Source organism: Lipophrys pholis (assembly GCF_963383615.2).
Source record: "Lipophrys pholis genome assembly, contig: SCAFFOLD_32, whole genome shotgun sequence".
In the NCBI taxonomy this organism is placed as follows: Eukaryota; Metazoa; Chordata; class Actinopteri; order Blenniiformes; family Blenniidae; genus Lipophrys; species Lipophrys pholis.
Genome location: NW_028291980.1, coordinates 55,163 through 127,251, shown reverse-complemented (window position 1 = coordinate 127,251; position 72,089 = coordinate 55,163). Strand labels below are relative to the sequence as shown.

General features: G+C 44.9%; 1 protein-coding gene across 1 annotated transcript; it reads right to left on the bottom strand.

Annotated features, from left to right (window-relative positions):
- Positions 1-27,607: 27,607 nt before the first annotated feature.
- LOC308128322 (NACHT, LRR and PYD domains-containing protein 12-like) lies at positions 27,608-66,338 on the bottom strand. The gene is made up of 16 exons (XM_080494023.1): positions 66,197-66,338; positions 65,488-65,561; positions 64,103-64,222; positions 60,140-60,241; positions 59,985-60,063; positions 59,465-59,672; positions 53,027-54,812; positions 52,773-52,946; positions 47,065-47,247; positions 44,418-44,600; positions 43,940-44,122; positions 35,197-35,379; positions 31,836-32,018; positions 28,561-28,743; positions 28,092-28,265; positions 27,608-27,787 (listed from the first exon to the last, which is right to left on the bottom strand). The coding sequence occupies exons 2-16, from the start codon at positions 65,529-65,531 to the stop codon at positions 27,766-27,768; spliced, it is 3,807 nt and encodes a 1,268-aa protein (XP_080350149.1). The 5' UTR covers positions 65,532-65,561; positions 66,197-66,338; the 3' UTR covers positions 27,608-27,765.
- Between the last annotated feature and the right edge of the window lie 5,751 nt (positions 66,339-72,089).

Sequence of the window (72,089 nt, the reverse complement as noted above, 5' to 3'; positions counted from 1 at the left end):
TTTAACCTTCTCAAAGTATTGAGCAACATTGTTGGCAGGGAGACCCCAATGGATTTCTAGTCCATCGCCTTAACCTCTCGGCCACAACAACATGAGTCAGGAAAGTTTTGCATCAGGATTAACCCACTTTATTGTCTTTTGAGGAGACCAAGATCTTTTGTCCTCATTGTGGCCTACAGGTACTTACGGCTGGTTCAGGCTTTATTGAAGGTTTGAATTTGGTAGTTTTTCTCTAATTTGTTGTCTTTTTGCATTTGAGTCAGCAGACTCCTGTGTAGTTTCCTAAATGACTCTCTATCCTGCTTCCATTACGACCACTAGTAGAGCAGTGTTTACCAAAACCACTGACTGAACCAGGGACCTTCAGTCTAACGTTCTCCCAGCTGAGCTATTTCAGCCTATATGAGGTGATTTTTGATGAAGATATGGAGATTTAACATCAGAACCCCTGTACTAACTACTGGATCACCAAAGGATCAGCTTGGTTTCCATTGTGCTAACTCATACTTCCTCAACTACCTGTGAAGACTCTCCATCCACCTGGTTGACGTTGTCCTAAGGACGACTTTCCTTCCATTGTAACGCCTCAAAAGTCTTGACTGAACATCGGCTCAGAGTCATTCTGGCAAATGAATCCAGGATCCGCTCTACCAACTGAGCTATCGAAGGGTGTAAACTGTGTTTCCTAGCAGGGGAGAAAAAATTCCAGTGGAAAAAACACACATCAATAGTTTACATTGTGCTAACTCATGTTTCTGAAAAGCCTCGGGATTTCAACGGTGGATCCTCAGATTAAAAGTGCACCATTGATCAGTGTCATCACTTCAGAGAGCTTCCTTTGAAGCCTTGAGGACTGTGGTAAGATGTTGTGACTCTGAAGTTTGACCTTCCAACTCAACATTTATGTCACAAAGTCAACTTGCTCTTCTAAATCCTCCATACCCAGTTTTATGAAAAGTCCTCCTTCGAGCTGGATTTGAACCAGAGACCTAAGGATGTCAATGTTGTCCACTACAGTCCTCCCCTCTACCAACTGAGCTAGCAAAGGGTGTCAACTGAGACTTATGGTCAGGACAAAAAATTCCCCAGGACTATACACAGGTGAAGTTTTGACACTGGATCAGCTTGGTTTCCATTGTGCTAACTCAAACTTCCTCCAGAAGCAGTGAAGACTCTCCATCCACCTGGTTGTGGGTCTTAAGACACCCAACGAGTCTCAGTGATTCAGTCGACATGGTCCAGCAGTCGTGTTGTTGCTACTTCTTGTTAATGGAAGATCAGAAGGTTCCAGGTTCATCTCCTGGTGAGCCTGCAAACCCTTTAGCTAACTTTACTGACAACATTTCCCTTCTTGTTGTTGGAACCTTCACATTATTCTACAATAATCCATGCAAAAGGTTCCAGATCTCTGTAAAGGACAGTAGCAGAGGAAGGTTTGGATCCATGGAGTTCTGGGTTCTGGGCCCAGCAGGGTTCCACTGTGTTTCAGGTGATCAGATCACATGTGGCGAGTCCTGAAGACAAGTGTGAACAGACACCAAAGTGCTTTCACTCATACCACTTCTGGGTTTTTGTCCAGGAGTATCTGCAGATGAACTTCATCCACAACTGAAGGTTAGAGTCTGCTGGAGTCAGTCCTGCAATATACAAATTAGCCATGTGCACCAGACAGGAGGAAGCCAAACTTTGAGTTTGAGTATCTTTGTAAATAAAGTCACTCAGTTCTCACCTTAGGTTTCCATGTTTATTCTTTTTTACCTGGAAACATTCCATTTCCCATCTTGAAGTTTTACTTTTCAGCGAGAATTCCAGTCCTGACTTCTCCTGAAGCCTTGTAGTTTCTGTTTATACCCCGGTTGCTGAGTCTCTGTTGGCCCACGTCCGTTCTTTACACGGCCCTGTGATACCGCTCACCAGAGGGCGCTCTTCGTGCTTCTTTTCAAGTCATATTTTCACAAACATATCAGTGTCGCCAAATGCTGCATGACCTGGAAGGAAGTAACTGGGAGGGCATTTCTGACCTGAAGGTTATCAGTAAGTAAACTAAAGAGCTGCACTCCCGGTAGGGGAATTGAACCCCCACCTCCCACGTGACAGGCGGGGATACTCTCCACTGTACTAACGAGAAGATGTTGCTATGTGTTGTTGTCATGTGTCTGTTACCATTCTTCCACATTGTGACATCACAGTGATTTCACAATGTGGAGTCTTTGTGACATCAGGTCCAGATGTTCCCCAGCTGTCATGAAGCCACTCTTCTGTAACTCCAGCATTAGTTCAACAGGTGAGGAACACCTGTACGATGCCCTCTGCTCTCTGAGTTTCACTTCAACAAGTTCCAGGAATGTGAACTCAGGGCTTCTTCTTGAACTGAAGCTTTAGAGAAACTGTCATGGCAGCTTTGTCCACTAGGATGGAAACCTGTGGAAACAAATCATGTGACTTTGCTTTCCCCTCGTCTCCCTCGTGACAGGCGGGGATACTCTCCACTATACTAACGAGGAGGTTGTTTCTCAAATATTATGAGAACCATCATCCATAAAAACTCTGGACTTCACTTGGTACCAATAGATTGAGGACAGAGGCAAGTAGGAGAGCTGAGAGTGCTGCAGCTCCCCCTGTAGGATGGTATATGAACTGCATATCTTCCACTTCAAAGGTCTAGAAATCAGTGTGTTCACTACTGCTAGTCAACAGATAGAACCAAACCTTTGGGTTTTAGTGAGGAGTCAGTCTTCTCTTGTATTGATATTAGTACTGTGACGGGCTGAGTTGTAAGAAACAATCCTTGATGAGTCAGAAAATGAATCACTTTTCCAGCCATTTAAATTTGTTTTCCTTAATATTGTGTGCAATATGTGGACATTTTCTTAAGAAATCGTTGACAAAAGACATTATCAGGGACATTGGGAATGCCACACAGATGACTGAATAAAGAATAATAAAATAGTTTTGACTTTTTGTGTTTTCTCCTTTGTGTATATGCTTTATGGAGTACTTTATATTTCAATCAGTTGTACCGTGGACATCTCAGAGCTAAGGTAGTAGATCTATTGACGTTCTCCAGGTGTAAATCTATGTGATCCAGCAGAACAAGAACCAAAACAGAACAATAATGAAGAGCAGATATGAAATGAATAATGGCCACTAACACAGAATAAGACCAAAGAAAAGATCAAATGGAAAAGGAGCAATAAACTAAATTAAACATCCATATCCTAAATTAAACTAAAGTAATAGTATATACAGTTAAAATGATAACTGTGAAAGTAAATCCTATGTATCACATGGTAGAACACTACAACAATAGGTATGACATGTTGGCTTATAAAATAAGTCATTTCAAGAAAAAGCATTTTTAACTGATTTGTAATATAAACATACTTCAGCCCTGTATACCAGAAGGTATCTCAGAAAAGTGAGTACACCTCTGACATTTCTGTGAACATTTATATCTTTTGATGGGACAACACTGAAGAAAAGTGTCTCCTCAGTGTCTCATCAAAAGATAGAATTAAATATTTACAGACGTGTAAGGGGCGAAGTCACTTTTGTGAGATACTGTACATATCGCCCACCTTTATACAATAAAAAATAAACCTGCTAGTATTTATGGAGAGGTGGTGGGGTTTGATAAGTTATACTTCTTTCTTTTCTTTGTTTGGTGAGATATCTTTTGATTATTATGTACGGTTTATTTGATTGTGTGCATGTTCAAAATAAACAACAATATTTATAAAAGATGAGACTATAAAATGCCGGAGTATAGACCTCTAATTTTTCATAATCATAAATTATTCAAGTCACGAGCTCTGCTGCATTTTTTTCATATCAAAAATACTGCATGGAAGATACTATTACAGATTGTATATTATACAATCATTTGTGGCCATAATTGATTGTATATTATACATTCAGAAATAATATAATATACTGATATATCTGAGGAGAGTGAAGCACTGGAAGCCTGCTGGGCCCAGAACCCAGAGCTCCATGGATCCAAACCTTCCTCTGCTACTGACACTTTCTCTACTATGTCTTCCAGAACTTTCCCAGGGAGGCTGTGAAGTGTGATACCCTGATGGTTCTATCTGCTGACTCTGTTTGGTGATGTCATAGTGATGTCATAAAATAATGGTTAAGATCAAAGTGACAATATTTCTTAGTTCAATTTGATCTCCAATTCAATCTTCACTTTGATCTTCACAAAATTATCATTTATTAACTTCGCCAACAAAGTAGCTCAAAAAGTTTATGTTTTCAACTACATTTATTGATTTTTATGTATGTATGTATGTATGTATGTATGTATGTATGTATGTATGTATGTATGTGTGTGTAGGAGGAGGCACAGGAGGAGGTGCAGGAGGAGGCGCAGGAGGAGGCGCGGGAGGAGGCGCGGGAGGAGGCGCAGGAGGAGGTGCAGGAGGAGGTTCTGGAGGACGCGCAGGAGGGGGTTCAGGAGGACGTGCAGGAGGAGGCGCAGGAGGAGGTGCAGGAGGAGGCGTGGGAGGAGGCGCAGGAGGAGGTGCAGAAGGAGGCCCAGGAGGAGGTGCAGCAGGAGGTGTAGGAGAGGGCGCAGATGGAGGCACAGGAGAAGGTGATGGAGGAGGTGGAGGCACAGGAGGAGGCGTAAGATGTGTGCAAGGGGAGCTGCACGAATAGGCACTGAATGATTTGCATCTGGAGGTGCAGGAGGTGCAGGGGGACGTGCAGGAGGAGGCAAAGAAGGATGTGCAGAAGGAGGCGCAGGAGAAGGTGCAAGAGGAGGTGCAGGAAGAGGTGCAGGAGGAGGCAAGAGATTGTGCGGTAGGAGTTGCAGGTGGAGGCGCAGGGTGTGTGCAGGAAGAGGTTCAGGAGGAGGTGCAGAAGGAGCAGGCATAGGAGGAGGTGCAGTTGGAGGAGCAAGATTTTGCAGCAGGAGTTTTAGGAGGAGGCGCTGGAGGAGGTGAAGGATCTGCAAAGGATTCTCCTGGAGGAGTTGCAGGAGGAGGTGCAGAAGGAGGTGCATGATGTGTGCAGGAGGAGTTGCATAAGGAGGAGGCGCATAATTGTGCAGGAGGAAGCGCAAGGAGGAGGCACAGGATGAGGTTCAGAAGGCTTCATTCTGATGAATTCATTTAGATGTGCTTCCTTCTCCTCAAATGTATATGTCTGACCTAGTCATGTTCTTCTCATCTCAGAACACCAAGGTCCTGGGTTCAATTCCCAAACTGCCCATAGAACTGACTGCTAACAAGTAAATGTGTAGAGTTCAGTCGTCTCAGCTCTGTAATGAAAGACTGAGTCATTTCTTTACATGAGGAACTTTTTAGAAAGAAACTTGTGGACATTGGACAGTGTGAGAGTCCAAACTCCTTTGTGGTCACGTCTTGTTCCTCCTGCAGTTGCAATGTCTTCAGGACATTCAGGTCATGCAGTGAAAAGAGACGATGACTTTGGAAGACATCTTTGTCTTCTTTCTTTAACCTGCTCCGACCAAGACAACAACAATCAGCAGAGAGACCAAACAACAACAGGAAGAGCAAAACTACAGGTCAACTTAGAGAAAGAGTCCTGGGAATAGACATCCCATAATGCCTTGCACTGTCCCACCTGACAGCATCAGCAGCGTCCCACAGCCGCCACCACAATACAAACATCTTGGTGGAAGTTTTCAACGATCCAGACAAAATGTGGCAGCAGATTTGAACCTTCAAGCAGATTGACTCATGTGGCAGGATGTGGAGGACACAATGTCAAAGTCAACATCAAATCCATAAAGGAGCTAAAACCAGGATCAGATGTTGAGACAATAGAGAAGTGTGTATAAATGTATGAACTGTCCACCTTTTGACATCATTGAACACACCTGACACTTTATCAAGGAAGTGAGTTTGTCAGTGTTTGGTTGGAATGTTGGAGTCATGGGACCACGTGGCCGAATGGATTTACTAGACTTCTGCTAACGTCACAGATGAAATTACTCAACAGCCGTTGTGTTAAAATCTTTGTCTTTGATAGCATCTTATGTTTATATGTACTGACTTCGGTGGTCGCTCCGTCCTCGTTGTCCTTTTTCATCCTCTGCTCGTTTGCTGTCCCTCCTTTTCCCTCCTCGCCTGCTGCTCCTGTTGCTCACTGGTTGGTTGGTTGCTGCTTGGCTTTGGTGAGTGTGTCTGTTGCTTCTTTTTTTTTTCCTATTTCATTTCGGACATTCGGGGCAATGGAAAATAAAACCACTTTTTTTCAAATTAAAGTGAGCATCAAAGTGAAAAATATTAACGCTACTAAATGATCAACTGTGTCATTACAGGCTGTCACTGTCACAGTTTCAAATGCTGGATTTATTTATTTTTTCATATTTTGATGGTTCAAATTGTGAAACTTTATTTCTAGAAGGTAAAATCGTTCATTCAGTCTCTTTTTGGCAGCGACCAAATTCAGTTCAGCTCCAGATCAGATCCATTATGTGATTTGTTCACAAGTGAAAGAGCCACGGGGCTGTCAGGAACCACTGCAAGTATAAGTGAGGAAAGGAACTTTGTCAAGATCAAAGTAAAAGATCAATACTGGATATACAGAAGAGTATCTTCATGACAGCTGGGGAACATCTGGATCTGATGTCACAACGATTCCATTACATGTCACAATTGATGTCACAATGTGACTTTATCCCTGCTCATGCAGGTAGTGCAACCGAGCGGTCCAAGGCTCTGGATTTAGGTTCCAGCCTCTCAGGAGGTGTGGGTTCAAATCCCACTGCTGCCAGTTAAAATGTCAGATTTGGATGTGAATTCAAATTAAGGGTGGAATGGGTTCGTGGAAGTCCTTTATTAAGTGTTTTGTGTGCGATAAGGAAGAAATATCAATGTGAGATAAATAGTTTTGTGAATAATTTCCTGACTGCGACTGAGGAGCTTATAATGCGGCCCAGTGGTCAGATGCCTGATTACGACCGAGGCGCACTAATGCGACCCAGTGATCAGAAGCCTGATTGCGACTGAGGAGCCTATTGGCGGCCCAGTGATCAGATGCCTGATTGCGACTGTGGAGCCTATTGGCGGCCCAGTGGTCAGAAGACTAGCCCAAATAGAGGTCTCAAGGAGACCCGGGCTTAGTATATCTGTTAAAACTGTTGTGTTAAAACTGTTGTGTTGAAATAATTGTGTTAAAACTGTTGTGTTAAAATAATTGTGGCGTGTTGAGAAAGGATTTTTGGAAGTTTATTGAAGGATTGTGTTAAGTGATAAAAGTGGGTCAGCGGTAGACCGCTGACGATGGAAGGTGAATTTGAACGGGAAATTGAGGAGTATCATTTGGATATATACGGTGATGGTAATGAGGATGTTGAACCGGTTGGAGTGCAATTGCAGAGAATATGGCCATTTTACAGGAGTTCAGTAATTGGCACGGATAGAGAGAAAGAGAAGAGTTTGACAGTGGCAAAAAAATTTAATTGGCAGACTGCAGAAAAAAGGAAAATTTCCAAATGATAAATTTCGGATGGATGTTGTTGTCGCATTAAAACAATTGATTGCTTTTTCAAATGCGCGAATAAAAGATTTGGACCAAGATATTGAGAAAGGAGGACTGTTGACTAAGAGAAAAGCACGAAAGCAGAAGGAAGTGTTGGAAGTCGGACTGGGCTTCTGTCTGCGATTAGCGCAGGCTGCGACGATGCAGACAAAAGTTATTGCTGACAGAAGAAATGACTCGACTAAGAACAAAACCGACAGGACTAGAAAACCATTTAAGGGTCCCCAATGGTCTGAGCTGGAGCACAAAATGCCCCCACCCTACTCTTCCACTAATCCGTTCTTCCAAGCCCCAGTGTTACAGATTTCAGGTAAAATGGACATAGACGGAGGTTTCATGGTCAAAGAGGAAGAGGAAGAGCATGGGCTTCCACTTCAACGCCCAGGCAGTGTGCAGTTGATGGAGACACACTCAGGTAACACTCTTTACCCGACAATACCTCCTGACACCAAGCATCTACCCCAAGGTAAGGCTGTGCACACATATGAAGATGAATGGAAGGTTAGAGAAGTAAGGGCTAGAGTGGCTGATAGCAGTTGTAAGAGCGCTCAGAAAGGAGGACAGTGCCAGCCAGCATTATCAGAAGTGTTAAGAGACATACATCTGGACCAGGACCAGGCAAGAGATAGGCAGCAGATGTTGTCAGGAAAATTTAGAGAACTAAGAGAGGAAACATCAAAATTGAGGGAATTAAAAGAGAAAGCATCAAAACTGAGGGAGACACCCATGAGGAAGTGGGCGGAGAAAGGCTTTCAGATGGGTGGCACACAGGATGAGTCTGTGAGAGAAGAAATGGCTCCCCCTGGCGGTGACGTTTGGGAAGTGCTGCCAGGGTTGAGTGAGGAAACAACGCCAAATCCGGTAACAACCTCAACACCACATTATAATCTGAGATCGAACAAAGAAAAGAATGTGATTAGCTTTTCAATGCCCCTTAGAACAGAGCCTACTACAGGAGTACAACATTATGTACCTTTCTCGTTGGGAGACATTCAGTGCCTGGTTGAAAAGTTACCCTATCCATTAGAAGGAGGTGCCATTTTTATGCAGCGTTTTACTGATTTAACCACAGGTCAGACAGTCGCTCTCGGAGATTGGAGAGCGATCATGGGCCGGCTTGTTAATCACCACACACTTATGGAAATAGAAAGACAAGCAGGTACCGCCAGACAAACTGATGCAGCCCCATTTGGTCCACAAGCTACAGCCGTGGGCGCAGCAATGAGAACCATTTTTTTCCCTCCTCTTGGTGTGTTGAGCCAAATGACTTTTACCTATTCACCTGAAATTGAACCATTGAAATATTTGCAGGATGCTAAGCGAGCTTGGACGGACACGACTGGACAACAACCTGGGACATCGGAAGTGATGCTGTCACTTTTTAGGGCGGCATTGCTGAAAGGATGCCCTGAACTGGTACAGGACGTGATGACTGACTCACCAACCCTCCCAACTGCTTCTGAGACGGATTGGCAGACTCATTTCCTGTTCCACATGAAAAAATTTTTGACTAAAGAGGCACAAAAGAAAGCGAATACTGATAACAAAACAAACGAATTGTTGTCTTTACAATTACAGGAGGCGAAGCGACTGTCGTCTGAAAAAGCTAAATCCAAACAAATGAACCAGCAGCAGGGTCCACCACAGCCGCTGCCCCCTCCGCAGCCACAGCAGCCTGCCGATTGGCAGAATAACCAACCACGTCTCGGTGCAGGGAGAGGGAGAGGATATGGAGGATATGGAAGCCAAAGAGGTCGCGGGTTCCCACAGCGTCGCATGCAAACTCCGATGCAGTATCAACCAATAGTTTGCTTCCGGTGTGGAGCCCCTGGACACCTGGCGCGTGAGTGTAATGCTGGTTATCTCACGCCCCCTCAGTTCCAGAGACCGTTTCCTCCACCGCCACCCCAGATGATGCAGCAACCACCACCGCCGCTGCAACTGATGCCACCTCCGCAACCTCACCAGGCACCCAACACACAGTTCGCCCCTCAACCACAAGGGGGCCAGTGGACACAGAGACAATAGGGGTGCCCGGAGGAGCCACACCCAGGGCAGGTGGCAGAGCCATGGGTGACAGCCGTAGTGGGACAATCTACTATTCCTCTCATGGTAGACACGGGGGCACAGTATTCAACTGTTTCTGTTTTACCCCCAACCGCAGAACTATCTACTGACACTGTTCCACTCATTGGTTTCTCTGGGACTATGGAAACCTGCCACCTCACCGAACCTTTGCCTGTCAGCGTGGGTAAACAGGTACTCTTACATCAGTTCATTCACTCACCTCAATGCCCTGTAAACCTGATGGGAAGAGACTTACTAGTCAAGCTGGGAGCCAGCATCCTCTGTTCCCCTGATGGATTATCTGTGACGTTGCCTGATGGAACTGTTTTGATTCATGCATATGATGGCCAGACTCTCTCTCGAATGTTACCACAGATAGTTGAACCTGAAGTCTCCTTCGGAGCTAACATCTACTGGTTGAGGCTTGGAGAGCCAACATCATCATCGATCCTTACGCAGTTTCGTTTGTGGCAACCCTGGCTACAAGCTCTCCATCCCTACTCTCCTCCCATTGATTCATTTCATTGCACTCTGTTCTATGATCGCAATGATGATTTTGAATACCAACAGATGTTTCAAACTCAATTGGCAGGCACCACACATACACTATCGTCTGTTGGCATTGTGGCTGGACCGCAGGGAGCGGCTGCTGTGGTGAAACTATCTGACTCTCTGCTGCCCTGGTTCAAAATGAGTGAAACTGCTGTACCACATATTTCGTTAGCATTAGGATCAGGTCACCAGGCCAAAGAACTGGGTCCAATGGTAAAGCAGGCTGTTTCTCTAACCGATTGGGAGCCTACATCCATCCCCAACGTTTGGTTTTCAGGCTCCACTAAATTTTACAAGATTTTGTTGACAGGAGAGGATTCTGCCACCGCCGAAGAACAGTGGTTGACACGTGACCATGGTAGAGAAATGACTGACTCAGACGTAGCAGAAGACATGATTTCTTCCCTACCATCTACACTGTGGTCCACTACACCAACTGACGTAGGTTTCATCAACATTCCACCTGTTACGTTTACACTCCTGTCCCATGATCCCATTTACAGGTCCCAGTACAAGTCCAATCCGGAGGCGGAGGAGGGCGTGCACCAGGTAATTGAGGGCCTTTTGCAGGCAGGTGTGCTTGAACCCTCATCTGCCTCCTGGAACACCCCCATTCTTCCGGTTGCAAAAGGGGGAGGTAAATACAGAATGGTACATGATTTGCGATTGATTAATACTGTTACCTCCTCCCCATTGTCATCGGTCCCCAATCCATTCTCTGCTCTGTCCCAGCTTAGCCCCCTACACAAGTTTTTCTCTGTGGTTGACCTTTCCAATGCTTTTTTCTGTCTCCCTTTACATCCAGCTTTGCGTGACATCTTCACGTTCACACACAGAGACTCTAAATATCGGTACACTCGCCTGCCTCAAGGTTTTTTGCTATCCCCAGGTATTTTCAACCAGGTTCTGAAAAGTCTCCTACAACCTTTGACACTGCCAGACGATGTTCTTCTTGTACAGTATGTAGATGATTTGCTGATTGCAGCTCCGGATGAAGTTTCTTGTTTGGCTGCAACCCACTCTCTGCTCTCGCATTTAGCAGAATTAGGCTTTAAAGTCTCTAAATCTAAACTTCAGGTTGCCCGGTCCACTGTACAGTTTCTGGGCCGGTTGGTGACCCAGACTGGTATGGGAGTCAGTTCCTCCCACCAATCCTCTATTCTGAACCATCCAAAACCCACCACTGTTCGCGATATGTTGTCTTTCCTGGGTCTTACAGGTTTCAGCAGGACATATGTTCCAGACTATGTCGAACTAACCGCACCCTTACGATCCATGATCGCCTCCGTGGGCATGAAAAATCTTGCTCATCCCCTTCTGTGGACTCATGCAGGTGAAGAATGTTTTATTGCTCTGAAGCAAGCACTGGCATCTGCATCTGTTTTAAAGAGACCAGACTACTCTTTACCCTTTCATTTAGATGTTTCTGAAAAACCGCACTCAGTTTCTGGTGCTCTTTTTCAGAAAAAAGGGGGAGTAAGATATGTACTGATGTACTGCTCTGTAATGTTAGACAACACTGAACAGCAAGCGCCAAGTTGCACTCGTTTTGCAGCAGGACTGGCAAAAATTTTGCAAAAAACATCCCACCTGGTCCTGGGACACCCACTGACAATACTGACGTCACATAGTGTTGTCTCATTCGTCACGTCTATGTCATTCACACTCTCTCCGTTGAGACAAACCAGACTTCAAAAGATTCTGTGTGCACCTCATCTGACCTATATCCATGAAGGCACTAACATGGCTGATGGTATGTTGGAAGGTGAACCACACCAATGTGCTGAAAGAGTGCAACAGGAAGATCAGGTGAGAGAAGGTTTGTTTGCTCAGCCTATTACAGAGGGATTAACATCTACTATTTTCACAGATGGCTGTTGCTACAAGAACGAGAAAGGTGAATTACTTTCAGCATATGCAGTGGTGCAGGCATCCAGATGGATAGGACAAGGACAGGATTGCACGTATCAGGTATGGGAAGCAAAAAGATTGGAAGGACAACAGTCTGCCCAAAGAGCAGAACTGATGGCAGTTGTTAGGGCTTTGGAATTGTCAGAAAATGAAGTTGTAAATATTTACACTGATTCAGCATATGTAGTTTGAGCTATACATGTTGAATTACCACAATGGCTGAGGGCAGGATTTAAAACAGCAGCAGGAACACCAATTAAACATGGGCCGGAGATTCAAAGGTTATATCAGGCTCTATTCAAACCAAAACAGGTAGCTATTATCAAGTGTCAGGGACACAGCAAGGGCTACACATTTGTTGACAGAGGAAATGCCAAAGCTGACCAAGAAGCTAAAAAGGCAGCTGGGTACAAATCTACTCTACAACTAATGGTAAGTGAACCTAAACAGCCCATGGGACCTAAGATTGATCTGAACATGTTACTACATGACCAAGGTAAGGCTTCACCTGAAGAGAAATCCGGCTGGATCTCTTCCGGGGCAATAAAAGGGGAGGACGGGCTGTGGAAAGGTAAGGGTGGACGTCCTATTCCTTCACAGGTTCTGTTGAAGGTATTAGTTGAAGAAGCCCACTCACCGGCACATGTTGGCCAGAAAGCAGGTTTGGCCAAGCTCAGACATTGGTGGCACCCGCATATGGTTGACTTTGTGAATGACTTTGTGACTAACTGTTCAATCTGCAATCAGATGAACCCGAAGAAAGGACTGACTCCGGACGGAGGAAAGTTCCCTTTCCCAGCGGCCGCGGAACAGGAAGTAGTGATTGACTTCACTGACATGGGGGAGAGAGTAAGTGGTAAAAGATATCTCCTGGTCATGGTGGATGCATACACCAGGTGGCCAGAAGCATATCCATGTGCATCGGAGGATGCGACCTCGGTGGTTAAGTGTTTGATTAACCACTACATTCCCACACATGGTTTTCCCAAATTAATTCGGTCCGACAATGGTACACATTTCAATAACAAACATTTGCAGGCTGTGGAAAAAGCACTGGGACTGAGGCATGAATTCGGATCAGTATATCATCCCCAGTCACAAGGAAAAGTTGAACGCATGAATGGGAACCTCAAACAGAAATCTGCAAAAATCCAAAAACACACTGGCATGAATTGGCTTCAAGCACTGCCGGTTGCTCTGATGTCTGTTCGAAGTACCATCTGCTCCTCTACAGGTTTCACACCCTATGAACTGGAACATGGACAACAATTTCCAGGACCGACAGCAGCGTTGTCCCTTGGAGACACGGTGGAACACGTAAAGTATAAGCCGTACTATGAGGCTCTCAACGCTCTGGTCTCTGCTTTTGCTAGACAGGTGGCGTCAGATCCTCCTGAGAACGACAAACCGCCCCCTCCAGACCCAGCACCATCTCAGTGGCTGTATCTGAAGGTGTTCAAACGAAAGTGGACTGAGCCAAGGTGGACTGGCCCCTTCAAAGTGGTCGAGAGGACTTCTCACGCCGTGAGGCTTCACGGAAGAGGACCCACGTGGTACCATCTCTCACAGTGTACTCCGGCTCCGCCTCTCCAGGAAGAGGACTGACAGTGATCATGCCCAGACACGGTGCAAGACCGATCTGGGTTCCTTCAGACGATATTGTGTGTGTGTGTCTTTTGTTCTGGATGTTAGCACCACTGCCGCCTTTGCTCATTTACTTCCTTGATACACCTATAGCCGCTACGGCTAACATTTCTAGACATGCGCGGTCTTCTTCCTTTACTAACACGACTCATATCACTCCTTTACCTACTTCTAATTGCCCTAAGCTCGTCGGTAAAGACACAATATGTTTAATGATGATTGGTAAGCGACGACTGACATTTCAGATCGACATATGTTCCTACTTTGCGTGCCCTCAACACCAGAATGATCATTTTTACTTGGGTTATCCTTTTAGTAAGTCATGGGACTATGTATTTGCTTACTTGTGGCTGTTGCTGTATTCCCTGCATCCGTTCCTTCTGTAACAGACTTATTGTGACTGCTGTTGAAAAGTCCAGCCTTGACCGCCCCCCTCCACATGCCTATCAAATGGTTCAGACTGATGACTCGTCAATTTTTGTTCCAACTGCGTCTGATTTTGATGATGGCCGTATTGCAGAAGATATGTTATATGTTTAACTGATTTGTGGCCTGATCTGTTGGCTCAGGCCAAAAGGGGGACTGTTAAGAGATTCTATTCTTAAAAGCTGTGTGAAAGATACTAACGTGCACTGAGGAATTTGCTGACCGCTTGACTAACAATTTGCTGAGGTCTGCACTAATGAAAAACACCTCTATTTTATGGTTGCAGGACGTGGCCTGTAACATGTGGTTATCTCAGTGTTTGTAGGAGACAAAGCCTGAGACACAACATCTTAAGTTGGGGGAACGAAAACCTAGACTACAATCGGTGGAAACCCGTCACAGCTGGTCCCTTTTGATGACCTCGCTCAAGTACCCCTTGACCCCAGGCTGGCTTCGTGACATCCTGCAAACCTCAGCTAAACCTGCGGAGACCCCGTGACTCACCATTGGAATGCTCTGCCTGCGAGCAGATGAAAACGCATTAATACAAATGTCGCCTAGGCAGACACGTCTTTCTTCCCGTGAACTGCTTGCAGTTCACGTCGCTCGGTTTAGAGTAGGAACCAAGACCCAGAATTCTGTAAATTGAGAATATTGCTTGCTTATCGCACTTCAATATAATTTGATGGTCAATCTTTAAGAAACCTGACTCATGTGTCTTTCTTTAGTTAGACTGCCAACAAAAGGACTTGTGGTGCGAATTGAAAGCACCAAAAACAGATTAAACATTCAGATGAAACAATCAGCAAATAAAAGTCAAATGAAGAAAACGTACAAGGGCGTATTAGTCAATGATATCAGTGATTTCATGTCTGTTTGTTTTTTTACTATTTCCAATAAAAACCACAGAAAGATTAAAACAGACAACAGATGGATATCATTACAAATGAGTCAGAAGAGAGGAATCCCTGGATAAACTAGTTATTGAGGTACAATCGGATGACTGGGAACTCATTTATAAAGGAAAAGACGCCCTGTCACTATGAGTGTACAATCAAACAATACAAGAGAAAGTGAAATATGGATCTGGACTCTGGGAGCAGTGGGCGGAGCTGAGGTTGCACCGTGAGAGAGAGCGAGAGAGAGAGAGAGAGAGAGAGAGAGAGAGAGAGAGTGGACCAAGACTGAGACTGAGTTTTACACTCGGACTTGGACTTGGAGTGGATTAGTTTAGTCTGGAGGCCCAGGCACATGACCACCTCAGCTTCCACTCAGAGCCCAGACCAGCTGTTCAGATTTGGACACTTGGAGCTGAGAAGGGGGAGGCTCCATGATTCCTGTTCATGCAGAGGTTTTATTTTCCTTTACCACTGAAGGCAACACACTCACTAGCCACCAGTCCACAGATGAAAACACAAAATCATATGTGTACACAGAAAGTCCAGTTAAGATGGAGACGGGTTGTGAATGACACAGATGCTACTGGTACAGTATGAGAGTCTGACTGCTTTCAAAAGGTCCAGTGATCATACAAGCGTATCAGTCACTCTCATACTTTCTCATGGTTCTATTGACAATGAGAAGCAACAACACAACACTACTGCTTGGACATGTTTGCTGGATCACATCATGGATGATGGATGATGGATGGATGGATGGATGATGGATGGATGGATGGATGGATGGATGGATGGATGGATGATGGATGTAATATACAGACATGACTTATGTTCACTCTGGAGGTGAGGACTGATGTTCCCTTCCACAGGGAGAAGCTGCTGGTAGCTCACTCTCTATGTTCCTCTGGAGGTGAGGGGGGAACTCCTGTTCTCACTTTCATTGTCACTTTAATTTGAAAAAAACATATATTCTATTTTCACCAAGATGTTAGTGAGTTAGTTTTACCAGTAAATGGCTGCTCCATCCTCACTTCTCCTATAACCAGGCCCAAACACACACACACACACACAAACACACACACACACACACACACACACACACACACAACAGCCGGGCCTCCTGGGGGTCGTTTGGAGGGTCATAATTTATTTACACATGTTATAGATAATATCAAAGTAAGTGGTGTATTAGTCAATGATATCAGTGATTTCATGTCTGTTTGTTTTAGTTGTTTTACTATTTCCAATAAAAACCACAGAAAGATTAAAACAGACAACAGATAGATGTCAACACAAATGAGTCAAAACAGAGCAGTCCCTGGAAAAACTAGTTATTGAGGTACAATCAGATGACTGGGAACTCATTTATAAAGGAAAAGACGTCCTGTCACCATGAGTGTACAATCAAACAATACAAGAGAAAGTGAAATATGGATCTGGACTCTGGGAGCAGTGGGCGGAGCTGAGGTTGCACCGTGAGAGAGAGCGAGAGAGAGAGAGAGAGAGAGAGAGAGAGAGAGAGATAGATTTTTTTTTGATTTTTAAAACACTTTTATTTACACCTTTTACACATTTTGTCAGAAAACAGTCACATTTTGCGTCAGAGCCTTATGAAATCATTTATGTTAAAAAATGTGCAAATTGCAGTTCATTGTTTTCCGTACAGCACAGAATGTTTTTAAACCTACCAGACCTACTGCCAGGGACACAGTAGGTCTGGTCCCAGTGGATGACCTGCTCCATAACCCTCCCCAGCCTGGAGGCCAGTACTTTGGACAGGAGTTTGTAGTCCACACAGAGCAACGACACAGGGCGCCAGTTTTTGATGTCCTGCAGGTTCCCTTTTTTAGGGAGCAGAGTGAGGACTGCCCTCCTGCAGGACACTGGCATGGAACCAGAGGCCAGACACTCATTAAATACGTCTAGGACATCCTTACCTAGGATGTCCCAGAACGCTTTATAAAACTCAGCGGGGCAGCGGCGGCCGTGGCAGCAGCGCCACGGGACTCCGCGGAACCGGGCTGAGCCGACTCAGCCCGCCGCGGACAGGACTTCACCGTGTGTCCCTCCTCACCACAGCCGAAACATTTCATGCCAGCCGAGCTCGCGAAGACAACGTAGTCATAATCATTTCCTCTCACACGGAACCTGAGGTTGAGCTCCTCATTCCGGTTATTGAGTATCATAAATACTTGTCTTCTGAAACATATTGCGTGTTTCAGCAGCGGAGACTTAATTCCAGACAGGATTTCCTTATAGCCAGACACCACTTTTCCAAATCTGGAAAGCGCCTTAGTTAAGAGCTCATCTGGAGCATAAGGAGGGACGTTGGACAGGATCACCAGGACAGCAGGCTGGGACAGCGGCTGTACCTGGACCAACCTGTCCAGCACGGTGATTCCTGTCTCCACAACGGAGTTGGCCTTCTCCACCCGGTCCATAAAGATCACCACGGCGCCGTTCATCCGGGCTGCCGCCTTCACGCTGCTGTACCCGACCTTCTCCCCCACAGCCAGAGCAACCTGCTCCACCTGCTCCACCTGCTGTAGCTGACCTTCTCCCCCACAGCCAGAGCAATCTGCTCCACCTGCTCCACCTGCTCCACCTGCTGTAGCTGACCTTCTCCCCCACAGCCAGAGCAACCTGCTCCACCTGCTCCACCTGCTGTAGCTGACCTTCTCCCCCACAGCCAGAGCAACCTGCTCCACCTGCTCCACCTGCTGTAGCTGACCTTCTCCCCCACAGCCAGAGCAATCTGCTCCACCTGCTCCACCTGCTCCACCTGCTGTAGCTGACCTTCTCCCCCACAGCCAGAGCAACCTGCTCCACCTGCTCCACCTGCTGTAGCCGACCTTCTCCCCCACAGCCAGAGCAATCTGCTCCACGCTGCAGGGGAAAGGTGTCGAGATGCGGATCCCGTGTTTGCGGGTGAGTTTCCTCAGCTCGGCCGACATGGCCTCAGCCAGTCGCCGGCAAACACGGAAAACTCAAACCCACCAGAACCTCGAGAGAGAAGGAAATAAAACCAAAAGTGCTCTGTGATTATTAAACTATATTGATTGTGACTTATAACCTTACCAACATTTTATATCAAAATCTAGAAACGTGTTTATTTTCAACAATTGTCACCATTTGGAGGTCTTACTATAACCGTATCAACATTTTATATCAAAATCTAGCAACGTGTTTATTTTCGACAACTGTCACCATTTGGAGGTCTTACTATAGGCTTGCCTTCAGTTTTTATTGAATTCCACCAGCGTCTTTATTTTCGACAATTGTCACCATTTGGAGGTCTTACTATAACCGTACCAACATTTTATATCAAAATCTAGCAACGTGTTTATTTTCAACAACTGTCACCATTTGGAGGTCTTACTATAGCCTTACCAACATTTTATTTCAAAATCTAGCAAGGTGTTTATTTTCGACAATTGTCACCATTCCGAGGTCTTACTATAGCCTTACCAACATTTTATATCAAAATCTAGAAACGTGTTTATTTTCGACAACTGTCACCATTCCGAGGTCTTACTATAGCCTTACCAACATTTATATCAAAATCCAGCAACGTGTTTATTTTCGACAATTGTCACCATTTGGAGGTCTTACTATAACCGTACCAACATTTTATATCAAAATCTAGCAACGTGTTTATTTTCGACAACTGTCACCATTCCGAGGTCTTACTATAGCCTTGCCTTCAGTTTTTATTGAATTCCAACAGCGTCTTTATTTTCGACAACTGTCACCATTCCGAGGTCTTACTATAGCCTTGCCAACATTTTATATCAAAATATAGCAACGTGCTTATTTTCGACAACTGTCACCATTCCGAGGTCTTACTATAGCCTTGCCATCAGTTTTTATTGAATTCCACCAGCGTCTTTATTTTCGACAACTGTCACCATTCCGAGGTCTTACTATAGCCTTACCAACATTTTATATCAAAATCTAGCAACGTGTTTATTTTCGACAATTGTCACCATTCCGAGGTCAAACTATAGCCTTCCCAACATTTTATATCAAAATCTAGCAACGTGTTTATTTTCGACAATTGTCACCATTTGGAGGTCTTACTATAGCCTTGCCTTCAGTTTTTATTGAATTCCACCAGCGTCTTTATTTTCGACAATTGTCACCATTCCGAGGTCTTACTATAACCTTGCCTTCAGTTTTTATTGAATTCCACTACTAATGAGGTGATTCTCAATACTTTTGTAGGTAATAGATTACCTCTGCTGAAACAAAATCCTGATTATCAGACATAATCTATATAGAAGTTCAACAAGGAACAATCACTGTAACTTAGAACTAGTTAATGATATTTGCTTTAGTGAGCCATGGGTGATCTCATGTCTCAACAGGAGGGAAGGTTCAGATCATCAGTAGATTTCTAATATTGTTCTTGATAATGGATCAAATTAAATAAAATTAGAGTTATCACTCTAAATCAGTGGGTTTAGTCAAATAAAAGAACAGACAGAAGAGGTTTTAATTAATACTTGGTAATTAGGAATAAAGTCTCAAAAAAGAGATCCTTTGGGTCTCATCACAATTTGTATCAAAGAGCTGAACTAAAGCCGGTAATGGATCACCAGATGCAGTAGAACCAGACCAGCACCATGTTAATACGCTCAAACTCCAAATGGAGTGATTTCTGCTGAGTCATCACTAAGAACATTCATTTAGTCTAACCTGGTGTGGCGACGATGCAGCTGTCAGCATTCTGTGAGTTTGTCTTTATGTTGGTCTGTCTTGTGTGTTTTTGTTGTTTCTATGTTTAGTTTTATTTTAACCTGCTACAGAGTTAGTGCTCCACTTCTCCCCATGGTTGGTCGGATGCTTTCTGGAGGAGTGAGGTCATTTCCTGTCGTACAGAATGAGAACAACACTCCTGACAGGGTCTTCATCCTCACAGCTCTGATGGAGGTTTTTTACATTTTACTGATGTTTTTCCTGCTCTACTGCTCCTGCAATGAAGAAACGCTTGCTCACCTTATTATTTGACTTTATTTTCATCCATTCTTTGTTAGCCAAAGCATGAGTGTTGGAGAAATCTTGTTTTGTCCCATAGAATGATGTGTAGTTTTGCCGTCTCTTAAACTTTGTCCAATGGCTCTCAGTCTGATTCCTGTGTTTCTGTCTCTCGGAGGTTTTTTACAAGGAAAATTCTCCTCACACCACCTTGGAGTCGGGTCCCGGCGCCCCTCTGGCCACCAGCATGGGAACTGAAAGGTGCACGGGGGAGGGGCCAGTCTGGTCGTTCCTAAAAAGAAATCCTCCAACTGGATTGTTGCAGGAGGCCGGTTCCCTCTGGGGGTGAGAGGGTGACGGAGTCCCAACAATAGTGAGCAAACAGAGACAGATCCAGGACCAGCTGGGTGAGGGAGTTCTCTTTAGTGTGAAAGATCCTCTTGTGTAGAAGGGACGGTGTCGGATCTCCGTCCATTGGCTCAGGAAGGCTGCACAGTGCAGGAAAAGTGAATACCAGGTTATTCACAACTCAAGACGGAAGAGGTGGTCTGACCAGAGGTGGCTGGTTCCATTCCAGATCCAGCTGACCACTCACACCACCATGAAGGTCCTGAAAGGACAACGTGGGTCCACACATCGCACTGCGAGAAGGATCCGGAACCCCACGATCCCGTTCCCAACTCGACTGCAACACCCCCCAACCAGCCTGACCACACCTAGTTAACACGTTAGCATTGACTGACGCACACATGAAAACACATGGGGTGACGTGCTGCTAACCTCTCCTCCAGGTCAAGAGAAGGACGCTTCTATAACAACATAGAGGATCGGTGCCACACACACACACACACACACACACACACACACACACACACACACACACACACCTGCTGCCAGGTCTCCGAGAGGCCCACCAAATCCAGCTGACGGGACATAAAGAGGTCCCTCAGAAGATGAGCTTTGTTTGCTGGCGATCCATTAAAGTTGAGGTTTAGACACACCTCATGCGGTGGTTTTAGGTCCATAAGTGCCTGACGGTCATAAACCAGTAACGCAGTGACATTTTGGCACAAATATCCAAACAATGCAGTGATAAACAACAGATTCAGAAGAAGTGTCAGAACATGCAGACGGCAGCCGTTACACCCTGGCGCCATCTTGCACTGAGGTAGTATGATGGAGTCGGCCTGCCTCTCCTTTGTTCTCAGCGTCTCCATGGCAATAGATGCTGATCCCCTTTAATCTCCTTTAATCTCCTTTCATCTCTTCCATGAAGAACCTCTCCCATCTGCTTTATATGGGACATTGTTTTGCAGTTTTTTTTGGGATGCAGTTTTCTGAATCATTAACAAAAGTCCTAGCAACCTGTTCCTGATGAGCTTTTTGTGTCTGTGCTCCAGCAGTGCAGGACTAGTTATACACCAAAATAACTGAGACCCTGTCACATTGTGGAGGGGGCGGAGCCATGCTGTACTGCACCTTACAGACCATTTCCTATTTCACTTGTTAAAAAATCACATTACGGATCTGATCTGGATCTGAGCTGAATTTGGCCGCTGCCAAAAAGAGACTGAATGAACGGCTTTAACTTCAAAAATAAAAATGAACTCTCACCATCAAAATAAGAAATAAAATCATAGATCAACAGCCAGATATTACTTAAAACAAAGTAAATCCAACATTAGACACTGACAGTGACAGCCTGTAATGACACAGCTGATCAATTAGTAGGATTAATAATGGAAACAGAGACAGAAGAAAGAACAGAGAGAGTGGATTCTATTTTGATGTAAATGGACTTCAAATGGTAAATTGTAATAGATTGTGGACTATTAAATACTACATTGTGAGATGTGATAAACTGTAGGGCCAGTTGTTATTGAACGGACCAAAAAACCAATATGTTATGGAAGAAACATACTTATTTAATAGCACATAACTGAACCAATATAAAGTTGTATACAACATATATATACATATTTACACGTATATAACAGGGCCTCTGTTATTGATCATATCATTTAATCACGTCGAACAACCTGTTAAATACAGAATCTACCGACTTGGCTCCTTGTAGCACAGAGTCGCTATGTGCCACATATAGGGCTTTTCCACCAAAAAGAACCAGGAGCTAGTTTGGGGCCAGTGCCAGAGCCAGTTCTTAAATGAGCACCACCAAAGAACCGGTTCTTTTTCCACCGTTACCGGAGCCAAGTGGGAGCCATGTCATTGCGTCACTCCAAAACGTGATACGTCACTGATTTCAACTATATTGCGCATACAGCCTCATCCAGGAACCAGGAGACGGACTGCATTCATCGGTTTAGTCCGGGTCGCTCCATCTAGTTTGGCCTGAACCTCAGATGCACCAAAGAGAAAGAAAACATTGAGTCTCTTCTTGTCTCTATTTGTGTTTTTTCGCGTCCGTCTTGTTTTAGTCCGGAGTCCCGGAGTGGACATAGAGGGGAAATAAATAATGTGTGTATGAGTTTGGGGCTTATTTTTCAACATTTGGGCGTTACATAGTGAATTTCTTCTCCTTTCACTTTATTTCTGGGAGTGTCTGAATCAAATGCTTCAACATGGAGAAGAATGGAGGTTTACAGTGATAGAACGAAGCTCTAAAACTGTTTCCATTGGTAACCTCCGTAAACACTCTGATTAAAGCTCTTTCACATGAAGCCGTTTAAAGGCTCATTTTATGCCTATAAAATCCAAGCTTTCATTTACAGTGGTATGTAGTTTGTTTTTTAGTTGCTGATGAACCAAAAGTATTCATAATAAAGAAGTTCTGTGGGTTAGAAAATAATATTGGAGCGTCTCGGAGAGGAGCGCAATGGAGCCGTACACCATTGCTCAGCGGCTGCAGCACCTCAGCCTGCGGTCAGAACACTAAATAAGACCTGGACGTGACGTTAGTTAAAATAATGTCACCATGAAAAGTGTGAAAAATAAATGACAATGGAAAACTGCTTCTAAATTATAACCGACGTAGCTGACTGACAGCGGAGGAGCGCGGCAGCGCTCTCGAGAGCCGCGGCTCCGCGAACGGGAATGAAATAATCCCGTTCCCTCGTGTTATTAACTTCAGGGAGCGACTTATTATATCGTTCCCACACGTATTTTTAATTTTTTTCTCTATAACCACTCCGGGGCTCCGTGTTCGCTGGAGTTTTCAGAAAGCCGGTTCAGCCTCGCTTCCGTCTTTTAGGTAGCGATACCTCCAGAGATAACTCCGCCCCCAGCTGATGACACTTCGGGTCCCAGTCCGGCTCCTCTTTGGCCCAGCAACGAAGTGGGGCCAGCGTAGCACCAGTTTAGCCCCTGTTTGGCCGGGGCTTTGGCAGTGGAAAGACAAAGAACTGGTGCTAAGTCTGGCCCTGGCTCCAAACTAGCACCTGGTTCTTTCCGGTGGAAAAGCCCCCGTATAGTACTAACCCCCTTTTAGCACCACTGTTTATGAGTTCATCATGAAGTGTGTCGGCGTTGCTGTTTGAAAGCTCCTCAAAGTGAATAAAGCCCCGATACTGTTGGTTGAGTCCTTTTGCTTCTTGAAAATGTTGCTGGTTGGTCTGGGAGGAGGATTCTCACACACAAAGTCAGAACCTCTTTGGAAATTAAACATAAAGGATCATGGTTGATGACCAAAAGGCTCATCCAGGAATTGAACCCAGGACCTCTCACACCCTCAGCAAGAATCATCCTCCTAGACCAACGAGCAGACATGTTGAAGAAGCTAAAGGACTCCAGTGATGTCATAAAGCTGCAGGTTTGGAGTATTTCCACACTTCAAGTCAGGGCCGGCTTGGAGTTTGTATGTTCTCCTTGTCTCTCCTGGGTTTTCTCCAGCTGCTCCAGTTTTCCTGAAAACCTCCAAACATATATTTCAGGCTCATTGGTGACATAATTCCTGAATCTCAAAATATCAAAGAAACACATTTTAAACCAAAGTTCAAGTGTTGAAGTTGATTGAGGACAACTTGTGTCTGAAATGGAGGAACCAAGTGTTCTTGTGGGTAATATGGGACTAAGAGCTCTTTAAGATAGGATAGAGCCTGGTTGTTAAGAGCTTTAGAGGGTAAAGAAGGATTTTAAATTCTTTTGTAGATTGAACAAGAAGCCAATGAAGAGAAGCTCTTATTGTGGTGATGTGATCTCTCCTGCTGGTTCCTGTCAGGACTCTCACTGCAGCTTTTCTATCACTTCAACACTTCAACATTTCAACACTTCTCATTTGGTTCTGCTCGTCATGGAGGAGATACTGAGACTGATGACATCACAGTGATGTCAGAAAGGAGCTCTTGCCATGTATCCATGGTTACTGAATTCATTCTATGATGCAACACTCAGCTAAGCACAGCTTTACCTCCTGTCTGGTTCTTCTGTCTGCCACAGCCTGTAAACACATTGTTGGAGATGTTTTTTAAGAAGCTCAGACCAGCTGGTTATTACAGAAGAGTATTAGAGCCTCTCATGAGAACAAAAGAGAGGAGTTAGTATTGTTTATTTCATCATCGCCCCTTTTATGTGAACGAGCTCTGATCAGGATGGAACAGCCTGGTTGAATTACTGAGTTGATCACCTGCTTCGTAGTAACGCTTATCAAGGAATGAAAATGTTTGTCAAACCAGATAACGGAGAGAGATCTGGATTGGTGGAGTTGGTGAGGAACCAGAGAGCTGATGGGGTCAAAGCTCATGCTCAGGGAGCCACAGTGGTGAGTGGTCAGCTGTAGGATTCAACACTGTGAACCACTGCCTGAAAAGAGAGCACCGCCCAACGTGGGACTCAAACCCACAACCCTGAGATGAAGAGTCTCATGCTCTAGTGACTGAGCTCATCAGGCAACTTGTTGTGTAGTGATGAAGGACGACTGTAATGTCCTACACAGGAGACCTTCAGGGACCACGATTGACTGTGGCTATTTGAAGCTCCATCCACAGTTGCTATGGATACAGGAGCAGAAGCAGAACTCTTTCAGAACCATGACATCATCACAAGAACAGCTGATGTAAGAAAGGATGATAAGAATGATAAGAAGATGATAAGAAGTGGAGGAGTTTGTTTTGTCAGACAGAGAAGTGACTCAGGTTTCTGAGTGAGTTCTGTCAGAGCCTCTTCAGCTTGTGTGTCTCATCAGGTCTTTCTGGGCCGTTCACACCTGGTTAACATCTGTTTCAGGTTGTTGGGATTTATGGTTGGTTAATAGCATTAAATTACTGTAAGTAGTAGATTACTGAAAGTAATAAATCACTGGAAGTAATTTATGATTACAAATAATAATTATACATTTATTCCTTAACATCTAAAGTAATTGAGTAATTACTTAAAAGTTAATAAATTATCAAAAATAAGTTAGTAATGAAAAAGTATTAATTTGAATAAATTTGTTATTTAATTATTAATAATGAATGGGTCACCACCAAATAAACTGGAAATAGCTAATACCAGAATAAATATCAGTCTTGTTTGTAAAAGGTTTATTTAAGTTAGTTAATATTTCTGTGTAATAATATAACAATCTTAAATAAAAGGGAAGGTGTGAGATCCGAGCACAGACTGTTACAAACCAGTGAATTATCAACAATAAATACACAATAATCACCAAGAATCGTTCAATTCAGCTAAAAGGCGTTTATTAACAAAATGTATTAATTCATCAATAATTCTGAAATCATTTCATAAATCAACACATTCAAGTAGCAAACGACATCTAACATGGAGATCTAATCTATTAAACAGCGACACTATGTACAAAGAGTGTGTGTGTGTGTGTGTGTGTGTGTGTGTGTGTGTGTGTGTGTGTGTGTGTGTGTGTGTGTGTGTGTGTGTGTGTGTGTGTGTGTGTGTGTGTCTGTGTGTGTGTGTGTGTGTGTGTGTGTGTCTGGCCTGGAGTGATGAGTGAAATAGGTGTAATGACCTCGAATATCCACCAGGTGGAGGCAGACGGTAGGTCAATGTGAGTGGGTGTAGCGACCTCGAATGTCCACCAGAGGGAGGCAGACGTTGTCGGGTCAGTGTGGTGACCGTGACAACCACTAGAGGCGTGCAGCGGCGCGCAGAGGGAGAGCGCAATGGCCTGATGTGTCCACCAGGTGGGCGTCAAGAGGCATTGCAATGACCCACACGACCACTAGAGGCGTTTGACTCGTTCTGTCTGGGGGCCGCAGTGGTTGCTTAGGGACCAGATAAACAAGACGCCCGTCACGCGAGAATGCGCGAGGGAGTCTCGGAACGACGCGGTCTCACCTACTCCCGTAAAGACTGGTGGACTTTGTCGGCCCGGTTCTGAGCGGCGGAGTTCTAACGGGACAAGCAGTTAGAACTCTGGGGATGGATGTGGATGTGGTTTAGCAGCACCAGATAGCAGTTTGGCTGCTAAATGTGACTGTGTGTGTGTGAGCTTATCTGATCAGATAACAGGAGTGGCGGCAGATTAGTGAAGGAGGGGGAGAGAGAGAAGGGAGTTAAAAAGTTCTGGGCCAGTCCACATGAGTTAACACGCGGCTCCTTGTGTCTCCGTACGAAGTCCTGCGTCTGGATGGACGTGAATCCGTCTTGGAGACGGTGTGTTTTCACAGGTCGGACTTTTATACCGACGCATCATGGTCCGGCTCCCTGCTGTGCTCACCATGGCCTTGGCCAATCAGAGCCGGGTTGGCTTCAGAGTTTCCGAGGCGTTTTCTACGGCTGTGGATGGAGTTGGTGGATCCCCCTGGTGGTGAGGTGCAGGGATGCAGCTTCCAGGGAGGGGTTGCCGTGGACCCCCTGGTGGGGGTCACGTGACAAATGGTGAATTTTTCCAGTGGCGACCAAATGTTCCTTTGTCCTGAGGGGGTGAGCCATGGAGGCCAGGCCCAACACAATGAACCAACACATGAAGAGAAGGAGGAGGAGCAGGAGGAGGAGGAGGAGGAGGAGGAATAGGAGGAGGAGGAGGAGGAGGAGTAGGAAGAGGAGGAGGAGGAGGAGGAATAGGAAGAGGAAGAGGATGAGAAAGAGGAAGAGGAGGAGGAGGAATAGGAGGAGAAAGAGGAAGAGGAGGATAATGAAGAGGAAGGGCAGGCCGAGGAGGAGGAGAAGGAGGAGGACGAAGAGGAAGAGCAGGCCGACGAAGAGGAAGGGGAGTAGGAGAAGGAGGAGGACGAATAGGAAGAGCAGGCTGAGGAGGAGGAGGAGGAAGAGGAGGAGGAGGATGTGGAGGAGGAGGAGAAGGAGGAGGAAGAGGAGGAGGAGAAGGAGGAGGATGAAGAGGAAGAGGAAGAGCAGGCCGAGGAGGAGGAGGAGGTGGAGGAGCAGGAAGAGGAGGAGGAGGAGGAGGAGGAGGAGAAGTAGGAGGAAGAGGAGGAGGAGAAGGAAGAGGATGAAGAGGAAGGGCAGGCCGAGGAGGAGGAGGAGGTGGAGGAGAAGGAGGAGGAGGAGGAGGAAGAGGAGGAGGAGGAGCAGGAAGAGGAGGAAGATGATGAGAAAGAGGAAGTTTAAGAGGAAGAGGAAGAGGAGAAGCAGGCTGAGGAGGAGGAGGAGGAGGAGGAGGAAGAGGAGGAAGAGGAGGAGGAGGAGAAGCAGGCCGACCGATTAGGGGGAGGAGGAGGAGGAGGAGGAAGAGCAGGAGCAGGATGAAGAGGAAGAGGAAGAGGAAGACGAAGACGAAGACGAAGAGGAAGAGGTTCAGTCCACACAGTGATGGTTCTACGTCACATCCAGAGAAACCCTGTTTCGATGCTGGACTCTCACAGTGTCCTCTCTGCTCTCCTCAGTGGATCTTCAGGACTCACAGAGTGCTCCACCCCCACCTGCAGAGAGATGAGAGAGATGAGAGGTGATGAGGAGAGTCTCTGTGGAGCAGCCAGGACTTCAGTCCTGTCCACAGCAGCAGCTCAGAGCTCATGAAGGACCACCACTGTCAGACCAACACAACAAGCCTGAGGCTCCTCTGATTGGCTGACTGTGTCCTCTGCTGTCCAATCCTGAAGCTGCTCAGCGTTCTCCTCTCACAGCCTCACAGAGCAGTCAAACTCTGGATCTTTGTTCTCACACTAACTGTGTTTAGTAGAAACCTGCTGGAAGCAGCATGGACTCACTCCAACATCTACTGACCTGAGAGTCTGCAGGCTGCAGTCTGGACTCTGCTGAAGACCAACCAGCTGCTGCACATCTGGATCCTCAAGGTCGTTGTTACCCAGGTAGAGCTCCTTCAGGTGGGAGGGGTTGGACTTCAGAGCTGAGGCCACAGAAGAACAGCTGATCTCTGACAACCTGCAGCCCCTCAACCTGAATAAAGAGAGAAAGCAGCAGAATGAATGAGGAGAACCAATCAGATGTGTTGATGGAGAAATGAGCAGCTCCACATTACTGTGTCCTGATCAATGAGCTGTTCTGTTGTTGTGGATCTTCATCACACTCATCCTCCACATGTCAGCACAACATTGCCACTCCTCCTCATGTCCACACACATCAGTAACAAGCTGCTGAGCTCAGTCCATCTCTCACTGCAGGATCAGAGTCTCACATCACAGCTGCTCACAAACATTTCTCCTTCTACAACAGTAACAGACAGTCAACTGACCCCAGAGTCTCCAGACTACAGAGTGGACTCTCCAGAAAACCACACAGCTGCTCAACTCCTGAATCCTGCAGCTGGTTCCTACTCAGGTCCAGATGTTTCAGATGTTTCAGGAGGGAGGGGTTGGACTTCAGAGCTGAGGCCACAGAAGAACAGCTGATCTCTGACAACCTGCAGCCCCTCAACCTGAATAAAGAGAGAAAGAAGTGAGATTAGAGGACAAAGTTTGATGTTGAAGTCATTGAGACTGAAGAAGGTTCAGACTGGAAGAGTTTAGAAATGTAAAGTCCAAACAGCTGAAGCCACCAGGAGGAGAAGAGTCTCATCAACATGCTGATCACTAACATGCTGCAGAGCTCAGTCCATCTCTGTCCTCCAACATCTGGATCACAACACACACACACACACACACACACACACACACACACACACACACACACACACACACACACACACACACACACACACACACACACACACACACACACACACACACACACACACACACACACACACACACACACACACACACACACCCTCCTCCCCCTCCTCCTCCTCCTGCTCCTCCTCCTCCTCCTCCTCCTCCTCCTCCTCCTCCTCCTCCTCCTCCTCCTCCTCCTGCCCCCCCTCCTCCTCTTCCTCCTCCTCCTCCTCCTCCTCCTCCTCCTCCAGTGCTATAAGAACCTTTAAATTCAGTGTCTGTAATGAAATTCTCTATATTTTTCCATCAGTTCCTGAAAATGAAGTCAGTTTAACTGAAACTTCTGGTGAAAATCCACTGAAACGTCAAAACAAAGTGTCTAAATCCTTTAAAGCTCCTGGCTTAGTGGGACCAGATTGGACCTCTTGGTGGGTTCTGGTCCACGGGCCTTATGTCCTCTGCTGTTATGTGAAAGTCAAACTTAAGGACTGGTGACGTCACACTCCTCCTCCACCCTGTGCTGGAGGCTCCGCCCCTCTGCAGGGATCTTTGGGATCATTATGTTACATTACTGCATGGAAGTGAAGCCAGAGTGTTTTATGAAGTAATCATGGAACCTGATTGTAACTAACTTCACTTCCAGGTCTTGTATGGCGTTCTGACCGCAGGCTGAGGTCTGCATGAGGCAGCAGGGGGCGCTCCGCTATGAGACGCATCATTAATAGAACTTCTTTCTAATGAAGCCAGACTTTTGCTTCATCAGTAACGACTAAACAAACCACATACTACTGGAAAGGAAAGCTTGGATTTGGAGCCATAAAATGATCCTTTTAACGGCTTCATGTGAAAGAAAAGTAGAATCAGAGTGTTTCTGTAGGTTGTCATTGTCCCTCATCACGGTGTGTTAACAGTTAAATATGTGTCTGTGCACAGTGATGTGTCTGCTCAGTACAGGGTGGAGCTCTTACCGCTCCACACCTCACAGGTTCTACTGGAGTCACAAGAAGTTGGAGGCGCATGGAGCGGTGACGTCAGCGTGAACAGGGCCGCTCGGAGGGGCCTGGAGGCTACAATGACGTCATTCAGCCGCACGGAGCCAAACAGAGCTCGCGGACACGTCAAGAATAAAACAGGCTTTATGGATCAGTGGCGCCACCTGCTGGAATCCTGGACTCACCGTGAGTACAATTATTTTGAAGGTGTGGAAAAAGTTAAAGTTAAAGCCTTGGGCTGCTGTTTCTAGAGCTACAGACGAGAACTAATCATAGAGCTACACAGAAAAGAATCCTCAATGAACATACCTCTCTCCCTCGTCACAGTTGCATGTTTACAAACTCTTCACAAGAGGGCAGTGTTGAACCACAAGTCTGTGTGTGTGTGTGTGTGTGTGTGTGTGTGTGTGTGTGTGTGTGTGTGTGTGTGTGTGTGTGTGTGTGTGTGTGTGTGTGTGTGTGTGTGTGTGTGTGTGTGTGTGTGTGTGTGTGTGTGTTCCGTCTGCAGCCAGCAGCCCTGAGAGAGAATCAGCACTGCTGATGTGGACATCAAGAAGAAATGATTGTTAAAGGAGAACCGTTTCAAATAAAGACAAAGTGTCGCGTCATTCAAAGCACAAAACCTTTAAACTGGACGAGGAGGCGGAGTCTGTGTTCAAAACTTTGACGGCAAATAAAAACAGAACCGCTCCACCACTGAAAGTGATATTGGGGATTATTGAGGAGGAGAGTCTCCTCTGTCATTTAATAGGTTTCTGAAGTCGATAGATATTCGTGCTCAGAGTAGCTAGTGTTTGAAAATCTTATTTTGAAAGGCAAATTGTGGCCTTCCTGTCAGATTTAGGACACGGGTCCCAGCGTGTGAATTGTCGGGCTCGCTGAAACGAACAATTGACTTTTGGTTTGATCTTTCTACGACATTCCTACGGGCTGTGGTCGCTGTTTTGGTTTCTCTAGGAGGCGCTAGAGAGTACATTTTGGCTCTCTGGGGGTTAATGAGCGTGCCAAATTTGGTGAGTTTTTGAGCATGTTTAGGGTTTTTTTATCCAGGTTTTAAAAAACTAATAAGAAACATTCCAAATACAACAGGGTCCTGGCCTCCAGGTCCAGGCCTCCTTTGGAGGTCCTGGCCTCCAGGCCCAGGCCTCCTCTGGAGGTCCTGGTCTTTCTGCTCGGTCCCTCATAATGGTGACTTCAGCTCAAACATCTGCAATTAAAAAAAGATTTTACTGCCAGAGTGCAGAATACCCGCGGATGTTCCAGCCCTTGGTTTGGCATGCTGCTCTGATTTTGATTTTTAGTTTAAAAGGCTCAAACAGAGTTGTACTTTTCAGGTGAAAGCAGTAGTGTGTTACTCTAAAAGGCCAGCAGAGGGCGCATGGCGATTGAAGGAGCCTAAAAGCTGCACAGAGGCAGCAGCATATTAAATCCTGCAGCCGAGCCAAACCCCAGCTCAAGTGGTCTGCCTCTTTGTTTCCTATTACAGGATGGAATCACACCCCTACATGACACACACTGGGTCAGGGGGGCAACAATGGCAGAGTGAGGGAGAGTTTGGAGCTCCAGCTGGGAGATCAGTGACTCTTCATCCAGGAGAGATCAGCCTGCTTTGAAAGCTGAAGCTCAACATGGAGCGTGTCAGAGGTTGACGGAGAATTCTCCACTGCAGCACCTTGCTTCTTCTACCAAGCTTTGAAATGTGGAGCTCCACACGGCTCTGCCACAGTCACAGGACTAAAGCCCAGAGAAGAAGTCTCAGTTTCTCATGGAGATCCTCAGTGTGGATCATCTCATATCAGCCTGATGTCTGACCTTTATTGTCAACACAACTTTCACTGCACACAAACTCAAACATGGAGTCTGACCTCAGAGTCTCCAGACTACAGAGTGGACTCTCCAGAAAACCACACAGCTGCTCAACTCCTGAATCCTGCAGCTGGTTCCCACTCAGGTCCAGATGTTTCAGATGTTTCAGGAGGGAGGGGTTGGACTTCAGAGCTGAGGCCACAGAAGAACAGCTGATCTCTGACAACCTGCAGCCCCTCAACCTGAATAAAGAGAGAAAGAAGTGAGATTAGAGGACAAAGTTTGATGTTGAAGTCATTGAGACTGAAGAAGGTTCAGACTGGAAGAGTTTAGAAATGTAAAGTCCAAACAGCTGAAGCCACCAGGAGGAGAAGAGTCTCATCAACATGCTGATCACTAACATGCTGCAGAGCTCAGTCCATCTCTGTCCTCCAACATCTGGATCACAACACACACACACACACACACACACACACACACACACACACACACACACACACACACACACACACACACACACACACACACACACACACACACACACACACACACACACACACACACACACACACACACACACACACACACACACACACACACACACACACACACACACACACACTCCTCCTGCCCCTCCTCCTCTTCTCTCCTCCTCCTCCTCCTCCTCCTCCTCCCGCTCCTCCTCCTCCTCCTCCTCCACTCCTCCTCCACCTCTCCCTCCTCCTGCTCCTCCCCCCCTCCTCCTCCTCCTCCTCCTCCCCTCCTCCTGCTCCTCCTCCACTCCTCCTCCTCCTCTCCCTCCTCCTGCTCCTCCTGCTCCTCCCCTCCTCCTCTTCCTCCTCCTCCTCCTCCTCCTCCACTCCTCCTCCTCCTCTCCCTCCTCCTGCTTCTGCTCCTCCTCCTCCTCCCGCTCCTCCGGCTCCCCCTCCTCCTGCTCCTCCTCCTCCCCCTCCTCCTCCTCCTCCTCCTCCTCCTCCTCCACTCCTCCTCCTCCTCTCCCTCCTCCTGCTTCTGCTCCTCCTCCTCCTCCTCCCCTCCTCCTCCTCCTCCTCCTCCCCCTCCTCCTCCTCCTCCTCCTCCTCCTGCTCCTCCTCCACCCTGTGCTGGAGGCTCCGCCCCTCTGCAGGGATCTTTGGGATCATTATGTTACATTACTGCATGGAAGTGAAGCCAGAGTGTTTTATGAAGTAATCATGGAACCTGATTGTAACTAACTTCACTTCCAGGTCTTGTATGGCGTTCTGACAGCAGGCTGAGGTCTGCACGAGGCAGCAGGGGGCGCTCCGCTATGAGACGCATCATTAATAGAACTTCTTTCTAATGAAGCCAGACTTTTGCTTCATCAGTAACTACTAAACAAACCACATACTACTGGAAAGGAAAGCTTGGATTTGGAGCCATAAAATGATCCTTTTAACGGCTTCATGTGAAAGAAAAGTAGAATCAGAGTGTTTCTGTAGGTTGTCATTGTCCCTCATCACGGTGTGTTAACAGTTAAATATGTGTCTGTGTACAGTGATGTGTCTGCTCAGTACAGGGTGGAGCTCTTACCGCTCCACACCTCACAGGTTCTACTGGAGTCACAAGAAGTTGGAGGCGCATGGAGCGGTGACGTCAGGATGAACAGGGCCGCTCGGAGGGGCCTGGAGGCTACAATGACGTCATTCAGCCGCACGGAGCCGTACAGAGCTCGCGGACACGTCAAGAATAAAACAGGCTTTATGGATCAGTGGCGCCACCTGCTGGAATCCTGGACTCACCGTGGGTACAATTCTTTTGAAGGTGCGGAAAAAATTAAAGTTAAAGCCTTGGGCTGCTGTTTCTAGAGCTACATACACAGAACTAATCATAGAGCTACACAGAAAAGATTCCTCAATGAACATACCTCTCTCCCTCGTCACAGTTGCATGTTTACAAACTCTTCACAAGAGGGCAGTGTTGCACCACAAGTCTGTGTGTGTGTGTGTGTGTGTGTGTGTGTGTGTGTGTGTGTGTGTGTGTGTGTGTGTGTGTGTGTGTGTGTGTGTGTGTGTGTGTGTGTGTGTGTGTGTGTGTGTGTGTGTGTGTGTGTTCCGTCTGCAGCCAGCAGCCCTGAGAGAGAATCAGCACTGCTGATGTGGACATCAAGAAGAAATGATTGTTAAAGGAGAACCGTTTCAAATAAAAACAAAGTGTCGCGTCATTCAAAGCACAAAACCTTTAAACTGGACGAGGAGGCGGAGTCTGTGTTCAAAACTTTGACGGCAAATAAAAACAGAACCGCTCCACCACTGAAAGTGATATTGGGGATTATTGAGGAGGAGAGTCTCCTCTGTCATTTAGTAGGTTTCTGAAGTCGATAGATATTCGTGCTCAGAGTAGCTAGTGTTTGAAAATCTTATTTTGAAAGGCAAATTGTGGCCTTCCTGTCAGATTTAGGACACGGGTCCCAGCGTGTGATTTGTCGGGCTCGATGAAACGAACAATTGACTTTTGGTTTGATCTTTCTACGACATTCCTAACGGCTGTGGTCGCTGTTTTAGTTTCTCTAGGAGGCGCTAGAGAGTACATTTTGGCTCTCTGGGGGTTAATGAGCGTGCCAAAATTGGTGAGTTTTTGAGCATGTTTAGGGTTTTTTTATACAGGTTTTTATTATTTTTTTACAAAAAACTAATAAGAAACATTCCAAATGAAACAGGGTCCTGGCCTCCAGGTCCAGGCCTCCTTTGGAGGTCCTGGTCTTTCTGCTCGGTCCCTCATAATGGTGACTTCAGCTCAAACATCTGCAATTAAAAAAAGATTTTACTGCCAGAGTGCAGAATACCCGCGGATGTTCCAGCCCTTGGTTTGGCATGCTGCTCTGGTTTTGATTTTTAGTTTAAAAGGCTCAAACAGAGTTGTACTTTTCAGGCGAAAGCAGTAGTGTGTTACTCTAAAAGGCCAGCAGAGGGCGCATGGCGATTGAAGGAGCCTAAAAGCTGCACAGAGGCAGCAGCATATTAAATCCTGCAGCCGAGCCAAACCCCAGCTCAAGTGGTCTGCCTCTTTGTTTCCTATTACAGGATTGAATCACACCCCTATATGACACACACTGGGTCAGGGGGGCAACAATGGCAGAGTGAGGGAGAGTTTGGAGCTCCAGCTGGGAGATCAGTGACTCTTCATCCAGGAGAGATCAGCCTGCTTTGAAAGCTGAAGCTCAACATGGAGCGTGTCAGAGGTTGACAGTGAATTCTCCACTGCAGCACCTTGCTTCTTCAACCAAGCTTTGAAATGTGGAGCTCCACACGGCTCTGCCACAGTCACAGGACTAAAGCCCAGAGAAGAAGTCTCAGTTTCTCATGGAGATCCTCAGTGTGGATCATCTCATATCAGCCTGATGTCTGACCTTTAGTGTCAACACAACTTTCACTGCACACAAACTCAAACATGGAGTCTGACCTCAGAGTCTCCAGACTACAGAGTGGACTCTCCAGAAAACCACACAGCTGCTCAACTCCTGAATCCTGCAGCGGGTTCTCACTCAGGTCCAGATGTTTCAGATGTTTCAGGAGGGAGGGGTTGGACTTCAGAGCTGAAGCCACAGAAGAACAGCTGATCTCTGACAACCTGCAGCCCCTCAACCTGAATAAAGAGAGAAAGAAGTGAGATTAGAGGACAAAGTTTGATGTTGAAGTCATTGAGACTGAAGAATTCAATTCAATTCAATTCAATTTTATTTGTAAAGCGCTAAATCACATCAACAAACATCTCAAAGCGCTCTTACAATGATAGAGTACAACAGGACCCAACTAAACCCTTCCAAAGCAAGCAGGTGTAACAAGCAACAGTGGCCAGGAAAAACTCCCTCGCATGGAGAGAAGTTCAAGAACTCCCTCTTCAGGAAGAAACCGTGGGGCGGACCCTAGACTCTGGAAGGACGGCCATCCGCCTTGACCGGTTGGGGGGAGAAGTACATGGGATAGGACAGGGAGAGAGAGGAAAAGAAGAGGGAGAGAGAGAGTGGCAGACAGGCCAGATAAGTACAAATACTAAGAAAAGTCTATGATGAGCGTTGGTCTGATGATGAGCCAATCTCAGTCTGGAGTTTAAGGGCCGTGCCGTTGCGGTGGGGTCCCGGTGCTGTGGTGGGGTTGGGTAGTAGGACCGTCGTAACTCCACTCTGTGAGTCTTGGGTCTGATCCCCTGGATCCTGCTCTCCTCCTGTCAGGGATAAAAAAGACTGCGGCAGTGTCTGGTGGCTCCAGTAATGTTGTTACACAGAGAGAAAGAAAGAAAGACAAGAAACAGAACCTCCAAATGTAGAGTTCCTCCCTTTAACGGGAGAGAAAAAATCCCCTCAGCAGTCTAGGCCTATAGCAGCTCAACTTAGTGGTCCTATTTTATTCCTATTTTATTCCTAAGGATAAGCTTTATCAAATAGGAATGTTTTTAGTCTACTCTTAAATAAACTAATGGTGTCGGCCTTTCGGACCGAGGCTGGTAGTTGATTCCAGAGTAAAGGAGCCATATGGCTGAAACTCCTGCCTCCTGTTTTACTTTTATGGACTTTAGGGATTACCAACAGTCCTGCATCCTCAGAGCGAAGGGCTCGTGGAGGGTGATAAACTTCTAGAAGTTTCTCGATATAGGACGGAGCCTTCTGATGAAGAGTTTTATATGTGATCAGAAGGATCTTGAATTCTATTCTAGATTTAATTGGAAGCCAGTGTAAGGATGCTAAGACTGGGGAGATGTGCTCTCTTCTTCCAGTTCTGGTTAGTAAACGTGCAGCAGCGTTCTGCACTAGCTGTAAGGTCCTAACAGAGGAGTTTGGACATCCTGACATTAGGGAGTTACAATAATCTAATCTTGAAGTCACAAAGGCATGAATAATTTTTTCTGCATCTTTGAAGGACAAGAAGTTTCTAATTTTTGCAATATTCCTTAGATGGAAGAAGGCTGTCCTGGAGACATGTTTAACATGGGAAATAAAGGACAGATCCTGATCAAAAATAACACCCAGGTTCCTAATATCACTGTTAGAGGTTAAGGTAATATTATCTAACCTAATCAGACTGTCTGAAAAGTTATCCATGAGCTTTTTAGGACCTAGGATTAGAACCTCAGTCTTGGATGTGTTGAGCATTAAGAAGTTGATAGACATCCAGGACTTAACGTCCCTGAGGCAGGACTCTAGTTTAACAAGTTGGTCGGCCTGATTGGCTTTAATTGATAAATATAGCTGAGTATCATCTGCATAACAATGAAAGTTAATGCTGTGTTTCCTAATTATATTTCCGAGTGGCAACATATAGAGATTAAACAATATCGGTCCGAGGACGGAGCCTTGTGGTACTCCACACCGGACCCGTTCATGCATTGAAGATTTGTTATTTACATGAACAAATTGAAACCGGTCAGATAAATATGATTTAAACCAGTTTAAGGCTAAGTTTTTAATGCCGACGGCATCTTCTAATCTCCTTAAAAGTATATTATGATCGACAGTATCAAATGCGGCACTAAGGTCCAGAAGAACTAAAACCGATAGAAGACCTCTATCTGAGGCCGTTAGAAGGTCATTAGTAACTTTTAGCAGTGCAGTCTCTGTACTGTGGTTCATTCTGAAGCCGGACTGAAGGTCCTCTAACAGATTATTCTCGTGCAGATAATCATTGAGTTGTTTAGCGACTACTTTCTCCAGAACCTTTGACAGGAAAGGAAGGTTGGAGATGGGCCTGTAGTTTGAGAGAAGGCTTGTGTCTAAGTTTGGCTTCTTAATGAGAGGTTTAATAACTGCTAGTTTAAAGGATTGGGGCACATAGCCTATTGATAGAGACTGGTTAATAATTGCGAGTATAGAATTATTAATTAGTGGCAGTGCCTCTTTCAGAATTCTAGTAGGAATTGGGTCCAACAGGCTAGTAGTTGGTTTAGCAGAAGAAATAAGGGAATTTAGTTCGACTAGTTGTATTTGCTGAAAGCATTCCAGATGACTGTTAGGTTTAACCAGTTCCTCTGTTATGGGGCTAACGGACAGTAGGGTTTGATGGATGTTATCCCTAAGCGTTGTAATTTTATTTTGAAAGAACTTCATGAAGTCCTCACTACATATATTGTTAGGAATGGTGGGCTCAACGCTATTTTGGTTCTTGGTCAGTTTGGCTACAGTACTGAAAAGAAACCGAGGGTTGTTTTTGTTTTCCTCTATTAAGGATGAGTAGTAATTAGTTCTACTTCTACTCAGAGCTTTCTCATAAGTTTTGAAGCTATCCTTCCAGGCTATATAATCTAGGTCTGTTTTTGTTGAACGCCAAGTTCTTTCTAATCTACGGGAGCGTTGTTTAAGCTCGCGGGTTGATGAGTTAAACCATGGGGAGGACTTTTCCTGTTTTTTCATTTTCATTTTTTGAGGAGCTATGTCGTCTAGCGTTGTTTTTAGCATATCTGTCAGACTGTTTGTTAGGTATTCAATGTCTGAGCTAGCAACAGTATACGGGTCAGGAAGATTCACTACTGATTCTATAGCAGAGGGAATTCTTTCCTTGAATTTAGTTACTATGTTATCAGAGAGAGACCTGGTTAACACGGCTTTAGCCGGAGGTTTATAACTATTTAGAACAAAGTCAAAGGTTATTAAGAAGTGATCTGACAGGACATCATTGTGAGGAGAGATGGTCAGATGCTCTATATTCAAACCATAAGTTAGAATAAGGTCTAAGGTGTGTAGATGTTTATGGGTAGGCCCGTCTACTACCTGAGAGAAACCTAGAGAGTCAAGTGTAGATTTAAAGCTGGCACTGAAACTATCATTTTCTACGTCAACATGAACATTGAAGTCTCCTACCATGATAACCTTATCTTTAGTCAGGGCTAGATCTGACAAAAATTCAGAGAATTCAGTTAGAAAAGTTGAATAAGGTCCAGGAGGACGATAAATGATTACAAATTCTACAGAGTTTACTATTTTATTTGACGGGTGTCGCATGGTCATGCTCAGACTCTCAAAAGAACTAAAGTTGGGTTTTGGGTTCATGTTAATTAGTAACTGAGAGTTAAAGATGGCTGCCACGCCCCCTCCTCGACCACTTTCACGAGCTATTTGAGTGTTAATATGACTTGGAGGGGAGGCTTCATTTAGACTAACATACTCATCTTTACGTAGCCAGGTTTCTGTTAATCCAAAGAGATCAATGTTGTGTTCGGTTATCAGATCATTGACTAGAAGAGCTTTGGATGATAAAGATCTAATGTTTAGGAAACCACATTTAATTTTTTTGTCTTGATTTTGTCTAGTTTCACACTTGATACGGATTAAGTTTTTGTAGTCATTAGAAGTTATTTTCCTAGGTTTAGATAGTTTTATACTTGTGGTGGTCCGAGGGATAGACACAGTCTCTATGGGATGTTTAACTAAGTTAGCTATGGTTGGTGACTGCCCAGAGGGAAACTCAGAGAGGCGTGTAGGACTGCGACTCTGTTGCCTGGTCCCCACTCTGGTGCGTCAGGATGGAGGAGCTAATCTTTTAACTATGTTTCTAGATAAGAGGTACGCTCCATCCAACGTGGGATGGATGCCGTCCCTCCTGATGAGACCAGGCTTGCCCCAGAAGGACTTCCAATTATTAATGAAGCCTACCGAGTTACTGGGACACCACCCTGACAGCCAGCGGTTAAAAGATGACGTGCGGCTAAACATCTCGTCACTGATGAGGTTTGGGAGGGGGCCAGAGAAAACTACTTCGTCTGAAATGGTCCGCGCGTATGTGCACACTGACTCTACGTTAGCTTTGAGGACCTCAGACTTCTTCAGGCGAACGTCGTTTCCACCGCAGTGGATTACAATCCGTTTAAATCTCCGTTTATTCTTGGTCATTAGCTTTAGCTGGGACTCAATGTCGCCTGCTCTGGCCCCAGGCAGGCAGCTAACTGTGGCCGCTGGTTGTCCTAGGTTAACGTGTCTCACTATTGAGGAGCCAATAACCAGCGTGTCCTTCTCAGCCAGCGTGCTGCTGAGTGGGGCAAACATATTGGAGACACTGACGGAGGCCTGCGGGGTGTAGCGGGGGTGTCCGGTAGACTTCTTGCTGCTACGTTTACCCCTGGCAGTCACCCAACCGCCCTGTTCCCCCGGCTGCTCGGGGGCCACTGAGGGGGGGTTAAAGTTAGCAGCTACCTGCGCTGCTAAGCTAGAACGCTCCCCTCCAGCTAAACCTGGCGGCTGTTTACTAGCTACAGGGCTAGCCCTAAGCTCGACAGAGAGGAGACGTTCCTCAAGCTGACTCAGCCTCGCCTCAAGTGCTACAATAAAGCTACACTTTTCACAGGTCCCTGTGTCAGTAACTGAGGTCGAGGTGTAGCTAAACATCTGACATTTGGAGCAGGAAAAAATAGGAGGAGAGGAGGGGGAAGCCATGGCTAAACAGGTGCTAATAGGAGCTAAAACAGCTAAAACAAAGCAAAAACAGAGAGAAACTGGAAGGCAATCACCTTTTCGGTTTAGGAATCCGGTTCTTTCCGTGCGGTTCTTTTCGTCCAGTAGTTGGGTTAAGCAGCTCACCTGCTCTGAGCTCACCTGCTCTGAGCTCACCTGCTCTGAGCTCACCTGCTCTGAGCTCACCTGCTCTGAGCTCACCTGCTCTGAGCTCACCTGCTCTGAGCTCACCTGCTCTGAGCTCACCTGCTCTGAGCTCACCTGCTCTGAGCTCACCTGCTCTGAGCTCCGAAGGTTCAGACTGGAAGAGTTTAGAAATGTAAAGTCCAAACAGCTGAAGCCACCAGGAGGAGAAGAGTCTCATCAACATGCTGATCACTAACATGCTGCAGAGCTCAGTCCATCTCTGTCCTCCAACATCTGGATCACAACACACACACACACACACACACACACACTCACACACACACACACACACCCTCCTCCCCCTCCTCCTCCTCCTGCTCCTCCTCCTCCTCCTCTTCCTCCTCCTCCTCCTCCTCCTCCTCCTCCTCCTCCCCCTCCTCCTCCTCATCCTCCTCCTCCTCCAGTGCTATAAGAACCTTTAAATTCAGTGTCTATAATGAAATTCTCTATATTTTTCCATCAGTTCCTGAAAATGAAGTCAGTTTAACTGAAACTTCTGGTGAAAATCCACTGAAACGTCAAAACAAAGTGTATAAATCCTTTAAAGCTCCTGGCTTGGTGGGACCAGATTGGACCTCTTGGTGGGTTCTGGTCCACGGGCCTTATGTCCTCTGCTGTTATGTGAAAGTCAAACTTAAGGACTGGTGACGTCACACTCCTTCTCCTCCTCCTCCACCCTGTGCTGGAGGCTCCGCCCCTCTGCAGGGATCTTTGGGATCATTATGTTACATTACTGCATGGAAGTGAAGCCAGAGTGTTTTATGAAGTAATCATGGAACCTGATTGTAACTAACTTCACTTCCAGGTCTTGTATGGCGTTCTGACCGCAGGCTGAGGTCTGCATGAGGCAGCAGGGGGCGCTCCGCTATGAGACGCATCATTAATAGAACTTCTTTCTAATGAAGCCAGACTTTTGCTTCATCAGTAATGACTAAACAAACCACATACTACTGAAAGGAAAGCTTGGATTTGGAGCCATAAAATGATCCTTTTAACGGCTTCATGTGAAAGAAAAGTAGAATCAGAGTGTTTCTGTAGGTTGTCATTGTCCCTCATCACGGTGTGTTAACAGTTAAATATGTGTCTGTGCACAGTGACGTGTCTGCTCAGTACAGGGTGGAGCTCTTACCACTCCACACCTCACAGGTTCTACTGGAGTCACAAGAAGTTGGAGGCGCATGGAGCGGTGACGTCAGCGTGAACAGGGCCGCTCGGAGGGGCCTGGAGGCTACAATGACGTCATTCAGCCGCACGGAGCCAAACAGAGCTCGCGGACACGTCAAGAATAAAACAGGCTTTATGGATCAGTGGCGCCACCAGCTGGAATCCTGGACTCACCGTGAGTACAATTCTTTTGAAGGTGTGGAAAAAGTTAAAGTTAAAGCCTTGGGCTGCTGTTTCTATAGCTACAGACCAGAACTAATCATAGAGCTACACAGAAAAGATTCCTCAATGAACACACCTCTCTCCCTCGTCACAGTTGCATGTTTACAAACTCTTCACAAGGGGGCAGTGTTGCACCACAAGTCTGTGTGTGTGTGTGTGTGTGTGTGTGTGTGTGTGTGTGTGTGTGTGTGTGTGTGTGTGTGTGTGTGTGTGTGTGTGTGTGTGTGTGTGTGTGTGTGTGTGTGTGTGTGTGTGTGTGTGTGTGTGTGTGTGTGTGTTCCGTCTGCAGCCAGCAGCCCTGAGAGAGAATCAGCACTGCTGATGTGGACATCAAGAAGAAATGATTGTTAAAGGAGAACCGTTTCAAATAAAGACAAAGTGTCGCGTCATTCAAAGCACAAAACCTTTAAACTGGAGGAGGAGGCGGAGTCTGTGTTTAAAACTTTGACGGCAAATAAAAACAGAACCGCTCCACCACTGAAAGTGATATTGGGGATTATTGAGGAGGAGAGTCTCCTCTGTCATTTAATAGGTTTCTGAAGTCGATAGATATTCGTGCTCAGAGTAGCTAGTGTTTGAAAATCTTATTTTGAAAGGCAAATTGTGGCCTTCCTGTCAGATTTAGGTCAGGGGTCCCAGCATGTGATTTGTCAGGCTCGATGAGACGAACAATTGAGTTTTGGTTTGATCTTCACTACGACATTCCTACGGGCTGTGGTCGCCATTTAAGTGTTTTTGGTGGCTGTTGTAGTGTTTGTAGGTGGCGCTAGAGAGCACAGTTTGGCTCTCTGGGGGTTAGTTTTTACATTTTCTTATAATGTTATCCAGTGTTAATTAGTGTGCCAAATTTGGTGAGTCCTTGAGCATGTCTGGGGGTGAAATATATTCTGCTTCAGAGGTTGAGGGCCGTTTTTGGTAGAAGATCATACATTGAAAGGCAAACTGTGGACTTCCTGTTGGATTTAGTTCTGGGGTAGCGGTACGTGATTTTTAGGTCTCGATGAGCCGAACAATTGAGTTGATGTTTGATCTCTCTACGACATTCCTACGGGCCGCGGTAGCCATTTTGGTTGTTCTAGGTGGCGCTAGAGAGACATTTTGGCTCTTTGGGGGTTCGTTTTTACATTTTCTTATAATGTCATCCCTTGCTAATGAGCGTGCCAAATTTGGTGAGTTTTTGAGCATGTTTAGGGGTTTTATACAGGTTTTTTTTTACAAAGAACTAATAATAAGAAACATTACAAACACAACAGGGTCCTGGCCTCCTTTGGAGGTCCTGGCCTCCTTTGGAGGTCCTGGTCTTTCTGCTCGGTCCTTCATAATGGTCACATCAGCTCAAACATCTGCAATTAAGAAAAGATTTTACTGCCAGAGTGCAGAATACCCGCGGATGTTCCAGCCCTTGGTTTGGCATGCTGCTCTGGTTTTGGCCCTCGAGGAAAAGTAATTGAGGAGCCCCGGTGTTAAGGATGAAAAAAAAAAGGTGCAGCAATTTAAAGCGTATTTAAAAGATGTTAAAAAGTCAATAGGACTAAATTACAGCTCAGGGTTAAAACAATAAATTAAATAAGTTCAAAGTGATTAAATCTAGACCCCCTATAGATATATTACATTTTACTGTCTCAAATAGAGTTTAAAAGGCTCAAACAGAGTTGTACTTTTCAGGCGAAAGCAGTAGTGTGTTACTCTAAAAGGCCAGCAGAGGGCGCATGGCGATTGAAGGAGCCTAAACGCTGCATAGAGGCAGCAGCATATTAAATCCTGCAGCCGAGCCAAACCCCAGCTCAAGTGGTCTGCCTCTTTGTTTCCTATTACAGGATGGAATCACACCCCTACATGACACACACTGGGTCAGGGGGGCAACAGTGGCAGAGTGAGGGAGAGTTTGGAGCTCCAGCTGGGAGATCAGTGACTCTTCATCCAGGAGAGATCAGCCTGCTTTGAAAGCTGAAGCTCAACATGGAGCGTGTCAGAGGTTGACAGTGAATTCTCCACTGCAGCACCTTGCTTCTTCTACCAAGCTTTGAAATGTGGAGCTCCACACGGCTCTGCCACAGTCACAGGACTAAAGCCCAGAGAAGAAGTCTCAGTTTCTCATGGAGATCCTCAGTGTGGATCATCTCATATCAGCCTGATGTCTGACCTTTAGTGTCAACACAACTTTCACTGCACACAAACTCAAACATGGAGTCTGACCTCAGAGTCTCCAGACTACAGAGTGGACTCTCCAGAAAACCACACAGCTGCTCAACTCCTGAATCCTGCAGCTGGTTCCTACTCAGGTCCAGATGTTTCAGATGTTTCAGGAGGGAGGGGTTGGACTTCAGAGCTGAGGCCACAGAAGAACAGCTGATCTCTGACAACCTGCACCACTCCAACCTGAATAAAGAGAGAAAGCAGCAGAATGAATGAGGAGAACCAATCAGATGTGTTGATGGAGAAATGAGCAGCTCCACATTACTGTGTCCTGATCAATGAGCTGTTCTGTTGTTGTGGATCTTCATCACACTCATCCTCCACATGTCAGCACAACATTGCCACTCCTCCTCATGTCCACACACATCAGTAACAAGCTGCTGAGCTCAGTCCATCTCTCACTGCAGGATCAGAGTCTCACATCACAGCTGCTCACAAACATTTCTCCTTCTACAACAGTAACAGACAGTCAACTGACCCCAGAGTCTCCAGACTACAGAGTGGACTCTCCAGAAAACCACACAGCTGCTCAACTCCTGAATCCTGCAGCTGGTTCACACTCAGGTCCAGATGTTTCAGATGTTTCAGGAGGGAGGGGTTGGACTTCAGAGCTGAGGCCACAGAAGAACAGCTGATCTCTGACAACCTGCAGCCCCTCAACCTGAATAAAGAGAGAAAGAAGTGAGATTAGAGGACAAAGTTTGATGTTGAAGTCATTGAGACTGAAGAAGGTTCAGACTGGAAGAGTTTAGAAATGTAAAGTCCAAACAGCTGAAGCCACCAGGAGGAGAAGAGTCTCATCAACATGCTGATCACTAACATGCTGCAGAGCTCAGTCCATCTCTGTCCTCCAACATCTGGATCACAACACACACACACACACACACACACACACACACACACACACACACACACACACACACACACACACACACACACACACACACACACACACACACACACACACACACACACACACACACACACACACACACACACACACACACACACACACACACACACTCCTCCTCCTGCTCCTCCTCCACCCTGTGCTGGAGGCTCCGCCCCTCTGCAGGGATCGTTGGGATCATTATGTTACATTACTGCATGGAAGTGAAGCCAGAGTGTTTTATGAAGTAATCATGGAACCTGATTGGAACTAACTTCACTTCCAGGTCTTGTATGGCGTTCTGACCGCAGGCTGAGGTCTGCATGAGGCAGCAGGGGGCGCTCCGCTATGAGACGCATCATTAATAGAACTTCTTTCTAATGAAGCCAGACTTTAGCTTCATCAGTAACTACTAAACAAACCACATACTACTGGAAAGGAAAGCTTGGATTTGGAGCCATAAAATGATCCTTTTAACGGCTTCATGTGAAAGAAAAGTAGAATCAGAGTGTTTCTGTAGGTTGTCATTGTCCCTCATCACGGTGTGTTAACAGTTAAATATGTGTCTGTGCACAGTGACGTGTCTGCTCAGTACAGGGTGGAGCTCTTACCGCTCCACACCTCACAGGTTCTACTGGAGTCACAAGAAGTTGGAGGAGCATGGAGCGGTGACGTCAGCGTGAACAGGGCCGCTCGGAGGGGCCTGGAGGCTACAATGACGTCATTCGGCGGCACGGAGCCGTACAGAGCTCGCGGACACGTCAAGAATAAAACAGGCTTTATGGATCAGTGGCGCCACCTGCTGGAATCCTGGACTCACCGTGAGTACAATTCTTTTGAAGGTGTGGAAAAAAAGAAGTTAAAACCTTCGGCTGCTGTTTCTAGAGCTACAGACTCAGAACTATTCATGAGCTACACAGAAAAGAATCTCACATGACATCAAGAAGAAATGATTGTTAAAGGAGAACCGTTTCAAATAAAAACAAAGTGTCGCGTCATTCAAAGCACAAAACCTTTAAACTGGACGAGGAGGCGGAGTCTGTGTTTAAAACTTTGACGGCAAATAAAAACAGAACCGCTCCACCACTGAAAGTGATATTGGGGATTATTGAGGAGGAGAGTCTCCTCTGTCATTTAATAGGTTTCTGAAGTCGATAGATATTCGTGCTCAGAGTAGCTAGTGTTTGAAAATCTTATTTTGAAAGGCAAATTGTGGCCTTCCTGTCAGATTTAGGACACGGGTCCCAGCATGTGAATTGTCGGGCTCGATGAAACGAACAATTGACTTTTGGTTTGATCTTTCTACGACATTCCTACGGGCTGTGGTCGCTGTTTTGGTTTCTCTAGGAGGCGCTAGAGAGTACATTTTGGCTCTCTGGGGGTTAATGAGCGTGCCAAAATTGGTGAGTTTTTGAGCATGTTTAGGGTTTTTTTATACAGGTTTTTATTTTTTTTTTACAAAAAACTAATAAGAAACATTCCAAATACAACAGGGTCCTGGCCTCCAGGTCCAGACCTCCTCTGGAGGTCCTGGTCTTTCTGCTCGGTCCCTCATAATGGTGACTTCAGCTCAAACATCTGCAATTAAAAAAAGATTTTACTGCCAGAGTGCAGAATACCCGCGGATGTTCCAGCCCTTGGTTTGGCATGCTGCTCTGATTTTGATTTTTAGTTTAAAAGGCTCAAACAGAGTAGTACTTTTCAGGTGAAAGCAGTAGTGTGTTACTCTAAAAGGCCAGCAGAGGGCGCATGGCGATTGAAGGAGCCTAAAAGCTGCACAGAGGCAGCAGCATATTAAATCCTGCAGCCGAGCCAAACCCCAGCTCAAGTGGTCTGCCTCTTTGTTTCCTATTACAGGATGGAATCACACCCCTACATGACACACACTGGGTCAGGGGGGCAACAATGGCAGAGTGAGGGAGAGTTTGGAGCTCCAGCTGGGAGATCAGTGACTCTTCATCCAGGAGAGATCAGCCTGCTTTGAAAGCTGAAGCTCAACATGGAGCGTGTCAGAGGTTGACGGAGAATTCTCCACTGCAGCACCTTGCTTCTTCTACCAAGCTTTGAAATGTGGAGCTCCACACGGCTCTGCCACAGTCACAGGACTAAAGCCCAGAGAAGAAGTCTCAGTTTCTCATGGAGATCCTCAGTGTGGATCATCTCATATCAGCCTGATGTCTGACCTTTAGTGTCAACACAACTTTCACTGCACACAAACTCAAACATGGAGTCTGACCTCAGAGTCTCCAGACTACAGAGTGGACTCTCCAGAAAACCACACAGCTGCTCAACTCCTGAATCCTGCAGCTCGTTCCAACTCAGGTCCAGATGTTTCAGATGTTTCAGGAGGGAGGGGTTGGACTTCAGAGCTGAGGCCACAGAAGAGCAGCTGATCTCTGACAAACTGCACCACTCCAACCTGAATAAAGAGAGAAAGAAGAGAGATTAGAGGACAAAGTTTGATGTTGAAGTCATTGAGACTGAAGAAGGTTCAGACTGGAAGAGTTTAGAAATGTAAAGTCCAAACAGCTGAAGCCACCAGGAGGAGAAGAGTCTCATCAACATGCTGATCACTAACATGCTGCAGAGCTCAGTCCATCTCTGTCCTCCAACATCTGGATCACAACACACACGCACACGCACACGCACACGCACACACACACACGCACGCACGCACGCACACACGCACACACGCACACACGCACACACGCACACACACACACACACACATAGTTATTGTGTTTTTATTCTTTCCTAAATATTTTAAACTCTAAAAGTTTTTTTTTAATGTTGAACAAGTGTGAATATTTCATTCCAAACTCTTCTATACTGAACTCCAAACCTTTCAACATTTGTTTCCTGAATATTTTATAACTTTGGGGTATATCTCAGTGTAGCTGTTGGTAAAATAAAGGGTTAAACATAGAACTATACAACATAGAACTAGTGTTGTCACGATACCAACATTCTGGTATCGATATCGATACCACCATGTAGTTCGATACGTTTCCAAATAAACAGAGAACACAAAAAATGTCATTAGATACAGCCTGTCTTAAGTACGACCAATGTCTTTAAATGGTTTGTCACTATGCAGTAATCTTTGACAAACTGCAGCCCCTCAACCTGAATAAAGAGAGAAAGTTTCCAGATGTGTGTCAGTAGTTTGGAGATAAACTCAATCACCCTCTTTACTGGTTTCATCTCCATTTAGTCTCAATCTGAAGATTTGGTTTTACATTTGATAATAATTTCTATGATTTCTTCCTTTCTAATGAAATGTCTCTGGGTCTTTCTCTTTACACTCTTTAATAGATTACATGTGTCTTTAATAGGATTCTGCTTTTCTTACATTTCACCACTTTTATTCATATTTATTTAAATCATTTCTTAGTTGTAGTTAACTTATTTTTGTATTTCACATATTTATGTGCCACTTCTTTAGTTTAGTGTTTTATAGATTCTCTGTATCCTGTATTTTTCCTTTTGACAGAATCTTTTAATCCTTCTTTGATCAATAGATGATCTTTGTTATTGTTTTCTTTGTTTAACATTTCTTCCTAATTCTGCATTTCTTACAGCTTTATTCACATTGTTGTCTAGATATTCTGATTCCCAGTCACTTGTAATAAATAGCTCTTTTCCACCAGCTCCTACTCAGCCTTACTCCACTTGACCCTACTGGCCTTGCCTCTACTCCACTCAGCCTCACTTGTTTTCCATTACAATAGAACGACCACGGCGTGGGCGGAGTCATCGGAGCTTTCTCCGTCATGCACAAGTAATCACCCCGATGTGATGCTTCACTGTCCGGTGTTTCGGTTTCACTGGTGCTCCTGTTAACTGGTGACTTCTGCCACAAGCTGTTAGTAGCTACTGATGTTAAAATAAGAAAAACAAACCATACGATACTTTAAATTCTAATAGAAATGTGGTTAAACAGCGTTCACTAGGACAGCTGCGGACTTTGGTCCGTTTTTGTTTTTTATTGTGTTCAGGTTTAAAAAATGGCGGGTGAATGAGCAGCCTGCCGTCTTCTCGTCTTCGCTCGCTTGGAACCTCAGTGTACTACGGTCTACCATGAAAGTACCTGGTAGCAGGGACCATCATGTAGTGGGAAAGTGTCAAAGGTGAGAAAAGAGTCAAGTGGAGTAAGGCTGAGGAGGTGGAGCAGCACCTTAACCTATTTAAGGTGCTGCTCTGGTGAGGACAGGTAACTTGTTTAGAACGTATTCAGGAGCAACACTGATCAGGTCCAATCAGCAGTTTTTCCTTTGGACATGTCAAAGTATTTATTTGATATCCACAGTCCAATTGTTGATTCCTGTCCTCAATGACTCGCCCAATACTGAGTTCCTCTACCACAATAAATGTTTCCTCCTACTGCCACTCTCCCTGGCCCGGTTCACAAACTGTGTCTGCACACCTGGCATCGATTAGGTGGAGGCTTTAGAACCTCCACCTTGCCCTAGCTCTGTACTCTGGACTGTCTGTATTACAATCTGTTGTCCTGATTGTTTTGTAAACAGTTGATGTTGTTGGGAACACTGGTTGTACATCAGGCAATTTGACTGTTGATGATGATGAGTAACAGTGATATGACCACTTTATTCAGTAATGAGTAATCTAACGAGTTACTATTTCCAAACCAGTAATCAGATTAAAGTTACTTCTCCAAGTCACCATGCATTACTATTACTATTGTAGCATTACTATTGTAGCGATAATATTTCAGCATTACTATTGTAGTGTTACTATTGGAGTGTTATTACTGTAGATTTACTATTGTAGCATTACTATTGTAGCATAACTATTGTAGCATTACCATTGGTATATAACTATTGTAGCATTAGTATTGTGGCATTACTATTGTAGCATTACTATTGTAGCATTACTATTGTAGCATTACTATTGTAGCGATAATATTTCAGCATTACTATTGGAGTGTTATTATTGGAGTGTTATTGCTGTAGATTTACTATTGTAGCATTACTATTGTAGCATAACTATTGTAGCATTACCATTGGTATATAACTATTGTAGCATTAGTAGTGTGGCATTACTATTGTGGCATTACTATTGTAGCATTACTATTGTAGCATTACTATTGTAGCATTACCATTGGTATATAACTATTGTAGCATTACCATTGGTATATTACTATTGTAGCATTAGTATTGTAGCATTACTACTTCAGCATAACTATTGTAGTGTTACTATTGTAGCATTACCATTGTAGCATAACTATTGTAGCATTACTATTGTGGCATTACTATTGTGGCATTACTATTGTAGCATTACAATTGTAGCATAACTATTGTAGCATAACTATTGTAGCATTACCATTGGTATATTACTATTGTAGCATTACTATTGTAGCATTACTATTGTAGCATAACTATTGTAGCATTACCATTGGTATATAACTATTGTAGCATTACCATTGGTATATAACTATTGTAGCATTAGTATTGTGGCATTACTATTGTAGCATTACTATTGTAGCATTACTATTGTAGCATTACTATTGTGGCATTAGTATTGTAGCATTACTATTGTGGTGTCCAGCAGGATGAGTTTCTTCTCTACAAAGACACTTTATTATTAAACAGAAGCGGCTGCTCGTTCTCTCCTCCAAACTAAAGGACTCTTCAACACCCCTCTGGATGGAGCCTCCAGAGAACTGCTCTACATTGACATCGTTAAGGCTCCTGCATTCTCCCTTTTTCAACCCATAAGAACAAGAAGAAAGTTCAGCAGTGACTCAGCCAGATGCTGAAAAAAAAGCTTTTTCTGCAGGACAGGTCATACTCCGATAAGAAGCTGCTGAACTCTCAGGCCACGCCCCCTCACAACAGACCACTCCCCCGCAGCAGGCCACGCTTCCTCACAGCAGCCTCACGTCTGTGATTAGGCTTTTAAACTTTTCAACTGCACAGTTTATTTCTGGCCTCCAGGGCTTTCAGAAATACATTCCTCTGAACTGTTTCAGCAATAAAAGAGAGTTGTTGGTCCGGTTTTAACTGCAGGAGCTGACAGCTGTTCGTGATGCGTTCAGGTGCATCATGTAAGCCTGCACTCTCACATTTTAACGAGCTGCAGCGCTCGTACAGTAGCGATGTTACGAGCTAAATATGATTAAAATATGACTGATAGTCATGAGCATACTGGAACACGCATGAGCAGCACACGGCAGAGCAGCAGTTTCGGCAGAGCGGCTCCCACATGGTTCGGCCAGGGAGGTTGGAAAAGCCAAAACTAATTTCTTCAGCCAGAAGAAGCTGGAAGAAGGAAATGACGTCATTTTCTTCGGCAGGACCTGCACTGCGAACTTTCATCTTGTTCTTATGGACTATGAAGAGGCCTTTACAGACACACACAGAGCATGCAGTCAGACCTGACCCGACCCCTTCTCCACTCTGAGCCAATCACAGACCAACTCGATCTGGTGACATAAAATAATTGGAACCAAGAAATATCAACACTAAACTATATCATTGCATCAAGAACTGCAGAGATTTTGAACTCTTTTTGTCATTTTTTTCTTTTTCAATCAATCAATCAATGAAAGACTTCATTTTTCCCCTTGGGGGGTAATTAAAAGGTTGAATAGCGCAGAGAGTGCAAATATATAAATCTATAAATAGATATATAGATAAATAGATAAATAAATAAATAAATAAATAGATAAATAGATGAATACATAAATAGTGCAACAACAGACTACAACTACATCACCACATAAATAACTAGCTGCAATAGTAACAATCTGATAATAAAAGCGTGAGTCAGATATAAATACAACAAAGAATGAAGGTCAAAGGTTAAATATGTATCAGCAGGTGCAGGAGGCAGTGGTCAGCAGAGCTTTTGGCAAAACCGGTTGTAATTTTTATGTTCAGAGGATGGGGTGTTGTCGGCAGCTGTTGAAAATAACTAAAACGTTACTTGTAATCTAACGTAGTTACTTTTAAAAACAAGTAATTAGTAAAGTAACTAGTAATCAGTAATTAGAATACTTTTTCAAGGTAACTGTGTCAACACTGATTAGTATTGATCAAAGAGCCATGGATCATGAACAAAAAATGGAATCTGATGTGCATCAGATAACCTCGGGGCACCACCTGTTTAACAGGAAATGATGCCAATTTATATCAGTCTCATCAAGATATACTGTACAAAACTATTCATTGGAATTTGAAGTCATAGTAATATTAATATCAATTAACACAATTAATCATAAAGGATGAAGAATTTCAGAGTTCCTGACATAGAAGAGGTCGACATTTAATCCACCCTTGTACACATTAATAAGACAGCAAGTAGTGACAGTAGGATTCCTAAGATTATATTCATTTAAAATGAAAAGAAGAAAACTACACAGGTTCTGTGTGAGGGTCAGAAAGTAAAGACAGTGGTTCATGAAGCTTCATCTGGCCATCACTAGAATAAACTATTCTATTCTATTTTGTCCCGTTGCTGTGCTTCACTCCACTGATTTGACTGGTTGCTTCATAAGAAGTACTGCTCACTGTGAGGCTCTCGACTCTGCTCTCTCATCCTCCTCTCTTTCCTTGGTGGATCCTCAGCCTCCTAAGTGATGATATTTTCATCCAGCCACAGGAGCACACCTGAAGTGAGTGTCCTGCTGCTGCTGTGCTTGTCTCATGTGTGGTGTTCTTGCTCGTAGTCGTGTCGGTGTCAGAGTCTGAGGCAGAACTCTGTGACATGGAGCATCACAAACACAGTGAGTGGAGGAAGTAAAGCTGCTGCTCTCCACCTGAACTTACACTGGAAACTTTACTTTGTAGTTTTACTTCCTGATTAATAGAGGAGAAAACATCAAGAGGCTGCAGTGTTCTACTGAGATGTTTTACTGATGTTCTAGAGATGTGAGCAGGAGAACAGAGAGTGGTGGATATTAATGATCAATAATGTCAGAACCTGAGAGCTTCCAGTTTACAGTGAGGACTCTCCAGTCCAGCCGACAGCCGCTTCACTCCTGAATCCTGCAGCTTGTTGTAACTCAGGTCCAGATGTGTCAGACTGGAGGACTGAGAGCTGAGGACTGAGGACAGAGCTCCACAGCTTCTCTCTGACAGACCACAGCCGCTCAACCTGAAGAAGAACCAACAATGAAAACCAGTTCAATGTGTGTCATGGACTCAGTTCTACATATTTGTTCATGAACCACGTACACAGCTTTGTTGGAGGCTTTGACCACTGGCAGCAGCTTCAGAAGAGCCTCCTCTGAAGCAGAGTATTTCTTCAGGTCAAACTCCTTCAGATCTTCTTCTGATGACAGTAAGATGAAGACCAGAGCTGACCACTGAGCAGGAGACAGTCTATCAGTGGAGAGACGTCCTGATCTCAGGGACTGTTGGATCTCCTCCACCAGAGAACCATCGTTCAGTTCATTCAGACAGTGGAACAGATTGATGCTTCTCTCTGCAGACAGATTCTCACTCAGCTTCTCCTTGATGTACTGGACTGTTTCCTGATTGGTCTGTGAGCTACTTCCTGTCTGTGTCAGCAGACCTCGGAGGAGACTCTGATTGGTCTGCAGTGAAAGACCCAGGAGGAAGCAGAGGAACAAGTCAAGGTGTCCATTTGGACTCTTCAAGGCCTCGTCCACTGCTCTCTGATGGAGATGGTGGAGATTGTTCTCCATCAGGACTGTTTGTTGTTGTTCATCCAGGAGGTTGATTCCAGAGCTGATGAAGGTCTGATGGACATGAAGAGCAGCCAGAAACTCCTGAAGGCTCAGATGGATGAAGCAGAAGACCTTGTCCTGGTACAGGCCTTGCTCCTCTTTAAAGACCTGTGTGAACATTCCAGAGTACAGTGAGGCTGCTCTGAGATCCAGGCCAAACTCTGTCAGGTCGGAGTCATAGAAGATCAGATTTCCTTTCTGCAGCTCATCAAAAGCCAGTTTTCCCAGAGACTCCACCATCTCCCTGCTCTCTGGACTCCAGTGTGGATCTGTGGCAGCTCCTCCATCATACTTGACCTTCTTGACTTTGGCCTGGACCACCAGGTGGTGGATGTACATCTGAGTCATGGTCTTGGGCAGCTCTCCTCCCTCTCTGCTCTTCAACACCTCCTCCAGAACTGTAGCAGTGATCCAGCAGAAGACTGGGATGTGGCACATGATGTGGAGGCTTCGTGAGGTCTTGATGTGGGAGATGATCCTGCTGGCCTGCTGCTCCTCTCTGAACCTCCTCCTGAAGTACTCCTCCTTCTGAGGGTCAGTGAACCCTCGGACCTCCGTCACCATGCCGACACAGTCAGGAGGGATGTGATTGGCTGCTGCAGGTCGTGTGGTGATCCAGAGGCGAGCAGAGGGAAGCAGGTTCCCCCTGATGAGGTTTGTCAGCAGCACATCCACTGAGGTGGACTCTGTAACATCAGTCAGGATCTCAGGGTGCTGGAAGTCCAGAGGGAGTCGACACTCATCCAGACCGTCAAAGATGAAGACCACCCGGAGGTCTTCAAAGCTGCAGAGTCCTGCTTCTTTTGTTGGAGTGAAGAAGTGATGAACAAGTCCCACCAAGCTGAACTTCTTCTCCTTCAGCACATTCAGCTCTCTGAAGGTGAATGGAAATGTGAAGTGGACGTCCTGGTTGCTTTGGTCTTCAGCCCAGTCCAGAGTGAACTTCTGTGTCAGGACTGTTTTCCCAATGCCAGCCACTCCCTTTGTCAGCACTGTTCTGATTGGTGGAGAGCTTCCAGGTGAGGCTTTAAAGAGGTCTCCTGGTCTGATGCTGCTTTCTGCTCTGGCTGCTCTCCTGGATGCTGTTTCAATCTGTCTGACCTCATGTTCCTCATTGACCTCTGCAGTCCCTCCCTCTGTGATGTGGAGCTCTGTGTAGATCTGCTTCAGGAGGGTGGACTCTCCTGCTTTAGAGAGCCCCTCAAACACAACCTGGAACCTCTCCTTCAGGGCACATTTCACCTTCTGTTGGCAGACTCCAGCAGAAGTTCCTGAAAAGAAGAAACCAGGAATGAGTTGAGTGTGTTTGACATTGAATGTGAAGATGACAGTGTGTTAGTGGAGATGTTTCTCCTCCATCAGCTCCACCCAGCTCCTCAGTGGAAACCAAACAGCCTCTGATCTGATGCAGATGTTTGCATCACATGAGCAGCAGAGTTCAGGAACTCTCTTCATGTCTCCTCTTCTCTGCTGCTTGTTTTGGACTTTCTGCCTGTTTCACACTTTCTGTGTCTGACCTGGAAATGACCTCTGTTCTCTGGATGGACTTGGAAATGGTTTTACCAGATGTGAAATAACAAAGCAGCAGAGTGCAGCCAGCTTTCAATGCACCAGCTATAAATGTGTGAGTGTTAATGTGTTTTAATGATCTGTGTTTGACTATGCGAGGTCAAAGTGAGATAAAGGAAAATGAAACAGACGTTAGTAATGAGGTAATGATTCAAATGGTTGGGAAAGGTGTTTTTAATCATACAAATTGGACTATTATTGGAAAAACTTTTGAAATGTACTAAAGGTAGAAAAATCGTTGTAACGACTTTCACAAAATGCGGACGTTTCCCAGCAGTGATGCCTGTTAGAAGTCACGTACACCTATGCAAAAATGTTATGTAATGTTCAAAGTTGTGAAACCAATGATGAAGGTTGGTGAAAAGTGGGCACCAATCCTGTGAAGGTGACTGTGTATGTTGCCATTATGTAAGTCTGTACGTAAATCAGGGCTAGAAAAGATGTTTCCAAACTGCTATTGGGTATTTCGGGGTATTTTGTAGGGAGAGGACTCCCCGTTGCCTGGTAGGATCAGAGGACTGCTTTGGACAATAGATATTGACAGTCAGAAAGTGTTTAACTTGAAGCAGAAAAATCTCTCTGGATTATACTCTGTGGAGTGAAGATTACCACACCAAGCCACAAGCAGAGTCGTTCATTGCAGGTATGCAAAATATCCTTCCTAAACACCCCACATCCTGAATTTAAAAAGCTTTAGTTGATTTTCCCTTCCTTATTTATGTTGTGGATTATACCATTTACACCTGGATTTCAGAATTCAGATTTCTCAATTACAGCATTTTCTCTTTTTTTTCACATTTTTTTCTTTCTTTAGGGAGCGAGCAGAAAGGCCGAGGCCGCCTGGAGGCCAGGACCCTATTGTATTCGTAATCTTTCTTCTTCTTCTTCTCTTTTCTTTGCAGCAAACTTGCATATAAACTCACTAAATTTGGCACGCTCATAAAGACTGGCGATAGAATTAAGGAAATGTAAAAATTAAACCCCAGAATGCTATAATGTCTCTCTAGCGCCACCTAGAAAAACCAAAACGGGCACCATAGCCCGTAGGAATGTCGTAGAGAGATCAAATCAAAACTCAATTGTTTGTCTCATCAAGGCCAAAAAATCCCGTGCTGGTACCCCATACCTAAATCCAACAGGAAGTCCGCAGTTTGCCTTTCAAAGTACAATTTTCTACCAAAAATGGCCCTCAACCTCTGAAAGAGAATACGTTTGACCCCATAAACATGCTCAAGGACTCACCAAATTTGGCACGCTCATTAACACTGGATAACATAAGAAAATGTAAAAATTAACCCCCAGAGAGCCAAACTGTGCTCTCTAGCGCCACCTACAAATACTACAACAGCCACCAAAAACACTTAAATGGCGACCACGGCCCGTAGGAATGTCGTAGAGAGATCAAACCAAAACTCAATTGTTTGTCTCAGCAAGCCCTACAAATCAAATACTGGTACCCCTGACCTAAATCTTACAGGAAGTCTGCAATTTGTCTTTCAAAGATTTGCGAATGCGAGCTACTATGAGCACAAATATCTATTGACTTCAGAAACCTACTAAATGACAGAGGAGACTCTCCTCCTCAATAATCCCCAATATCATTTTCAGTGGTGGAGCGGTTCTGTTTTTATTAGTCATCAAAGTTTTGAACACAGAATCCGCTTACTCTTCCACGTGGCTTTCAACACACATTTTACATACTAAACCTGCTCACAGGTTGATGAAACTACACCAATGCATAGGTACTGGTCTTGTGTTTTGAATGAGGGGATACTTTTGTTTTTATTTTAAACGGTTCTCCATTAACAATCGTTTTTTCAAGAGGTCCGCATCGGCAGTGCTGATTCTCTCTCACGGCTGCATGCCAAGCTGAGACGGAACACACACACACACACACACACACACACACACACACACACACACACACACACACACACACACACACACAAACACACACACATATACACACACACACACACACACACACACACACACGGACTTGTGTTGCAATACTGCCCTCGTGTGACGAGTTGAAAAACATCCAACTGTGATGTAGGAGAAAGGTGTGTTCATGGAAGAATCTGTTAAGTGTAGCTCTATGAAGTGGTTCTGTGTCTATAGTTCTATGTCTAAAGTTCCGTGTGTTGTTGGTAGTGATGCGGTCAGAGCTGGCCTGCTCACAGGGATTCGTATCCCGTGATTGTAGAGCAATAGTGGAAATAAAGCCGAGTTCAGCTTTTGAAGCTCCTGCCTTGTTGCCTAGTCCTTGGGCATGTTAACCCGGACCACTAGAACCAAGTTACCTGTTACTAACCAGACGTCACGAGCTCCAGCTATGCTTCCAGGCTGGACAGCTATAAAGGAAACACTTGTCTCCACTCCTTGTTATTTGACTCGGCCATTGGACTCGCAACATATTTTAATCATCTTGATTTCGTCCAACTCTGTTTTTAAACCTGGGTTGAGCTTGAATCTTTTTTTAATGATTTTAATTTAATATTTCTTTAATTGACTCAAACCTTCAGACATCATTTGGACTGTAAATCTTCTAAAAGGACGGCTGAAAAACAGAGCACAACTTTGGAAGCTTTGGAAGATACTGCCTTGTACTGCCACCACCACCACCACCCTGCCCAGTGGGTGTTCCAGAGCGCTCGGTGGCGGGTGAGGGGGGGAGGGGCTCATTTTATGCCCACAAATCCAAGCTTTCACTTACAGTAGTATGTGGTTTGTTTAGTAGTTACTGATGAAGCATAAGTCTGGCTTCATGAGAAAGAAGTTCTATTAATGATGCGTCTCATAGCGGAGCGCCCCCTGCTGCCTCATGCAGACCTCAGCCTGCGGTCAGAACGCCATACAAGACCTGGAAGTGAAGTTAGTTACAATCATGTTCCATGATTACTTCATAAAACACTCTGGCTTCACTTCCATGCAGTAATGTAACATAATGATCCCAAAAATCCCTGCAGGGGGCGGAGCCTCCAGCACAGGGTGGAGGAGGAGGAGGAAGAGGAGGAGGAGGAGGAGGAGGAGGAGGAGGATCAGGAGGAGCAGGAGGAGGAGGAGGATCAGGAGGAGGAGGAGGTGCAGGAGGAGCAGGAGCAGGAGATGGCATGCTCTTTGTGAGATAAGACCAGGTTCCAGGTCAGGGACACCTGGGGAGGAACCTGTGTGATTTCCAGGTGAAGAACACTTAAAGGCCCCGACGGGCCATAGGGCGAGGTCCCGACAAACGCTGCTTACAGCTTTCATTTTCTTTGTTTTTCCTCTTTGTTTTTGTTTTCCAAATTCTTATTTCTTATTTCTATTTCTATTTCTTTTTCTTTTTCTTTTCTTTGTTTTGTTGTTTATATTTTTTCCAATTTATTAATTTTCCCCTCTATATTTTAAAAATTTTCAAGCTCCTGTTCTTCCCATTTTTTAGTGTTATGGATTTCTATCTTGGTTTTTAGTTCAAAATTTCCCCAATTTTCCCAGGTTATTTGTTTTTCCCTTTTTGAACAAGATTTTTCCATTTACGAACAAGATTCTGGATTTTTGATAGTTGATATTATAGGAAATGTAGCGGCTTGGGACACTTCAGTTTTCTTCTCCTCTCATTCACAGCAGTAGTTGCTGGCAGGTTGCTAAAACCACGACCACAGAGGTGCTGCAGAGAGGATGAACTGGAAACGTCTCCCCTCTGTCTCACCGAGCTCAATGGAAGTCCAGGTTAAGATATTTTATGTTTTTTCACTTGCGGGCCTACTTTAGTTTAAAACTAATTATGTTTACTTATATACCATTTGATGTACTCTATAAAAGCATTGTAATATTCAGTATTAATCTACTTGCATTATTGCTGCATGCTTTGCCCTTGCCCAAGCTTTAATAAAGCAGAACATCATGTAATTAAAGTACTAAACGGTGGACAGTCCTGATTTCCAACGTTCTCAACGGGATTTAAAGGTACTGATGTGTGCTCCAAACAAAAGACTCTTACAGGTTACTCCAGCAGAGTTAGAGTAAATAAAACCATGTCCTTGAGACCTACACCAGGTCACTAAAGAATTTCTCTGAAACCTAACAAGTGCTGGTGGAACCCAGAGGAAAGCAGTAGTGAACCAGGGTGTTGCTACGTCGGCCTATCAGCTGGGCTGCTGTGCTGGGTGGCATATCCAGATGAAGAGAGGGATGACTCTGGAATGAAAACTGAGAGTATTCAGAGCTAAACTCCTCGCCTGCCAGCTTAAACAGACACCGAGAAGATTGTCCTCTGTCTGTTAAAAAAAAGTGGGGGCTCGGGATCCGGACCCTTTAAATGGAGAGCTGGTAAAATATCATTCTGGGTTTGACAGAGATCAAATCCTCTTACTGCTCCACAGACGCTCAGCCAGCTCCTCCTGCTTCATCCTCCTCAGGAAGTCCAGGGTGAACCTCAGAAATGACTCTCTGCTGCTCCTCTGCTCTTCATCCTCATCCTCCCTCTCACTCTCTGAGCATGCTGGGTAATCTGGACTCAGGAGCTTCTTCATCTTCTTCAGCTCCTTCTTCATGAAAGTCACCATGTTGTCCTCCAGCAGCTGGAACAGAGAAACATCTGGAGTTGACTTTGAGCTGAAACTGAAGCCAGATTGAGATGTGAGTGTAAATCCAGTGCAGAGAGCAGGATGGACAACATGTGAAGCCAAATCACACTTCATGTGGGATCTCCAGCAGAAGCAGCTTCAAGCATCAGTGAAGCCTGGAAGCTGGATGAAGGTTGGACTGTTTCACTTTGGACCTGAATGGATCTAATAAGCTGAGTGTCTGTTTCATGTTTCAGCTGGAAGTCACAGCAGCTTCTTCTGTCTCATGATGTGACAGTAAAGTGTTGAATGGAGACGTGTTCTCACCATAAATGTGGAGTCCAGATGTCTTTGATGCTGAGGGGCGGAGCCACCACGGAGAAGCTGGGAGCTCTGCTGGCTCACGCTGCAGAAACATGTTGACTTTGTTAAAGCTGCTGTGTGGTGTGATGAGGAATCCTGAGACAAACACTGATTCTCACCCCTCATCACCACTTCCTGCTTCACATTTAAAAGTTAAGGGTTCCTCCTTAGACCGGTCACTCTTCATGGACACACAGCTGGATGGAAACCCAGAGTCAGAGCTTAAAACAAACACAACATCAGGAACAGACTTACTGGAACAATGGAAGATACATGGAAGAACTGAGACTTTGATTCTCTAAGTCAGACTTTGTGAAAATACTGTGAGGATATTTAATAGTTATAAACTTTAGTTCGACATTTAAAGTTACTCTACCAGAAAAACAATCTTCAAAATGTACTTCCCATAAAACAGATCCCTTCTGCAGAGAGAATAAACCAAAACACCAAAAACAATACCATTATTGGGCTGAAGATTCCATTGAACCCCTCCAAGCATTCTCCCCCAGAGGAGAAACACCAGGAACAATGAACAGGCCATAAAACAGCGGGGGAGCGAGCCAGAGAGACCGGAAGTTTTCAACCCCCCAGGTTGATAACCAATGAGGATGGTCGAATCCGGCCCAAACACCACAGGGGTCCGAAATTCAAGCTTGGTGAAACTTTTCCTACCAACTCTCTCTGCTTCTCAATCTGACCATCGAGGGAGACACAAGTCTCTGCTTGCCTCAGGATGGAATAAGAGAGCACCAAGTAGGAACAAAAGAAACACCAACATCAGCCCGCTGGACGAGCAGGACACAGTTTGGACTACTTCTTCTGTTTCCTCTATTTTTGGGGGGGGATTCTGGAGACCAGAGCCATCGTCTCCTCTCCAAAATCATCCTCTCATCTGTCCACTCCTGCAGCTGAAGCCAAGCCTCTGAATTCAGGACGCTGAATTACCACTCTTTCACAGAACCAACAGCACCAAACCACGGACGGTGAGAGCTTTTTTCTTGGGAGATATATTGTTAGATTACCGTGAAGCTAACATGCAATGTGTTTCAATGTGCCGCTGAGAAGGCTGCAGCATCTCATATGTTTGTGTACGCGCGTTCACGCGCACCAACCAAGTCCGGGAATTGGGTTTTCCAACTCAGAACCAGAGGTCCAAGTGAGTTCCAGTAGACTGGAAGTTCTCTGTGGAGGAACCAGGTTCAGAACCGAGCGTCGCCAGAATTCTCTGTCTTTCTCTTGTCTTCCCTTTTTCTTATTTCCCCCTTCCTTCTACTAACCTGGATCTGCCTCGCAGATATGCGCCCCCCTTACCTGATCAGATAAGGTCACAGACTCACAGCTACATGCAACCAACTTTTATCTGCTGCAAGAGCACATCTGCCTCGATCACAAGAGTTCTAACTGCAGGTCCCGTCCTCCACTTAGGACTCCGGTGCTCAGAACCGGGCCAACGGAACCGGCCTTTGTTACGCCCTCGGTAGACTGCCTCGCTCCGAGACCACCCTCGCGCATGCGCGCTCCACGGACGTCTTGTTTCTCTGGCCGCTAAGCAACCACTGCGTCCCCAGAAAGAGCGAGTCAAACGCCTCTAGTGGTTGCGTGGGTCATCACAATCCCTCTTGACGTCCACCTGGTGGACGCATCAAGCCATTGTGCTCTCCCTCTGTGCGCCACCGCACGCCCCTAGTGGTCGTCACGGTAACCACACTGACCCGCCAACGTTTGCCTCCACCTGGTGGACGTTCGAGGTCATTACATTCCAGACCCCACACACACACACGCACACACACACACACACACACACACACACACACACACACACACACACACACACACACACACACACACACACACACACACACACACACACACACTTTGTACATAGTGTTTGCTGTTTAATAGATTAGATCTCCGTGTTAGATGTCGTTTGCAATTTGAATGTGTTGATTTATGAGATGATTTCAGAATTATTTATGAATTAATACATTTTATTAATAAACGCCTGTTAGCTGAATTGTACGCTTCTTGGTGATTATTGTGTATTTATTGTTGACAATTCACTGGTTTGTAACAGTCTGTGCTCGGATCTCACACCTTCCATTTCATTTAAGATTGTTATATTTTACGCAGAAATATTGACTAACTTATAATAAACGTTTTACATACGAGACTGATATTTTGGTATTAGCTATTTCCAGTTTATCTGGTGGTGCCACGATTTATTATTAATACATATATATGTATATATGATAATACATTTATGCAAATTAATATTTTTTTTATTGCTGAATAATTTTTGATAATTTATTCATTTTTTTGTAAGTAATTACTCAATTACTTTAGGAGTTGTTAATGAGTAAATGACTGTTTACTTCCATTAATAATTTAAATTTTTCATAAATTACTTCCAGTGATTTATTACTTTCAGTAAACTATTACTTACAGTAATTTAATGCTAATAACCAACCATAAATCCCAACACCATCAACACTCATTTGTACTCATTTCCAACCTGCAGTTTCCCAAATCGATCCCACCAAAGTTGATGTTTACAAACAAAACATCAAACTGTGTTGATGTTTCCTAACTGACATCATCTTGGGAAATCTGCCACAAGGGTTTCTGGGATATCAAAGATGGCGTCGCAGAAGCTGAAGCAAAATGATCAAGATTGGACCGATTCAGCCCAAAATAAAAGACTGGACTTTCTCAGAGAAAGAGGATTAGAACCTCCAGAATATTCTTAAATGTTGTGAAACTGATCATTAATCAGCAAGAGGTCAACACACTGGTATGTTCCTTTAAATTTAAATGCTGGAATTATGTGTTTGTGTGAGCGTCATGACGAATTCCATTCAGAAAGGTATTAATGTATCAGAGATCAACATCAACAACTGAAACTGGATCCTACATGTTTCATGTTTCCCAAATGGATTCTGGTCGAATAACTTTAAAGTTAAAAATCATTCAGTTCAAATCTTTTACATCCCCCCCATCCCCCTCTCCTCTGGTGTTCTCCAGGGCTCTGTACTTGGTCCCACCTTCTTCATTGTCCATCTCCTCCACTTGTCCATATTTCTCATAAATACATCATGAAGTTTCTTTGCTATGCAGACGACACTCAGCTCTACGTCTCCATCAAACCAACTTCACCCTCCCACCTACCTCCATCAGTGACTGTCTACAGGACATCAAGTCCTGGTTCTTCTTCTAATTGATCAAACTCAGGAGTGATAAAGAAGTTCTCCTCATATGATTCAGGTCCATTAAAGCTCCTAGTTTGTCCTCCATCATGGACAGCTCCTCTGGTTCCCCTCCAGTCAGGGTGAGAAGTCTGGGTGTCTTCCTCGACAGCACTCTGTTATTTCCAACCCACATCAATAGAATGACTGAGTCAGCATATTTCTACCCTGGTAACATCAAGCACTGTTGCTCCTCCCTCTCACCCAGCAGCATCTCCACACTGCTCCACACCCTGGTCACCTCCACCTGTTTCCTTCTCTCTGGTCTCCCTCTCAAATCCTCCAGAAACTCCATCTGCTGTCAAATTCTTCTGCATGAATCATCATCAGAACACCTTCCATCCTTCACATGACCCTGCTTCTCCAGAAACTCCACTGACTTCAGTTCAACAGCTTCACTTCACAATTCTTTTCCAGACATTCAAGTTCCTGATGAAGCTCCTCCCTCTGTACCTCATTGATCTCCTCTGTCCCTCACCCTCCTCCTTCACGTCTCACCAATGTCCACAGTACTTCTCTGACCTCCTCTCTCAGCCTCACTGACCTCCAGCCTGGATGAACATCAGGAGGTCCAGAGCCTTCAGCCAGCAACTCTGGAACTTCTTCTCAACCAACATCCAAATCATCCAATCACTGACAACTTTCAAATCTTGTCTTCAAACTTTGAAACAAGCAGATTCATCATCAAAATAGGACTTTTGAAAGAGTGGAGGATCAGACTTTGCTGCTCAGTTTGCAGTTTGGACTCTTGGACTAAAATACTGGAAGTGAATCTTAGAGTGAGCACAACTTCTCTCACTCTGGTTTTGAGGAAATAAAAGAAAAGAAAGAGTTTCTTACTTTGTGTCTGAAGGTCCAGGTTCAGCACTGAAGTCTGGTGGACGAGGTTTGGACCAGTCACTCTTCATAGACAAGCTGCTGGATACTGAAGACCCTGCTGTGTGTCTGAGCTTCTCACCTCTACACACACACACACACACACACACACACACACACACACACACACACACACACACACACACACACACACACACACACACACACACACACACACACACACACACACACACTTTGATGACTGTGTGATGAGGAGACAAACATTTCAACCACCGATGATCCCGTCACTTTCTAATTTATTCCCAACCCATCACCTGACACTGTCCCCAAACGTCACAACACACCGTCCCCTTACTCTCTTCTGATGTGAGGAGGACCACCAGCCAAAACTACCCAGGAGGGGATTCTAGAAAAAAGAGGTAGAATCTTCCTGAAAGGCCCAGTCAGTCACCAGATCTTAATCCAATAGAACCTGAATTTCACCTCTTACAGATTAAACTTGGATTAGAAAGGCCCAGTCAGTCACCAGATCTCAATCCAATAGAACCTGAATTTCTCCTCTTACAGATTAAACTTGGATTAGAAAGACCCACAAAGCAACATGAAGTGAGCGGCTCTGCGGTGAAGCCTGGAAGAGCATTAAAATAGAGGAAACCCAGCGAGCGCCTGCTGACGTCATGAGTTCACAACTTCAACCAGTCATTGCCTGCAAAGGCTTTTCAACAAGTGTGAGAGATGAAGGATTGATTCTCTCTTATTTCATTGCTTCAGTGACTTTTGAGCCTCTGACATGAAGGGATTGTGTTCAAATCCTTTAGTTCCTCACATTGTTATGGGATGTTTTAGTTGAAGCCACTGAATTAAAGCTGAAGTCTGGAGGGTTTCATTTCTATTTCCTGTGGTAATATACAGAACAAAATGAGACAAACTTTGTGGACCAAACTGTAAGTTAGTGATGTGGGACATTTGGACTTCAGTGTCATGTGGAGACGTCCACTTCCTTTAAACTCCCTGTTGGAAAGGTGACACTGCTCTGACCTTGGATCAGGTTAAGAGGAGTTAGAAACTCTGACCTGAAAGACAACACATGATCTTCTAATCTTAGTCCTTTCCACTGCTTGTCCTTGTGTCTTTCATGATCACATTGGGACTGATCATGGGGACGGTGGAATGTCTCTGCACCTCATGTCCTTTACTGCAGCTCTTTTTCTGCTGCCTGTTGAAATCACTTCAGCTCACTTTGGATGACTTGAAATCACTGAGCCTTGAGACGTGTCAATACAGCAGAGCCACTTTTACTCCATTTCATCTTTCTATGGAGTTTACATTTAGTGTCCATTCTTCTGTTTGCTGTTTGACTGAATGCAGGAGGGGGGGACGTCTCTTACCTGTCCACACACTCTGGTGGGTCTTCTTCATCCACGTCCCACATGTTGAGTCAGACAGAGAGAAACACACCAACCTGCTCAACACACACACACACACACACACACACACACACACACACACACACACACACACACACACACACACACACACACACACACACACACACACCACGCCGAGACAAAACAGAGAAAGAAGAAAAACAAGAAGCATAAATAATGAACAAACAGAGGAAATAAGATGAGAGAAGAAAATATAGAAACATGGAAAATACAACCATCAATAGGATTAATGTCAGTTGGAGTTTTCAGGGAAAAAAATGAAGCGTCTGGATGATAAATAATGAGATGATTGAGTTGTTAGTGTGTGTGTGTGTGTGTGTGTGTGTGTGTGTGTGTGTGTGTGTGTGTGTGTGTGTGTGTGTGTGTGTGTGTGTGTGTGTGTGTTTGAATGTTTTGACACAAACATGAGCCAATCAGAGTGAAGGAGGGCTGAAGCCCCGCCCACTGCTGAATGTTTTCAGAGTTTCTCCATGGAGAAGAAAAGAAGTGAAGAAAGGAGTTAAATGGAGGATGAAATGTTTGTCCAACAGGTGAAGAAGAAGAAAGCAGCTGTCAGAGGTTTGTGATGGTGTGAATGAAAGAGAAAAAGAGAAGTTAGAAAGTCTTTTGCTCCGTTGTGGAAGCTTCTAAAGAGTTGACAGATTCTCACCTGAACTCTCTTCTATTCTTCTTACAGACACTTTTCCACGTGTGAGGAAACTTGTGGAGAGAAGAAGCTGCTCTTCGTCCGTCTCAGTCTGTCTCAGTCCGTCTCTGATGTCTGACAGCGTCGACGTTCTCTTTCCTGCTCTGACACACCCCAAGGAGGACATTCCTGAGAAAACCTGTTTGAAACCTGCTTCATGACGTCAAGCTGAACTTTAAAGTGAAGGTGGAGCTTTAATATAAAGTCTGACACTTTATTTGGAGGAAGAAGTTTTCCCTTAGAACAGCTGTTCAACATGTGGCTCTTCAGCTCCTCTGTAGCGGCTCCCTGAAGCTTCACTGAACCACACCGAAATCAACATTGTGTTGTGGTTGCACTGGGAAGAAGGGCTCACATTAGAAGGGGGCGGGGCCTGGTGACATAAGCGGAGAGAGGAGGTGTGGTGCACTGACGTCGGGGGTGGAGTCACAGGGGGTGGAGCTTCACCTGTTGGAATGTTTGGCCTGACAGCTTCAGTCTGTGTGGAGAAACAAAGACTCTCCACTCCACCCACCGTCTGTCTGCTTCCACCACTTCTACACTCTTTTATTTTCATTCTATTTACACACCAGAGTCTTTTTCAAAAGGAATCTGGTCTCTTGTGAAAACCACTTTGAAAAAAACAACAAATGAAAAAGAATAACAAGCAAAAACTAGTAATGGGGAAAAAACACCTTACAACAGCAAAGATAAAAAACCTTAAATGAGATTCAAAACAAAAGAGGTTTAAAAAATTTAAAAAAGACGTGAAATTCTATCTAAAAAGGAGCAAAGATGTTGAAAGAGTTAAAATGTTGAATTGACTTAATACATTTGAAAGATAAAATATGAAACTGCTCCAAACAGCTGCTAATGAAACGTTGACCAGCCTGGATTGTAACTGAAACTTTATGAAGCAACATCAGACACACTTCAGAGCTTGTATCATAACCAGGGGTCTTCAAGGTTTTCCAGGCCAAGGACCCCAAACTGATGCAGAGACGGAGCAGGGACCCCGACTATATATATTGTATGAAACTGTGTTTTATATGAAGCTGGCCTGGCGCCATGTATAAACAGAGCTACTGTGTTATTGTCCATTCAATACTAAGCTATTGAAGTAATACACAGGTTGATATTTTCAGGTTTTTAAACAAGAACAAGCTGCAGGGTGGCCGTGCCACTGCCTGTTACAAACAGACTTCTTGCCTACGACACTGAGCTGTTGGAATAATTCAGATTCATGTTTTTATCTGAAGCAGACATGTAGAAGTGACGTCAATCCTCAAGCCGTCTGTGGATGCTCACATTCTCCCACATTAGTGGGACCTCTGACCCTGATGAGCAGCAACTGATGTGTCCTTGGACGGACGGAGGTCATCAGGCAGAGGTCAAACCATCTCAGTAAAGGAGCTCTGAAATCCTCCCTCCAGCGCCTCCCAGTGGTCAGGAACTGCTGGTGTTACAGGAGGAGAGAGCACAGCAGAACCTGCCAGTTCCTCCACTGATGGAGACATAGAGGATCTTCCCTTTCTGACGTGCTCCCTCCATCTTCTGCTGGTTTGGAGAAAGCCTTCCATTCTGTCATACATGTGTACGGCCACCTTGCAGAGAAGCGTTCAGTTTGTTCAGCTCAGAGAAAATCATCAGCATATGAACGTTTGGTTCCCCAGACATTGTGGCTGAAACATGCAGCCAGCTCTGTGAGCTTCTGGAGGAGGAAATGCTCCAGAATAGACCAGAGTTTTAGACCAGGAATATCTACCAAAATGATTGTTAAAGCATTAATGGATGAACTTTTTATATTTATTCTTCTGCCTCCGTCTTTAAGAGGCGAGGCGCTCAGATTACTATTCCTAGGATCACGTTTATTTTTAATCTGCTTCTTCTTCCGCCGGTATTTCTGCACAATCACGATGTCTCCCCATCAGGACACATGTTTAGTACACAGCTTACGGCCCCTGATGAGGACACCACTTAGCAAGCAGACACACAATCACTGCTTTCACTGTGGGACAGGAAGAGACGGACGTCTCCTAGACCCCCTGCAAAGCAAGCAGGCAGACCCACCCTAAGATGGAATGACCTCATCAAGTACCAGTCAGAGCGAGGCAGAGAAGGAGGAACAGCAGGAGGGGCGTGGCCAGCCTTGCCCTGCAGCAAGGTAGAAAGAAATAGGAGAGAGAGACAGGCCACAGCCACAGACAGCAGAGAGAGACAGACAAGAAACACTTCAGAGGGGAAAACACCAGGAAGAAGAGGGAAGAGGGAGGAGACTGCCGATACCCAACAACTCAACTGAGCTGGGGCGCCAAAAGCCAAGAAGATGACATCATCCATCAGGTCCTGGAGATTTTCCAGATTTCAGTGTTGAGATAGCAGCAGCTAATTCCTCTAGTGAAATAGGTCATATAACCTAGCCCTGGTATTTTCTATAAGATTAGGGAAGTATGGATGGATGAAGAGGACCACACAGTGGAACGGTGGTTTTCCCCCTCACTCAGCGAGAAATGGTTAAAATACCAGCTGGGGCCTTTCTATGTGGAGTTTGCATGTTTCACCATGTGTCCGTGGGTTTCACACTCCAAAAACATGCATGTAAGATTAATCAGTGACGTAAATTTCCCCTCGGTGTGAACATGAGTGTGTGTGTTTGTCCTGTGATAGACGGTGACCTGTCCAGGTGTGTCCTGTCCTCGTCCATAGCAGGCTGGGATCAGCGTCAGTACCCCACCACCATGAGGGGGGTACAAGATGGAGGGATTATTTAAGAAGTTCTCCTTAGAAGCAGTTTTCTGGAAATTCAGAGGTTTAGAGTCTTGAGTGAAACCTCCGAAAAATGTCATTTATTTTGAAAGGTCTCTATTGATTTCAACATTCTCTATTCTAATTTTTTCTGATTTGTTGTTTTGCGCTGATCATTTCAGTTAGTTTGCTTGTAGTTTCTCTGATTTCTCTCAGTGTAAGTAGTAGTGTTGTGCCGATACCGATACCAGTAGCGGGAGGGGGGCCGATACCACACTAAAAGCTGGTATCGGTATCGGCAGGTACGAACTATTAACTCGCCGATATGCAGCGCCGTGTGTTTTTCTCTCTCCCGACTCTCACTCACTGCTGCCCTGACTCCTGATCCATTTATATTTTAATTTAACTGCGGTTGCACTACTGTTTTACATGTATTTACCGGTACATGGATATTGTACTATTTTTTGGGCATTTGTGAGCTAAAGCTCAGGTTTAAGAAAAGTTTATTATTATTTCAGTTCCACCCATACCAGGTAGGAAATAAAAAAGTTGTCCTACATTTACTGTGTTGGTGTTTTTGTCCTGTTTCACAAAGGGTTAAGCAGCCAGATGAAGCCATGATAGCAATGATTTATACAACCAAGTGAGTATGCAGTTCTTAAGAAATGGAAGAAAAACAGCCCATATCTTTTTTTAAACACTGCAGTATAGGCAAGTATCGGTATCGGCCGATACTATGCTACCGGGTATCGGTATCAGGACACAAAATTGGCATCGGAACAATACTAGTAAGTAGTGTAGACTCTTGTGTTTTAAAAGCTGCTGTTTAACCGGGTATGTTGTTAAACGGTCGTGTTTAGTTTGGAGCTCCAGTCATTTTCTTTTGTTAAGGCCTTGGCTATTAATAAGAATAAGTTGTTGAACTAATCCTTTGATTATATTCGTTGGTTTCAATGTTTCCTTGTTGGCTCTTTATTTCATGTTTTCGGTGTAGAAACATATTTGTCTCCTTAAATAAGCTTCCAAAGTTCCTCAAACGGCTGGACATGTCAGGACATGTTTGTTGATGTCCTCTTTGAAGACTGAAAGGGTGGGACACCTGGGACTTGGTGAGAATTGAAGCAGAGAGACATGAACACAGGAGCCCCACCCACTTTATGAAGTTTGAATCAAAGCCAATGTTTTCACTGACTTTGAAGAGATTCCTGAAATAGGAGTGGTAATTCTTTAAAAACCCAGTATGACTGTCTGAAATAACTGAGGCCAGAATGTCCTCTAGTCTACAAGACAGAACTTTAGCTGAAATATTTACATCTCCCTTAAGTGAGGATATTGATCTGTAAGAGGAGCCTCTGATGTATCTTTACCTTTGTTTGCAAGGCCTCGTGGGTGATTTAGGAAGCTGGCCAAGCTTACTTGTATCTGAAAACATTAAACTCAGCCGGAGCACCAAGAGCCAGGAAAAGTACTAAAACATTCAGCATGTACTCTGTCAGGTCTTGGGGATTTTCCAGATTGCAATGAAGAAATCCTCCTCTTGTGACTTGGGCTAATCTCGCCTCAAGGCTCAAAGCCTATCGAGTCGGTCCACATATTTCCTTGATCCCGCCTCTTCAGATCAACAGTGGGTGGAGCCGGCATGTTGACAAGCAAAGTTCAGATCAGACAACAAACTAGTTTCACCTCTACAAGAGTGCAACTCACAGGAAAGAGGCTGGACGTCTTTCCAGGATGTCTACTAATGCGAGACGAGTGTAAAGAGACGGACACAATCTGACTTTGTGTGGCAGAGAAGGTTTCCTACTCTGGAGTCAGACAATAATCCTGCTCTCAATCCACAGTCATTTCAGCTTCAGTTCCACCTCCATGAATACAAAGAGTTTTTCTAAAGGCTGAGAATCAGCTGCAGGTTCAATCCTCCTTCACATCCTGCAGATTGCTTCTCTGTCTTTCTCCTGATCACTGCTAACATTGTCTCCAAGTCTAGAGCAGCTATCTGACTCTTTCACTGAACACCTCTTTACCAGAAGAGGGACAAATCAAACAAGCTGAACTAACTCAGTCCTCCTGACAGGAAAATCAAAGATTGACCTTTGTAGGTGACATTAGCAAGAGCTGTGATGAGCATCAGTCTGCTGAACAGTGAGGAACTTCCTTTCTAAGACCCGTCTGTGTCTGTCTACAGGCTGATTGTTTAGCTCGGCCGTTAAGTTGCTGCTTCTTCTCCTTGTTCCTTCCTGAATCAGAACCTGGTTATGACAGAACAGCTTCTCTGGTCTGGTGATCTCTAGAGATCCACCATCAAGGTCAACATCCTCCTGGTACGCTCACTCAAGTCAAACACTTTCAGAAATACATGGATGCAAAAGCAAGACAACAAATTGTGTGTCCTTGTGACAATGTCAACCAGCGTGTTTGAGCTACAAAAATAATCCAAAAGATCAATTACAAACTATAGAAGCAAAGATTATTTCCTTTATCATACTATCTTAATCCCCTGAGGGCAATTTCTTTAACAGATTGACCCTTCAGGAGCAGCTGGTTGGGCCGAAGGTCTCACTCAGGGAGCCACGATACACACACACACACACACACACACACACACACACACACACACACACACACACACACACACACACACACACACACACACACACACGCACACACACACACACACACACACACACACACACAAACCCACACACACACAGCAGGAAACATAAACACACATTCTGGTAGTTCCAGTTAGAGATGGCATCATTCAGTAGGTTTCAGTATTTCAGGGGGATTCAGGGAAAATGAAGCATCTGGGTGATAAATAACAAGATGATTGAAACGTGTGTGTGTCTGTGTCTGTGTGTGTGTGTGTGTGTGTGTGTGTGTGTGTGTGTGTGTGTGTGTGTGTGTGTGTGTGTGTGTGTGTGTGTTAGGGCTGAACGATTTTGGAAAATAATGTAATTGCAATTTTTTTTCTAAAAATTGAGATTTAATATGCAATTATTTTTTCAAGGTCTCTTCTCATGTATTTCTCAACAAACAAGCAATAAATCAATATGTATTATAATAAACAATATCAGATTTATTCTACATAAATTATTCTTTCTTATAGGCGAGGCTCATGTTAAGATAAAGT

Bases quoted from the DNA above. Each gene is read 5' to 3' on its own strand.
- LOC308128322 (XM_080494023.1), bottom strand. From the start codon at position 65,531: ATGTGGGACGTGGATGAAGAAGACCCACCAGAGTGTGTGGACAG. The intron at 52,947-53,026 runs GTACGTGGTTCA...GTTCTTCTTCAG, and splicing joins AAAGCCTCCAACAAAGCTGT to GTTGAGCGGCTGTGGTCTGT. The intron at 44,123-44,417 runs GTCAGTTGACTG...CTCTTTATTCAG, and splicing joins TGTAGTCTGGAGACTCTGGG to GTTGGAGTGGTGCAGGTTGT.